The following is a 72,089-nucleotide window of genomic DNA, read 5'->3' as shown; positions in this document are numbered from 1 at the left end:
ACACATGCCTATTTTCCATACCATCAGCCTCCTTGCCAAAGCCTGGTGGGCCCTACCTTACGACTCAGGAAGGGGTTGGGCCTCCTCCATTGTTTATGAACCGTCTGAGCCGACCGAGAGGTCGTGACTTGAAAAATATTTTCCCCACTTGGAGCAGTGGATGGAAGAAATCCAGTGTTTGTCAAAGAGGCCTGGAGGAGTTGCTTTGCCTGCTGTCTGAGTATTTGAAGCTGGATCCGGCCGGAGTGCAGGGGCCAGGGCTGCTCCTGCCTTCAGGGATGGGGTGGGGGGTGGGGGAGCCTTCTCACAAGGCCACTGTGGAGCTGGGAGGGGAAGGAGCCTCCCCAATGCCTGGCGGAACAGCAGCGCTCCAACCACCCCGGTGCGGGATACAAATATATTTGCCACTGGTGAGCCGTTTGTAATTAGCGAGTACTTTGCAGTTTTAATCTTCCTTTAATCTGTGAAGCTATAAACCTTTACAGCGTGATTCTAGAATCCAGGCAAGAAGCACAATTGCATAACGCGGCTTTGAAAGCTAACCTTTTCCCCAAGATCAGGGCTGCAAGGAGAGCATCGTGAGATGCTCTTCCGGCTCCGTCCCTATTATCTTCTCTCAGTGGTCTTGTTTCCTTGCTTACCCAGAAGTCATTGGAAACCGGAGAGCCATCTCTCTCACCTTCTCTCAGGCACACCGGCCCACACATACAAAGCGCCCCCAAAGAACCTGTACAGCACAGTGCAAGGAATAGAAAGAAGAAGAAAAAGAGCATTCTAGTTAAATACGAGACTAGTGATTTTATGATTTTAAGATTTTTTAAATGTCATTTTGCTTCAATATTCACTTTTTAAAAAAAAATAGAGAATAAATTTTAGATCCCACTGCACTGGGATACCAAAGTTATCTTTCGCAGAGCCGGTCAGGTTACAAATAGCAGTCATGATAATTAGCTGCAAGTTTCTTAGCCCAGAAGACTGGACCACTAGACCCGCTGAGCCAGCTCTGTCAGGTGACCCCTGGGGGAAGACAGTACACCGGAAAGAACCAGAATGAGCAACAAAGCAGCACATAACCACCCCCATCCCCCAATCTGGTAGCTACAAACAGATGTTGCCGCAGGCACTCGCTTGCAAGACCGAAATACAATACAGTCCCTCATTTGTCCAACCACACATTCTCTCCCCCCCTCTCCCCTTCAGAAGTGGATTTGAGGCGAATCATGCCAGGGCTGCACAGACTGGTCAAAGGCAGTAACACTAGAAGCACTCCTCCTCGGCCGCCTGAGATCTCAGAAAGGACGGTGTGAGATGTGAAAGGGATGGAGCTAGGGTCACGAGGAGACCTGGAGCTAGAAATCAGGTCAATGGAAGAAGAGGCACAGCCAGACTTCCCCAAAGGCAGGTTTTGAGAAGCTAGCAGGTAGAGGGAGGTCATGAGAGACTAAGAGAGGGAAGAAAGCGAAAACGGAGTTAGAACGATGCGACCCTCATCCATGATTTTGCCATTCATTATACTATTCGTGTCGACACAGAGAAATGCAGGCTTAAGGAAATGTGAGCTGAACTAGGCAAATTCTGGATGGTGTCATGGTTCCTCGTTGGGCTGTGATCCTCCTGGTCGGCAGTTCTAAACCACCAGCAGCCCCATGGGAGAAAGACTGGCCTCTCTGCCCCCATGAACAGTTACAGTCTCAGAAGCCCACAGGGGTCACCATAGACTCGATGGCAGTGAGTGTTTAATTTGGAGACCAAAAACAAGCAAACAAGCAAACTTCAATCAGGCTCAGAGGATGCGGATCTGCCAGATCTCTGAAGAGGTTATTTGCTTTTTAAACTGAGTTGTGTGAACAATTCTGCCCTCTTTTCCAAATTGCTTGTTTAGGTAGATGAGTCCACTGCAATTCCAGGCTGTGTTTTGCCAAAAACAAAACAAAACACACAAAAAATCACATTTACTATCTTATAAGTTAAAGATGAATAATACCACAAACCTCTAGTTGCATAAAATCTGACTTGATTTCTCTCCATTTTCCTTCCTCCAAATGCCTGTGCGGAGAAAAGCCATTTTTTGAGGCAACACTACTAGGAAGAGCTAACATTTGCTGAAAATCTATTGTGTGGGCAGCCCTACATCAATAGTAAACAATAAGACCAGCTGATGGTTGTGTAGTGGTTCTGGGTATATGTCAAGGGCTTTCCATATATCCACTCATCAGATCTTGCAACTAGGACTTTACCCCGAGAGGCGCTGGATGAGACAAACGAACCCAAAGCCTGAGGGTGAGCGCCCACCCAGAGGCACCTGGGAAGAAAGGCCTGGCAATCTCCTTCTAAAAAATCAACTACCGGAGACCCATCAGAGCACTGCTCTGTTCTAATGCGCACGAGGTCACCATACATCAGAATCACCTTGGCAACACTTCTGATGGTGGTGTATTAGTCCCCGCATAGATTGAGCCTCTATTGAAAGCGTGCTGCTCATGAACCAAGCATGTAGGTAATCTTGCCCTCGGGCAGAATGCCTTGAAGACTGGATTGCTTCCACCCATGTAGGGCCAGCCCAGGAGAGGCAGCCTCTCTCATGGGGACTTGCCTAGGTGTGTTCTTGATGAAGGTCACCATACTGGGGATCTTTCATAGGGTCGAATAGTCTTGAGACATGTCCTATAACTTTGGCTCTGACTGCCTTGGTCAGAAAGCCCTGGACCAATCTTGTGAGCCCTTCTACCTAACCACGTGCATATCCCCAATCATGGTCCCATCCCTGCTTCTGAAGTCCCACCTGTGACTGTAATGTATTGATCTGACACCAACCATGCTTTGGAGACAGTTTCCTTTGCCCAGTCACGCCCTATTTATCTCAGGTCTCACTTGTGGACCCTCAGCCTCCTGTTAGTGGCCTCCCTGCTTTAGATGATGTGCCTGTCTTGTGTTGTTTATGTCTTCTTTGAGACTTAATAAATCTTCTCTTTAAGTTATATTCAGGATGGGGTCTCTTTGGGAGTCTCTAAGATAGTCACAGCTTTACAAATGCAAAAACCTTGGAGAGAGGTTAATTGACCTGACCCAAGGCCACAGAGTGAGTGGCAGAACCAATGTTGTCACTGTCAAGGAAGCATTGCAACGCTAACCACAGGGTGGGTGGTTCAAAGTCATCCATCACTCCTTGGGGGAAAGTTCTGCTCTTAGTAAGCTTGATAACCTTGGATGCCCTGTGTCGGGTCACTGTGTGTCCAAACCAGCTGGAAAGCAGGAGATGTGGGTCTGAATCCAGGTGTCCTGGTGGTGTAGGAGGTGACACACTGGGCTGCCAGTCACAAAGGCAGAAGTTCGAACCCATTGGCGTCTGCTGTTAAGGAGGAAGGGGAGGCAATCTGCTTCTATCAAGACTGACAGACTTGGACGACCCAAGGAACTGTCGAGTCCTGGGTTCCAGCCAGCCACACTGCTTCTGTCAGTGCAGCCCATAGCTGTGAGGCTGATCAGGAACTTCCAGATTCAGACTGGCGAGGAAGAAAGGCCTGGAGAGGGACTTCTGAGAAGCAGCCAATGAAAATCCTATGGCTCACAGAGGCACTGCTTGTAACTGACCTTGTGGGGTGGTGTCGGAGGAGCCAACTTTGATTTCAAACTAGTATTCCTAGTACACATGGAATCTCCAGGGCTGGGGGGCTGGCACAACAACAGATAGCAACAGCAACAACGATAATACCTGGTTCCAGAGTCTCTTCTCAGAACACTAATTCCATTCCGTGCCGCTCCAACCCATCGACACAGGCAGGCTTGCTTGCTGTCGGCCCTGTTTCAAGAAGACGGCAGTTCAGAGGTGAGTGGGAGAGTCAGGGACGCTTCTTTCTGGTTCGACCCCCTGCTGAGAGTTGGGCTTTCCATCCCAGGTACACTGAATCAGATGCACTGAAGAATCACAGGGCCATCTTGTTACAACGTAGATTCTGTGTATCTAGGCTGCAAAAGTAAATTCTCAGGTCAAACTGAATGCATCAGTTCCAAGCTCTAATTCAAATCCCACTTAACCCACCCATCTCACCACCATGTAGTCAACACACTCCTATTCATAGGGGTCGTGTATGAGATTCCCGAGGCTTTGTGAATCTTTTTAGGGGCAAGCAGCCTCAACTTTCTCTTGAGGACCAGCTGGTGCGTTCAAACCCCCGACCTGGAGGTTAGTAGACCAAAGCTTACCTGACAGCATCACCAGGACTCCTCCCATCCTCCTTAAGTCCCACCTCAACTAGAGGTCGAGCTCTAATTGCAATGACTTCGGCCTGTGCTTTGCAAGCTTTAATTGTCCACCTGAATCACCGGGGATCTTGTTAAACGCCAGTTTGGATTCCATGGGCTTGGGGAGAGCCCTGGAATTGCTGTCCGAAAGCACTGGATTGTTAATCCACAGGTAGAAGTTCAAATCAGGGGCTCCGTGGAAGAAAGACGAGCCTTTCTGCTTCCGCAGAGATTGACCACCTCAGCTGCCATGCCTGGGGTTGCCCTGCAGAGTGCTTGAGTGCCTTCAGGTGGGTCTCAGAGTCGGAATGTCTACAAGATACTGATGCTGCCGGCTGTGAGCAGCCTTTGCCCCAGAAGCTTCAAGGGCTGGGTCCCTGGTACAGAAGATAAGTCATGGCTGGCCCTTCCCCACTCTGTGTAGGTGGGGGCAGGAGCCCAGAGGTGGCAAACTTTTGCTTGGGATTCTACAATTCAAACTCACAATTTTTCCGTCCTTTTTTTCCCTTTTCTTTCCTGAAGCAATACAGAGACTCATTTAGATTCAGGAAGTTTCTTTCACATGTATAGCCAATTAGATTTTTTAAAAATTCCAGAAACCCATGTCATTATCAAATCCATCCTAAATGTCATCCCTTTCTCCATAAAATAGCTCTCTAAATTTCTTTTACACATATCCCCTCTTGATTTACATTTATTTCCTTTTGTTCCAATCCACCTAATAAACACAAATTGATCGTTAACCCAAAATTTATAAGACATCTCAAGTTTAAGACTTCATTCAGATTGCTTCTTAATCATCTGCTTTTAGAACTAAGGTTGAACTATTACTTTGTCCACATCTAGTCACTCAGAAGACCCTCTATGAAATTCACCACCTTCAGTGTCCTGTAGTATTCTTCCCTCCCACCCTGCTCTATCCTTCTGTTCTGTTCAAATACCGTCACTAGATTCTGAACCTCAAATCCATGTCAACTGTGGCTTACCCACCCCCCTAGAAGGCAATAGTACAATATCCAGGAGTTATGATTTACGTCAAGCCCCCTCGTCAGCCTCACTCCCATTGCCAGCTGAGCTGAAAATTGAAATGCTGTGTCCTGGTTGTAGAGTCAGACTGGGCTGTATGATCTATTAACTCATTCATGACTAAGCTTAGCTTGAAGGCCTTGCTTGCCCAATGGCATCTCATACAGAAGGACTTAAATTGCGCATACCATCCCTCTATTCTTTTCCCTAGTTGCTCACACTTATCCGGGGCCACCATGATCTCCCCCCTGGGTACTAATTCCACCCCCCCACCACTCCCACTCCCATTTCATGGAAGCCTCAAACAAAGCCTGCAGGCACCCTGAGATCCATCGTTAACTAAAAGCATGCAAAATGGACAGTCTTTTCCATGGAAAATGCAACAGGAAAGCCAAAATGAGGTAAGTTGCCTTGCTGGACCCGCCCTGGGATGGCTGAACCAGTGTTACATAGAAATGTGCTGCCAGGTCTCCAGATGCTAGAAAGGATCTCCTCCCAGCCCATAGCACTTACTGAAGGCCGGAGGCCACCGCTGCCGCACACACAGAGGCTGCCCTACCGATCACCACGGATGGACCTAGGACTAGAACCAATGGAAAGTACTGTGCAGTGGTGAAGAAAGACAGAACACTTCAACTGGGACCAGGCACCCCTCAAATCAGTATCGGATTAATTTATTTATGGTATTAGTTTTTGCTCACACATTTCATTTTGGTATCACAGTTCTTAAAGGTTTGATTGTTTCTACTTACTATGAGTATCATGCTCACCAGAGACTGACCCCACGGCGGCTAGCAAAATCATGAGTTTTCTTCCGTTATCCCTACAGAGCGTAAGACAGGTCCAGGCAAAAACCATAGGGTTTGAGTTGATCCAATGTGCAAAGAGAGGGGTTTCTGGGAAAAATGTTTGTGTTCCCTTGGGCCTGCCCATGGACTCCTATCTGCTATAGCTTTAATCCTGTCGGATCAGACTTGGCTCTTAGGCTGGACTTGGGTTTTCACACTGCCCTCGGAACAGCTCTGCCTCTGATTGGGAACGCCCCAAATTAATTGCTTGGTTAACTGCCCAAGTGACTGGCTTTTCTGACTTACATGCTTCTCTAGACTTTAACTCTGCCCAGGCTCAGTGACTGTGCTGGGTGTAACAGCTGCCGTGAAAATGAAAACCATCCCTTCTCCTGTAACTTGCTTTGCTGTAAGCACCGAATCGACAGAGCTTCCCGCAGAACAGTTCATGATGAAATTGACTTCTCCAATGTCAACTTGCCTTAACTTACAAAAACCCAACAAGCAGCAGCAGCAGCAATAAAACCCCACATGTGTTGCTGTGGAGGTGATTCTGAAGTGATTCCCACAGTGACCCATAGGGCAGAGTAGAACTACCCGATAAGGTGTCCAAGCCTGTAAGTCTTCAGGGGAGCAGACTGACCCAGCTTTCTCTTGTGACTCACCAGTGCAACCCAAGGAGCGCTTAATAAAGGTTCTCAACCTTTTAAGACTAAGCTGGTTGGGGTGCATTTTGCCTGCAGGAGTATTGAATTTGCCTGAGTGACCCACAGACATGTCCTTCAACTGATTCATGCCGCTGGCAAACACTTGGCCTACCCAAACCTTGGGAAGCCTTCCCAACAGCGGGGCCTTCTGATGCAGTAAGTGCGGCATAGGTTAATGTGCTCTGGTCCCTGATCCCTTTCCACATGTCTCCTCTCTGTTGCATGTTAAGCATCCTGTCTGCAGGAACTTGTGTGACCTGAAAACACAGTACAGAGCCCACAGCATGTGACTGATGGACAATGCCATTCAGCAAGTGGTCCAAGAGAACTCTAGCCAAGGTCTCCTGAGCTCTGGAAAGTCGTGAGATGCTGGAGGTAATTATCACAAGCTGTGTGTCCCTCCCTCCTGTAGATGGCTGTAAAAAACGGAATTTATACAACACTGTGACGGCCACTTCTACTTGTGAATTGAGAAAGGCCCTCGGCATGGCTCTCAACAAGACTGCAGCCTTGCCCCTGGAGCCCTGGGCCCCCTCTCACCGGAACCTGTTAAGTTCTCCAAGCCTCGGAGGTCAGCAATACCACAGGCCAGGGTTGCACCCTGGGCAGCAAGTCATGACTGATGCTTTGCTCCATCCAGGGACTTCCATGAGCTGGGGTGGCTCGCTGGCTGAAGGACTTTTCTTTACCAGGGTGGTTGGCTCTGGTTAAACCCACACTTGGGCATCCAGGCACCACCCTCACTGGGGACACATATATGCAAATATATTAATGTATATATTTAATTGGGTTATAATCTATTGACCATAGATACAAAGGCACTGAGCAAGCAATTAACAAAACAGCTTTGACTAAATATAGTTAGCACTAAATATAGTTGGTTAATTAGTATTTAATATGCTTATTAAATGTCAATTAAGTATCTTTAGCAATGAATTGGTACCTAATTAACTTACTATAGCTATCCTGTTACTTGACATTTGAACAGCTAAATATTCTCTACAAGTTTAATGTTTTAATAAGAAACAAATTATCCATGTATTGCTCATGAATTTTTCAGTTAGTTTAATGGGATTTAAATGTATCTCCCAACTTGGAGACATGTTTTTCTTATAACCAACTAGAATTTTACAGTTCAGATCTCTTTTAAACTTCGAGAGCCAATTATTTGAAAGCAAACTAAAAAAAAACCAAAACAAACAAGTGGTAAAAGTCAAGAGCGCTGTTCTAATCTTGGGTCTATTGGGAGAAAGACGAAGCTTTCTACTCCTACAAAGAGTTATGATTTCAGAAGCCCCGAGGGGCAGCTCTGCCCTGCCCTAGAGGGTAGCTGTGACTCAGGACCCACTCCACAGTAGTGAGTTTGGGCGGGGTGTGGGGTTGGCCGTTGACAAGGTATTTGACTGGTCTCTGGAGTCCCAGTGTCCTCTTCTGCTGTGCAATGTCAAGAATCAAAGTTGCAATGGTAAAGCTCAAAGGATAGCAAATGTAGGAAAGCTCTCAAGCAAGAGATTTTCTCAAAGAAAAATAATGAAAAATTCTCAAGGTGGTTTATCTTATATTGCCTATGTGATCACGATATGCAAACCCTTACAATAAAGGTATCGTTGCACTCAAAATGGCATATTTAGCAGAATGGACCCTGTGGTAGTTACATAATCTGGTGTCAACTTGCAAAGGGGTGGAGTCGATAGCCTGTCAATCAGGTCACAGCTTGATGACCTCATTTGGAGGCACCTCACAGAGATAAGTAGCTCACTGGAGGCCAGATACACTCACTCACTGAAAGACATTACTGATGATGAACCTGATGGAGCTACACTGATGGAGCCAGAGCCCTGGAGCCGGAGGAGCCATGTGGAGACCCCTGCCAGCACTGAGATGCTTCTACTGCCACTGGATCCACAAAACTTTCCACCCACTGGCCTGTGATCTCCCAGAATTCGGCATCATTGCATGCATTTCATGAGTCTGAAGAGGAATTTATAGATTGGTATCAGACACATGGGCTATTATCAGACTTATGGACTTGATCTGGACTAGGCTGGGCTGGAATGTTCTGTTAGCATACAATTACTCTTTAATATAAAGATCTCTCTTACACAATCACCAAAGTACAAGGTAAGGCCGGGAGAGGCATCTTACCTGACGAGGTATCCGGGCTGCTGTTTACAAATACACAAGTCTTACTCTCCTGGCTGTTTCGTTGTTTATTTGTTCCTATTCAAGATCTCAGGATCTTATTTACTCTATGGGTGTGAGCAAGTAGCGAAACTGTTGGTCTTTTATTCAGAATGACTGGTTTGTGACTGGCTCTATCCCAATCTAGGCTATGCTTTAAATTGTTTTTATTTAATTAGCTTGTGGTCTTCATAACTCTCAGTGATCCCTTCCTGAGAAGGCTGGTTGCCAGTTTATCCTTTAAAGACAAACACACTCCCTTCAAGTTGATTGTGACCCATAGCAACCCTACAGGACAGGCTAGAGCTGCTCCTGTGGGTTTCTGAGGCTGTCAATCTTAACAAGAGTCGAAAGTTTCATTGTTCTCCCTGTGAATTCGAACTGCTGACCTTGTGGTCACTGCACCACATGTGCTCCCAGCTGTATAATCTTAGCAGCTTTCTCACGGCTGTTAGAAGCACAGAGCAATGCAAGCAAGGCACTTCCACCTATGTTCCTAGTTTGACATCTTCAGCTCTTCCTAAACAAGGATTCTCTTCGTAGATGCCTGCAAATACTTAAGGGCCTATTAACCCTGACTTGGGTCCAGGGCTTTGAGCTGGTTCTTTCCGGTTTAACCCCCTCGCTGAGGGGTTGGTTTCCACCCAAGGTGTACTCTATCACAATTTCCAATTTAACAAGATCCCCAGGTATTCTCATCTTGTTAAAATGCAGATTCGGTCTACCTGGGATGGAGATACAACTTCTTCACAGGGGCCGTGGACCAGAATGCACCAGTCTGTTGTCCTGCTTGGGCCACCACATCCCTGCTCATCAAACATCCGCTTGACTTAAGCTACAGATTTGGTAAATGGAGTCACAAAGAGGTGCTTGGTGGCCGCCTCTGAATTCATTGTTGGGTCTGGTAAAAGTGATTTCATGGCTTGCCCTTACTCCATTTTTCAAAGTTTATGGTTTCAAACCATGGCCATTATTACCGACTAATTCATAGAGGCTGCAGTCAGCCTTATCGGAGGCACCTTACCCAGTTTTGTTTCCAGGGCAATATACATTGTTGAAGGTAATTGTTCCCTAACCGCGTCTTCCATATAGCAGAGCGAGTCTCTCTGTAATAGCTTTGGAATGATTTATCCAACATTTTGTCATCCCTTGGATAATTCTTGGGAAGTCTCATGGATCTTTGTTGGTCCGTAGCGTGCTACCAAATGAGTATGTTGAAACTGCTCCCACAAACCCACCGCTGGCCTTCATTTCACGGCCTGCATTGAGATGCGTTCGTCATAGTTCCTCTACCAGTGAGCTAAATGCTATTATCCTTATTACCATTGTTGATGCTACTGTTGTTATACAGGTGCAAAAATATTCCTATCTCTGCTCTTTCTGAATCTTCCCCTATGGACCTCCAGTTAGTGATTAGAGCTCCATCAGTCACTCATTGACACATATGGAGTTGCCAGTGCACACAGGGAATGAGGGCAGACTCGCAGTGAAGTGAGAAGCAGCAGAGAGCTGGATGGCCACCTTAGAAGACAAAGACAGCATGACGTGATGCCTAAAGTCCAGACACACGTCAATGCGATCCAAGATCTTATCCCAGCTCAACTAATGGGTAACCTGCGAGAGCTACTCTTAGGTTTGATTTCTACATCTGTGATCCAGAGAGAAAAAATAGTAGTTATCATAGAGTAGTTACCATACCAGGTGAAGACTGGGCAGATGGTTTAATTGAAGTGCAGAGTACCATGTGTTACAGACAATAAGATCCAGTAAAAGGTCAGATAGTTCAGGAACTGAATGTTTTCCTCAGATACCCCAGTATTAAGTACAGTTTAAGTAAGCAGGAGGACATGAAGACAGCTCATTGAATATGCTATGAAAATCCTCTGACTTACTAGTCTGATCCTCAGCTAAACATGGGGTGATGCAGGACTGTGCAGATTTGGTCCCCTTGTTTGGGGTTCTCCATGAATTGGGCGGCAACTTGATGACAGCTGACCCAGAGAGCAATCTGGCTTTCCTTCTATTCCTGGACAGCTCTGCCTGAAGGATGGCCTGGTTTGTCTGCCATGTGTGAGACAGAGCTGGGAAGTCTTCATGTTTGGCGAACACCATGTTTTGAAAAATGTTGATATGTGTACTCTAACACAAGTGCATCCATCCACTGGAACAAAGGCATCCCTATCTTTGTGTCAAGATGATAGCTGGATTATTCAGGTGTCAAAGGTACCAAGTGCCCACTACACCTCCCTGGGCTCTGGCATAATGAGATCCTGCATGGGAGATGGATACACAACTGTCCTGCGCAAGTCAAACAAATGGACGGGAGCCCTACTAGGGCATCCGAGCAGGACAAGCACTTAGGAATCAGACACATGCATTCAAAGAGCGCCGGGCTCACCAAAGCCGACTGCCAGTCAGCGCCTTTGAAACATCCGTAACTGGCATGTGTCAGTTCATTCGCTGGGGTTTTTACATTGAAAAGAGAACTGCTTTGTGAAATAGGCCATTATGTGGGATCCACATCACTTTCCCACTTTTCACTCTGAGTTTATGGCAGAAACACACGCGCATACACACACACACGTGCGTGTGCATGCACACCTAATCCTCGGAGTAAGCTTTAAAGCAGTTCCTCAACTTGAGTCGTGAGCATCAGCGGTGGCCAGGCAGGCATGACGCTAGGCTCTGGGGAGACGAAGATGAAGAACCCAGAGAGCTTGTGATCTAGCAATGGAGACAGAGTCTTAGGCATATTCCTTCCCGCAGTGTGGTGCGCGCTGTACCACACAAAGGGAGCCCAGGGGAGGTACCAGGTAATTCTGCTTGGCAGGTGGAGGAGGGTGCAGAAAAAGGGGGAAACCTGCATGGTGGGGGTGGGTGGAAGCATACAGCGTGGATTCTTAACCTCAATTTATTTCTATTTCATAAACTGGAATCTCAAAAAACCCTCGGTTTATTCTGCTAAATATGCAAGCATGTTTCTCTTACGACCAAAAAAAAAAAGCAACTGCTCTTGTTAGCTACCCTTGAGCTGGACCTGACTCGGGGTGACCCGTGCATAATCGAACAAAGCACTGCCTGGTCCTGTGAGATCCCTGAGTGGCTGGGGGTTGGGTCCTGTGTCCCAGAAGGTTTTCACTGGCTGATTTTCAGAAGGAGGTTTCCAGGCTGTTCTGACTCATGTCTGCCGACTCTGCTGAGACCTTTTAACAAGGCAACAGCCTCCATGGCTCAACAAGTGGTGGCTGCCCATTAGGTGCATGAGCCAGAAATCGAACCTGGAGCTCTCTCCTGGACGTGAAGATTCCACCACCGTGCCACCTGCAAGCTACAGTAAGGACGGAAGAACTAGAACTGAATTGAAAACTCACTTGGTGAAACTCTGCTTCTCCCTTCACACTGATCAGTCGTTATATCAAAGTGAGCAGCTGTTTCGATATGAAGGAAAAGGAATTGAGGATTAAGAAAAGTCGCTGGGGTTATGTTTTTTGTTAGAATGTGAACTGATCTCTCACAGTTTCCCCGAAAAATTAATTAGTATGGATACTTATTAACAAACTCTGGCCCTAAATCTTCACCCTCAACAATATTTATGATCATTCGTGTTTTTAAGAGGAGAATCTCATAAATTATCCAATTCAATCTTCCCAACTCCCTGAGATTTATCCAGCACCTGAACTAGTGTAGTTGGAAATATACTTGGTCATCTGCTCCTCATGTCCATTCCCAACCCTACTTTCCAGGTAAACGTTCCGAAAGAGAGATTCAGGCAAGCACTTCATTTGCCTACAAAGCATCCGTGAACCTTTGTCCTAACAGACAAAAGCCTAGCCATCACCCTGACATTCATGACCCTCCATGGTTTGACCCCAGCCTAGCTTTCCCGTCCAGGTTCAGACCATCTTGGTGAGCCACTCAATCACACCTGCTTTCTTCCTGCTAGTCCCTTAGCCTGCCTCGCCTTCTGTGCCTCCAGGAGTCCTTACCTCAAGGCCCTTGTCACCCATTGTCTACCAAGTAAATGTGCCACGTTCAGACCCAACTCAATGATGCTCTTTGTGATGCAGGCATTCCTGACCAAACCAAACACTCACTGCCATTGAGTCAATGCCAATTCATAGTGACCCTATAGGACAGGGTGGAACTGCCCCCTATATATACCCTCTTTACAGGAGTAGAAAGCCCGTCTTTCACAGGAGGAGCGGCAGTTTCCAACCGCTGCCCTTGAAGTTAACAACTAACGAGGGATCTTCTATTCCTGATCCTCTCAAGGTATATTGACACTACCACAGCCAGGACTCAATATTTCTATGGAGTGAGCATCCCTTTGTGTTGTAATTATTCACTGATAAGCATCTGTCCATGTCCTTCATTAGAATCAGCATAGTGCTATTCATCTTTATCTATGCAGCACATATCAGAAGACTATTTTATTTTTTTTAACAATTTATTAGGGGCTCATACAATTCTTATCACAGTTCATACATATACATACATCAATTGTATAAAGCACATCTGTACAGTCCCTGCCCTAATCATTTTTTTCTCCTCTTTTCTTTTTTTACATTTTATTAGGGGCTCATACAACTCTTATCACCATCCATACATATACATACATCAATTATATAAAGCACATCCATACATTCCCTGCCCCAATCATTCTCAAAGCATTTGCTCTCCACTTAAGCCCCTTGCATCAGGTCCTCTTTTTTTTTCCCTTCCCTCCCCTTTCCCCCCTCCCTCATGTGCCCTTGGTAATTTATACCTTGTTATTTTGTCATATCTTGCCCTATCCGGAGTCTCCCTTCCCCCCTTCTCTGCTGTCCCTCTCCCAGGGAAGAGGTCACATGTGGATCCTTGTAATCAGTTCCCCCCTTCCAACCCACTCTCCCAGCATCGCCCCTCACACCCTGGGTCCTGAAGGTATCATCCACCCTGGATTCGGGTTAATTAGGGTGCGAGGTAGTACCGATGAAGAACACAGCTTTCCCCCAGATCCTGGATGCTTCCTCCCCCCAACTACCATGATCCAAATTCTACCTTGCAGGACTGGATAGGGCAGAGGCTGTACACTGGTACATATGAGGGCTGGAGGTACAGGGAATCCAGAAGACTACTTTAAATGCCTATCTTGGGAGCAAATTGTCAACGTCATCCATTCACAGAAGAGGAGGATGGTTTAGAGAAGTTAGCAACTGTGCCTGAAGTCAAATGAGTCACACACCAGAGCGCTGTCCACAGAACCTTCAGGCCTATTTGCAGCATCCACTGCTGGCCAAATGCCTCCAGCTTTGAGGTGTTCTCTTGCTGTTAACAATGACAACAACAACCCCCATCAAGTCAATTCCAACTCATGATTACCCCAAAGGACAGCGGTTCTCAACCTGTGGGTTGCGCCCCCTTTGGGAGGGTGGACGACCCTTTTACAGGGGTCACCTGATTCATAACAGTAGAAAAATTACATTATGAAGTAGGAAAAATAATTTTATGATTGGGGGGTCATTACAACATGAGCAACTGCTGACCCTTTAGGGTCGCGGCAGTAGGAAGGTTGAGAACCACTGCCATAGGACAAGGTAGAACTCCCCCTGTGAAGTTCCAAGACTGTTACTCTTCAAGGGAATGGAAAGCTTCATCTTTTTCTCACACAGCGGCTGGTAGTTTTGAACTGCTGACCTTGCAGTTAGCAGACCAATGTGTAACCAGTACACTGCCAGGGCTCCTTTAATTGTTGATAGTCAATTCCAACTCACAAGTCCCAAGTACAACAGAACCAAGAATGGCCTGTTCCTGTGCCATCTTCATGATATATGTGTGCCTGGGCGCACTATTGTGATCACTGTGTACTTTGTATGCCTTCCCATCTAAGGGGCTCTTTTTCTAGTACTGTAGCAGAGAATATTCTGTCATGCAAAGGTCTGTTATGATTCACCGGTTCCTTTTCAGAAGTAACCAGCAAACCTTTCTTCCTAATCTGAGTCTGGAAGTTCTACTGAAAATTATTCACCGTGGGTGATCCTGCTGGTCTTTTAAAATATGGCTGGCTTAGTTTCCAATATGGTGGCACTGGGCAAGCCACCAAGGAATGACAGCTGATAGACAGGTTGTGGTCCAGTTTTATGTTGTTGTTGTTGTTAGGTGCTATGTTAATCCAGGGGAACTAGAGAAACAAATTCATAATAAAACCAATATGTGTATAAGAAAGAGCTTTATATACAAGCTCAATTGCATATTGAGAAAACAACACCCCAGCCCAGTCCAGATCAAGTTCAAAAGTACAACCAGGGTGCGCCTTAGAGGCAAGGATGGCTAGCCTTAGTCGTTCAAACTTTGGATCTGTTGTCAGTAGAGACCAGGCCCTGGAGAAGGCCATCATACTTGGTAACGTGGAGGGACCGTGAAAAAGAGGAAGGCTCTCAGCAAGATGGATTGACACCGTGTCACTGACACATGGATGGCAGCAACCACTGGCTCAGGCATTGGAACACATGTGAGGGTGGTGCAGGACCAGACACTGATTCCTTCTGTCGTCACCACAGGTGGGAACCGACTGGACGGCACCTGTGGCAGTTACATAATCTCCTGTCAACTTGCGAAGGGGTGGAGCCTAGTCTGTCAATCAGGTCGCAGCTGTAGGACCTCATTTTGGAGGCACGAAGGAGATAAATAGCTCACTGGAGGCCACATACACTCTTGTTGGTGTATTACTGATGACTAGCTTTTGTTGTGGGAAAGGGGGAGGGGAGCATAAGAGAACTGCCTGAGAGTCTCCTCACTAGCCAGAGCAGATCATGTTACCCATCTTGGTTCCCCCTCGACACTGCCAGCACCTCCATCCGTCTTGGAGTCTGTCCTTCAGAGAAGAGAGACAAAATGCCCTGCTCTAAACGCCAACGGACCTCCATTGCAGAATGCCTTGTTCCATATTTGGGTGACTTGGTAGATCAAGGCCACAAATAAGCCGACCGCCTCAGCGTGGGCTGCCTTGCTCACGACCTGTGCTCTGGCTGCCCCGGCGGTTAACGTTGTCAAGTCAGTGATGTCCGGAAAGCTGCCAGAATGCACAGAGCAAAGCCGAAAAGCAGAGTGTCCTACGAATGAGACGCCGCTTCCCCTGAGTCCTTCCAGTACACGGCTTTATCTTTACACAGTAGAAGGCTTTATCTTTACATAGTCCAAAGGTCCAAGCTTGCTCATGCTTGTCAGAAGGAACCACACCCCGTAAATGACGACAATACCGGTCACAGCCTTCTCCTCCACATAAAAGCCGTGGTGCACAGTCCCTGGTGTGTCCCAACCACTTTCAAATCATCGCTGTCTTCCTTCTCTACCACCACTGAGAGCCCCAAAGGCCCAAACATCTAAAGTGTCTTCTCCCAAGGGCTCCTCGCTCAGTGAGAAAGTTTAAAACGCCTGAAAAGTCTCCTGTCTTTTTCTCCCGTCATGCCCCCATTGGCATCTTCCTTTTCTCCACTTTTCTCTCCGATGTGAGGTCTTAGGGACTCACGACTACAATGTTGTATGCACACTGGGGGGCCTGAAAACCGACGAGGCAATGAGGACACGTGTCACTAAAGGTCAGAAACAATGACGCACCGGGCAGTGTCTGGAGGTGGGAACTCTCACCATTGGGTCAGTGCGCAAAGAGCGGGCCCAAGGAACATTCTCCTGGGGGAACACAGGCATGAGTGCATGAAACCCTGAGAAACCCAAGGTCAGCAGTTCAAAACCACCAGGGGCTCCTCGAAAGAAAGACAAGGCTTCCTAGTCCCGTGAAGAGGTCCAGGGTCAGAAACCCACATGGGCAGTGTTACCCTGTTCTCTGGGGTCACTGTAGGTCAGAATGGACTGCACATTGGTGAGCTTGGTGGGGGAGACAGCCCTGGTGGGTCCCCATGGGACTGCTAAGCACAAGGGAGGAGACTTGAGCCCACCAGTCCCTTCTCGGGGGAAGGAAGATGCTCTCTGCTCCTGCGACGCTTTACAGCCTTGGAAACGCGAAGAGGTAGTTCGAATCTGTCCTATAGGGGCTCTCTGTGCTAGAACGAAATCGAGGCCAGTGAGGTTGGGTTTATAGTGCTAGAGAATGGTCGGGCAATATTCCCAGCATGCTGCTCAAAGCCTTTCCTGATTGTTTCTATCACATTCTTCTCTCTGGACTTTATCCCTTTGTTTTTTGTTTTGAGATACTTAGGTTGAAACATTGTGTTTCTGAACACATGTCTCTGCTTTGTGAAACATGAACCTTATCACCAGACTGCCCCACCTTTAGGTATTTAAGTGTGTTTTTAACGATGTTTTCCTTTGGTGGGCTTTGTAGATGCAGGGGCAGGTTCCCATGTGATGCAAATTGTTTCAGTGTTTATGCAAAGCGCTGGGGAGACTAAACCATGGATATACCGCCACAAGGGAAGGCCTGGTGCCCTGCTGCTGCACACATGATAGTCAGGCACTCCCGATCTATGTGGCTGCTGCTAGGTGCCGGCAGGCAGGTTTTGATCCATGGTGACCAGCCCAGGTGCCAGAGTAGAACTGCTCCACTGGGGATCTTGCCTTCCTGACACTCGTCGCTGCCCGGTACCCCTTCCCTCCGGCCACTGTTCCTTTGACCTTGCCGCTCACTCCCTTCCAGGCCACCTTATGTGTGGCTCCTGCTGCTCAGAATCTGAGTGTTTTCTCAATCCACTCAACACCACTTCCTTTAAACCGGGCTCCACGTCCCTTCCTCTGGGAAGCTTTCCCTGACTCCCACAGCCCATTGAAGATGGATTTCTTGTCTGTGCTGCCACAGCACAAATGACACCCTGCTGTCACGGTCAAGGTAATTGTCTTTCTACCCCATTAGCCCAGGGGCACCCCTTGTGCAGTGTTGGATTTATATTCCCAGGGCGAGAGCCTGCCTAAAGCCTCACAGGCCCTCAATCCAGGGCTTTTGAGGACCAAATGCAGGGCTGAATGAATGTCCCAGACAATGCCGTGGAGTCACGATCTACATCATCTTTCAGTAGACTGGCCCACGCACACCAGCCCCTGACCCAAACCGGTCTGACGTCTGCAGCCCCGGGAAGGTAGAGAAGCTTCTGGAAATGCTGTCCCCTTCTCACAAGCAGGCGTCATGCCACAGCTCCTCAGAAGAAACGAACCGTTTCACAGATGGGAGAAGCGACAGGAGACGGTGCTCTCCGTTCCACCCAATCCTACCTCCCTGCGTGTTTGTCGTGGGAATAATGGATGTGTGTCCATCGGCGGCAGATGGATGGGTCTCGGAGGGATCTGCCAGCCTGGCAATGGCTCTGCAGAGCCTTTGCTGCTGAGAACGACCCAGGGCAGACCTGACTTTCAGGAATCACTGCAAATAGAATGTGATTATGATGATCACCAATTAATAATCAATTAGGCTGATCATCTTCCCCGGTAGAAAAGCTGCTTAAACCGTGATGAATCGGTGCAGGCTCAACCAGGGCTAAAGGAAGCAAGGGGGAAGAAAGTCGCTTTTCAGTGTGAACATCACACCCCTACAAAGAAAGAAAGCAAAGAAAAGAAAACTTAGAGCCCAAATCCCCGAGCTAGGCTGTCTCTGGAAAATGAATTCCACAGGCACAGACGCCACGAAGTTGGATCGAATGTGCTTCGTTGTCGGTGATGCATTGTCCCTCCGAGTCCTTCAAAGGCACCCGAAAGCCCTAACGTGGCTCCGCTTCCTAAGAGAGCCTCCTGTGCACACGTGTCCCTCCACACAATCTGCGCTTACTGTCAGAGGTGCACACCCACATGCTGCGGAGACGGAGTCTCTTTGTCCTTTATTCAGATGTGGGATAAGGATGCTTTCAGCACAGCAAGATGACAGTCAGGCCGGCTCCCTCTGAGCAGCCCCACAGCCTGAGCCTCAGACAGAAACGAAAAGTTCCTTTGTTCGGAGACCCACTGCCCATCTTTTGTCACTCAGGCCCCCGGAGCCGAGGTATCTGCCGGCCAATTTAAAGTAATTTAGGTAATTTTGGAAAGACACAGGCACTGCTAAGGTTGCCATGAGGCGTGGTGTGAGGAAGGCGAGGCAGCCACCGTGGGCACCATCCACTGGGGCCATTCAGGGCCCGGGTTAGAGAGAGAAAATCGAAAATCTCCCTGGGGGCTGTTTCTCATGGAGAAGAGGATGGTCATTATCCAGAGGCCAGATGACAACTCTCTGGGACGCGGCTTTGGTGGAGCAGGGGTTCCCACAGACCTCCGCCCCCCGTCCTTTCTACAAAAGACCCTGGCCGAGTCAGGCCCCCAGGAGTGCCAAGTGGAGACTGCTCAGCCTCCAGGGATGCAGCTCCAGGCGTTTTGTGTTCAGGACGCTGAACCGCAGAGTGGGACCTCACTTCTTTATTTTTTGGCAGAGAGGGCAGTGAACATGGATAATTGAACATTTGCCCGAACAGAAGCCAACAGGGTGGCAAAGTTTATTGATCCCCCTGAAGCCCCGACCCCCCCGGGAGGGCCTGATGACATCTTAATGTTTTCCTAATGTACCTCAGCATCTCAGCAGTAGACATTTCTTACCAGAGAAACGGTGCACAATGCTGTCAATCCTGGGCAGTATGTGTCTCCCACCCCCACAGCCCCCAAACCATGGCTCCTTCTGGAACATCTGAAAAAGAGGCTGATGTTTCCAGATTCAGAGGCACTTCGGAGTCAACTCCTTTGGTTTTGCACATTTGCCATCCGGTCCAACATGCCTACCTACTGTGGTGAGTGACCGCGACGGATGGTGTGGTCCCACGATGATACAAGCGAGTGCTCTTTCTCATCCCTGCGATGAGCGCAGGCAGCGTGGATAATGTCCCCCCACATCCTAGTTTTGTTTTCTAATCTGTAACATCACCAAGGTAAAGAGTTGGACTGGAGGCATCTTGGCATTTTGAGGGTCGATTAGAAGCATGAGGTTATCATAATGCATATTTGCCCACCGCTCGCTCCTATGGCTGTCGGGCTGTTGACACTGAGACCAACAGCTCCATGGGAGGGACCAGCAGATGTCACTGTAGTTCTGTTCATTCATCTTTTCTCTTGACTGGATTGTAGTTCCGTCCTTTTGGGCTCTGCCGATCACATTTCTTATTTAATCAAAAGCATAATGCATCATAACATTTGTAATTCATGTTGTTGTTATTCTTTCATTGTGTGCAAAATTGGATACGTATCTTTGCAAACAGAGATGAAAGCTAGCAAGTAGCCTGGACACCCCCAGTGAGGTGTGGAAATCAAAGGGCCTGCTGAAGAGCCATGATAAGAGACAGGGACAAAGAGCAGTGAAGGGCATCTGCCCCGTGACTCCATGTCCTGATGGACAACCTCAGTCTAAAAGCCACCTACGTCCCCTGCCTCCTCATGCAGGGCTTCCTGAAACTTAAGCTGGGGGACAGCGCTGGGTGTGTGGGAAGAACCCCCAGTCAGAGGATGTGGTGGCCAGCTCATTCCAGGGAAAGGAGAGCAGGACTGGGGCAGTGGGGAGTCTTTAAGGAAGGTGCCCCTCGGGTCCAGCATCACTAGCATTAAACAATCACGACCATCTCTGGTGAAAAGAAAAAAGACCCAGTGGTTAACTTCAGGGTCTTGGTTAAGTGGAGAGTATGATAGCACTAGAGGGAGCGAAGCCAGCCACCAAACGAAGAATGGTGGTCTCTCTGTCCACCGTTGCCCTCCACATGAACCAAAAGAAAGTTGATGTGGAGTTGAAAAATCAAGTTTGATTTTTTTTAAGGAAACATTGCTTGGGGGTGGGGGAGGTATTTTTGGTACCCCATGATCTGGTGCATCGAATTGTGGTATTTGTTCTTGGTAATTTTGCATGACGCTTAGGTGATGAACGTGGAGCAGCATGTTGCTTTGTCACAACCGTTGGTCTTGCCCAAAGAGCACCAAAGAACCAGTCACTAGAACAAGTCACAATGTCCTAAGGGGATACATTGTCTGAATGGAGCCTAGAATGGCCTTTCAAGTGCCCCAATCATTCAGCAACCCCTGGCGACAATGGACTTGTATGCACTGCTATCATTTCTGAATGGAAACAATTGGTGTCTAGGATGAAGTGTTTCTCCATGGATGCTCTGCGCCTCCTCTCTACCCCACAAGCACCTGTTGAGTGAGAGTGGGTCCACTGATAACACAGCCTGTCCTACTTCTTCCTACGATTTGTCATTTTGACTTCATGATCCTATCCAAAAGTTAAGACAAGACCATCTTTAGAGAACCAAACTCCCGATGAAGTATTTTTCTTCCCCTTTCTCTCCTCCTCTTTTTATGCGGTAGTTAGCTGTCAGGGTGGCCAGTGATTCCCAATCCATGCTTCTGCATATTCCCCTCCTACTTTTTATCAGGGTTTGTCTGTGTGACCCATAGATTATGGTAGAAATGATGATGTTGGGATCTATCATAAATGACATTGTGACTTCTGCCTTTTCTCTTGGCTCACTCACTCTAGGAAAAGCCAGCTGCCATGTCAAGAGGGCATCAAGCAAGCTACGAAATGTCCACAGAGAAGGGGTACTGAGGCCTCCTGCCAACAGCCACCTCCAAAGCCCTCCAGCCCCACTGGGGCCTTCAGATGACTGGAGCTGCAGGTAGTATCTACACTGCAACTTCCTGACAGATGCAAATGAAATACTGTCCAACTCAGCTGTTCTCGCGTTCCTAACCTGCTGAAATTAGGAGAGATTAAAGAGAGTTTTCATTGTTTTAGGGGCCAGGGCCAGGATGAAGCAAGCAGGTGCCTAGAGGACAAACTGTAAGGGGATACTTATTTGCAGGGCCAAGCAAGAACCAGGTCATTACCTCACCCTAATCTTGAAGTTATTGTTTTAAGCTAAACCTTTGAGGACTTCATTACTCCACCGCAGATAGATAATACATTCTCTGTCTCCTGCACCTTTGTTCCATTGTTCTTTCTTTTCTCACCTTTTTTGGCTTCCCCATCCTCTGATTTTGCTGTAATGCATTCAGCTAGTTTCATGTCCACCTCCTGTTATTTCTTGCAGGCTTCCTGTTATCAGAAGCTATGCTGTAACTAACCTCCTAGAGACACCTACATTTGATTTAGAGTCCACTATTGGAGGCCTTTATGCCGGGCAATTAATTTAGAAAACAAAAGATGCACAGACATCATACATCTGCTGCTTTTCATGGATTGATACTCGTTAATGGCATATTTATCAGGTACTACTCTATCAAGGAGATATTAAAGCCTCTCTCTTACCACAAGTTGTGATCATCGAGAACATTTTTCATGATGCGAAACAAAGAGTTTGCGGTTGAGGACACAGCCTAGAGTCATGGGGGGGATAGAGTAATAGCCAGAGTTAATGTAGGTCAATAGCAACCAGAGGATTTCTGCAAAAGAAGATGGCCAAAGACCAGGACTTTTGTGAGAAGATCAAGGACAAGCATTTCATTCAGCAGCAAATTTTGCATGTTTGCTGAAACTTCTTTAGTCTGATGGAGATTGTTAGAGATTTTCACAAGTTCTGGTCACCTCCAGAATGTCCCAATACTCTCAACAAATCAACACACTTATTTAATCCAAATTTTTCAGATTCTAGAAGTTCATGATAATATAGATGTGAATGAAGGAGAGCCCTTTATTTTATTACTTTGCCTTTCGGAAAGTTTGATTTTCTCTCTACAATTTAGCTAAAGCTCATAGCTACACCAAACGGAATCCCCTTCAGTGGATTATTTAGATCCACTTGTACTATGCAGGTAATATGCTAATACTGTAAAAATCTTACTCAGCCACTAACGAGCACAGGCAATGCAGACTGGCAAAATGTCTTTTAAAAATAAATTCTAATCAAATTTGCTAAATGTCAAGGGATATAAAATTAAGGTAGCCCACGTGTACTTCACATGAAGAAGAATGAAGCATCAGGTTTGAAGGAAGGCTTATTAACAACTTACAAGATGCAGATGACGCAACCTTGCTTGTTGACAGTGTGGCGGGCAGGAAACACTTGCTGATGAAAGTCAAGGATTGCAGCCTTCCATATGAATTATGACTCAATGCCAAGAAGATCACAATCCCCACAACTGGGCCATTAGGTAGCACTGTGATAAAGGAGGCGGTTGAAGTTGTCAAGGAGCTAGTCTTCCTTGGATCCATGGTCAATGCTCATAGAAGCATCCACCCAGAGATCAAAAGACAAATTGCATTAGGTAAATCTGCTACACAGACCTCTTTAGAGTATTGTAAAGCAAGGGTGTTACTAAGGTGTGCCTGACCCGAGCCATGGGATTTTCAATGGCCCCCTGTGCGTGCATAAGGAAGATGGGAGAAGGATGACTGTGTTTGCATGACGGTGCTGGTGACTGCCGTTGAGATGGCCACAGAGCGCCAAAAGGACAAGCAAGTCTGCCTTGGAAGAAGTACGGCCAAAGGGCTTCTTAGAGGCAAAGATGGTGAGACGTCGCCTTACATACTTTGGGCATGCTGTCAGCAGAGACTAATCCCTGGAGAGAGAGATCATGTTTGGAAAAGTGGAGGGTCCCTCAATGAGATGCAGTGACACCGTGGCTGCAACACGGGGCTCGAGCATTTGAACAATTGTGAGTGACCCGGGACCGCGCAGTGTTTCGTTCTGTTGGGCATGGGGTTGGACGAGCCAGAACGGACTCATTGGCGCCTAACAACCACAACATGTACTTCCTCAACTCGAAAGGTTTGGTCCTGCAATGGTATCATCGACTCTTAAGACAAAACAACTTGCTTCAATCCGAGCTAAATGAGTTTTTGTGTTTAAAGATGGACCGAAATGCCCTCTTGGGACTGCAATCAAAGAATCACTTTTAGATTCTAGCAGTCTCAGTTATAACTGAATAAAGAATCATCTCAATTAAAAAAAAGACAAAGCAAACTTTTAGATAACATTGAAAGGCACCAGTATTTAATTGTAATGTGGATTAAGAAGGGTGAATATAAGCCTGGGCGAAGCTAGAGAAGAAATAGGTGTGGGCCGATGAGAGGAGGAAAGAAGAAACACTAATGTCTATTGACTCTCAGCTACCCAGGTAGTGTTCTGTGTGCAGTCCATCCACTGTCGTGTTCAATACCTACCACACCGAGAGGCAGACCCTCTTGTTTTCCGCATCCTACGAGCGAGGAAGTCACAGGGTCGGTAGGGAGCAGACTGTTCTGTCGGAGAGTCTGCTTCTCTTCAGGTGTTTTGATAATATCGCTCAGGACTCTGGTTGAGGTCCTTGAGCATGACCCGTTCGTTCTAGAAGTGATGTGTCTTCAAAAAAGCACAACGTCATGATCCCCAGTGGTCATAAAGGCCACAGTGAGGAGACAAGGGCCCTGCTCGCTCAGGATGGGCAGAAGAACGTGAACCACCATAAACACACCCTGGCAATGGCTTCCAGCCACAGGGACTGGCTAACAGACTTGGGTGTTTAGCAACATTGGCCAATTGGTCATCAGAGGTGCTCATGACCGAGGAAGGAACATTGTCCCTGCTCATCTGTAGATCCACAGTCTCCGCTTGTGACAAATGAGAATAGGGAGGAGGCTATTTTAATCTTCTCATGTATTTGAATAACCCCTTCAGCATTAACACTTCTGTCACTAGGGTATAAACTCTTTGAGGGCACCATCTAGTCTTTGACATCAAATGCAGTATCTAGCCCCCAATAGCCATACAAGTAGACTGGACTGATATTTGATGAAGAAGAATGAGGAGATCCTTAAAGCCAAAGAACCACAACTCAGAGAAGAGATAGTATACACCTTTTCCTCCAGGCAGTCAATCACTTGCTGTCATGGCGACTCCAGGTACGTCAGAGTAGAACTGTGCTACATAGGGTTTTCAATGGCTGAACTTTTGGAAGAAGCTCGATCACTAGGGCTTTCTTACCAGGTGCCTGTAGGTGGCCTTAAACCTCCAATGTTTCGGTTAGCACCTGAGCATTTTACCATTGGCACCACCCAGAGACTTCAGCCTCACATATGAAACAGAGGCCATGACAGAATGTGTTTCATGGATGGATTTTGGATATAGAACTGGATTCTGAATATACAATTGTAAGAGCAATTGAAAGCATTTGCAGTAGACTGCATGGGTTTCAATTCTCATTTTTCTTCCTAATTAGATATATAACCTTCAGCAAAGGGTTTACCCTGGTTGTTCCTTAGTTTCCATATCTGTGGAAAAGTTATTATCTGGAGATAATAATAGTAACTAAATCATAGGCTTATGTGATGATTATGTTATATATATATTACTTAATATATATATATGGAACAATGTCTGATGTATAGCAAGTTCTATGGGTCCTCTTTTACAGTTAAATGACAGAAATGATTTTAAAGCTCATGGCACCCAAAACATGCTTAATAAATGGATGTTATTCTATATTTAATGGTAATGGTCAACATTAGAGAGAAGGATTGATGTCTAATGTGAAATGTGAATGAATTTCAAGTTGTTACTTTGTTGTAACTTTAATCATGCTATTTCCTCCTTCCTATGAGTGACACTGTAAATTAAACTGTCCACACATCAAGTGGCTGTTTCCTGGGAATTTTTTTTTAGCTTCTTTTAATATGCACTGGCACTTCGGCTGGCGTCATATGCTAACTTGTTAGTTATGATCATCAATGCCGCACTGAACCTTGACCACAGCCTAATAATCCTCTGTGTTGTATGGGAGATATACAAAGATAGATAGATAGATAGATAGATAGATAGATAGATAGATAGATAGATAGATAGATAGATAGAGAGAGAGAGAGAGAGAGAGATAGATAGATAGATAGATAGATAGATAGATAGATAGATGCATCCATGCATACATGGATGGATGGATAGGTAGATAGATATACAGACAGACAGACAGATAGTTGAATGAATGGAATGATAGGTGGGTAGGTAGCTGTTGTTCATTGCCATCAACAACAAATTTTGGAAATATGAAATTTTAGAAATACTAATTTAAGGAATCTTCTTTAGTTGTTGTGCTCATTTTTCTTACATGCCAGTTTTCTGCTACAGATCCCAGGCTGGCAGATGTCCCCCCCAAAACAAAGTGGGGCATGATGGTGTCTTTTAGGCCTATACTTTTGTCTTTTTTAACTAGGGGAGTTTATCAGGTATCTTCTCGTCTTGGCTCTCAGTAGCTCAACAGGACACATTCCAACACCCTTTCCTTTCTAGTTCTCTCTCTCGTCACTCCAGCCTGCACTGTCACTCTCTATCATAAGGGCTCATCCTGGTTGCTTCTCAGGTGCAGGCTCTTGGCAACCTGAAGTCAAACTCAGTGGAAGTACATGTTTCCGACCATGGTATAGCCATTGACAGGGGAGGCTGGCATGTCGCACATCTCGGCGGCCAACCAGGTGATTACTACCCAAAAGGCAGGAACAGGTGCTCCTCCTTTGTCTCCACAGAGCCATTTTTTCCCTCTAATCAGGCTGTTTGGTGGATTGCCCTTTGGTAAAATCCACTTATATGGCACCTGGCACACAATTCACTGAGTAGCAGCTACTAGAGCTGGGCTCGATGGGTAACCATGCATCTCCTGGGTCTAAGAAACAAATCATTTCTGAAGGTATTGGGTGCTGGGCCCTGCGTTTATTGCCTACATTTATTTAAGGTCAATCCTGAGAGAATTTCTAGGAATTTAACAGAGTTGCGCCATGTTAGAAATTCAATTCATTTGGGGAAGAGAAATATTTTAAAAGTCATTGTCAATCTAAGAAAACTCAATGTGCGTTAACTGGTCAGAACTAAGAGCATAGGCTGAGGCACAGAACTGCCAGGATTTGGTCCTTCTTAACTATGTCCGTCTATAATGCTGAAAACTTGATACTTAGGGAGACAGAAGACATGACACATTTGATCTGTCATGATGGTGAGGAATGTTGACTAGATTATGGACTGCCAAAAAGAATGAACAAATCAGTCTTAGAAGAAGTATAACTCGCATGTTCATTAGACACAGGAATCTGTTGCACGGATGCAGTTGGGACACGTGGAAAAGGACGCCATTCTTGGTCAAGCAGAAGGCCAAGGGGAATGGAGGAAGGTTTCCCTCGATGAAAGATGGACACAATAGCCACAACAATCAACTCAGTCATCCCAAGGAGCAGGAAGCTGGTGCGGAACTGGGAAATACTGTGTTCTGTTCCACATATGGTCTCCATGTGTCAGAGCCGACTGAATAGTAACTGGCAACAACATCCTGTGTCTATCCAGGAAAAGTCCACGGGACCCTCGTTTCAGAGAGAGCAACCACCCAGTTAGTGTTTGCATATCCCATTCTGCAGATACACAGAATGTAGAATCAAAGGGCAACGCTCTCTGTGCCCTGATTCTTGTTTTAGACCGGCTTCGCACAAGAGGGATGATCGATGAAGAAGTGTCACACTCAGGCTTTGCTCAATGCGAGGGCAGAAGAGGAGAGTCACCCCTAGAATGGGCTGGGATCCATAGCCCATTGGTTTCTGTCCATTTCTGAGACTTTGGCAATGTTACCATGTGGTAAATGTTTTGATGCTTCTATTTCCATTGAGCGATTCTCAGATGAGTTTGTCAGATCAAAAGGGCCTTGTGCTTGTTTTCCAGGCTGGCATGGACGAGGAAGCCTGGAAAGACTGGGTCCCCCAGCCCCACCAGGCTTGTGTGATGGACTGCTCAGGGGAGAGAGCTTGCTTGCTGGCAGCTGCCGCAGACGAAACCAGAAGACTATAGAGAAAGGTTGACAGTTACCTAGGCTACCTTGGCGCCACTACTTTCTCCAGCTCTTCCTTTAGCTCCATATTGGTACCCACTTTGCAATGAGGACCAAGCGTTGAGCTGCCAAAGAGAGGGCACTCATGCCCCATCTCAAGAAAGTTACTCGAGAAGGTTTCAAAAAGTTTGGGGGGAAATTCCATTATCTTAAGACAAACAAACAAAACATGTTTTATTGGCACATAATTCACACATCATACAATTCGATTGTTCAATCGCATCAAGAAGAATGGCGTAATCAATTTTAGAACACTTTCTTTAGCCCTGTGCCCATCATTATTAGCTCCCCATTTCCCCTCAACCCCCTCTGCCACATCCCAAAGAAACCATTAATCCACTTACTGTTCCTTTAGATTTACCTATCCTGGATTTCATATCCAGAAAAGCATTAAGAGACAGCAACCGCAAACAGCAAAGTAAAAACAGATCAAAGCTTCAGTTGAACAGAAAGCAGAAAATATTAAAAAATGAGAACAAATTTTAAATGGCTCACAGGCGATATTAAATTGTAACCTAACTGCATCTGCAGTAATCCACTCTCCAAGGCATTCTGCATGATATCGAGGCCATCCACCCCGGTCTGTGGTCAGAACGGAGTCACCAGAGGCTTCATCCATATGTATTTTGCCCTTATTTTAAAAAAATAAAAGATATTATATTTTAGCCTAATGTATTATTATATATATTATTTTATTATAATATATTATTATATAATGTTATATTTCTGCCATGATCGACTGTCTGATAGCAAGGTTATTCCATCCCTTACATATGGTCAGAGGGGACTGACCCAGAGGCTCAAACATGCTTTTACCTTTCATTATATTCTTCCATGTATTTTGAAGCCCCTTCTAATGTAGATCTAGATCCAGTCTCCTTAGGTTGCCATACCAACACACCACAACTTCAATCTAAAAAAAACACACAAAGCCTTACTACCGGTGAGTGGATTCCAACTCATAGTGACCCTATAGGACAGGATACAGCAGCTGCTGTGGGTTTCTGAGGCTAACTCCTTACAGGAGTAGAAAGCCTTGTCTTTCTCCTATGGAGTGACTGGTAGTTTTGAACTACTGACCTTGCAGTTAACAGCCCAATGTGTAACCACTACGCCACTATACCATAACTTAGATGGCTTTAAAGAATAGATATCAGTTATATTGATTCCTTCTGTAGGCTCTGGGAGAGAAATTGTCCCGTGCTGTACTCTGGGCTTCTGCTGATTGCTGGCAATCCCTGCAGATCCGTGACTTGTAGATGTATCTTCACATGAGTTCTTTCTTCTGTGTCTATTCTCTGTTTTTATAAGGCACCAGTCAGAAGGGACGAGGGCCCACCCTCCTCTATAACCTCACACAAATATCATTGGTAACAACTTCAAATAATTTGTTTCAAATCGTTGTTTGGAAATACTGTCACGTACATAGGTTCACGGTAAGAACATCAGGATAACTTATTGGAGAATACAATTCAATCAGATATGTAGAGGAAAAGAATGGAATTTTCCCGTGAACTGTTTGAAGTCTCTTTGTGCATATTTCAGGCGCCCTGGTGGCAGAGTGGCTTTGTGCTGTGTGGCCAACCACAAGGCCAGCAGTTTGAAACCACCAGCTGCTCCTGGTAGGAAGATGAGGCTTTCTACTCCCATAAAGAGCTAGAGTTTTGGAAACCCAGTCTATATTTCAAAAAGTATGACCTCGAAGGCTGCCGTTCATACAGACACTATTCTGTTTAAACACGCCTCAGTGATCTGGGGAGGGCTGCGGACAAGTCCCCTCTCTCCTGGTGCACTTGCCTTCATCTCAGGGCCTTCATAACAAGGGTCAAACCAAACCCTCGCTTTTTAGGGAAGCTGCATGGCCGGTTAGATTCAAGGCAGAGAGGTCAGCTCAGAACTCATGTCAACTGCCTTTAGGATGCTCAAGGGGTGACCTTTGCGATGCATCAACTCTATGGCAGTGAGTTCGAGTTTTGAGTAGAGGAGTGATCTTGATAGACAGAGAAGGATCACACAGGCTTGTTATGAAAGCATCTGACAAACTTCTGAACCCCGCCCTTGTGAAGAAACAGGCTGGGAGTGTTGCCCCGAGAAGCTTGCTTTTCCCCCTCCTGAGATTGCACCTGCTCGTTCCTCCGGTCTACTAGCAAGGACTGTCCTCTGAGGCTTGGATTCTGAAATCTAACCCAGGCCACGCTACAGCCCTGACCTTGTCCCTTTGGGTTTCTTTTTGCTCCCCAAACTCAAAGAATATTTCACAGAAGCATGATTTTGGTTCCCTGAGCTTGCCCCAGCTGCCCTTTGGAAGTGGGCGATTTGGAAGAGCACAAAATTCCCCGGGGAATAGCTACACTGCTTCCAGGAGCACATAGACCTAGAGGGAGGATATTTTGAGAAAAAAATGGCTTCACATTTTGCTATTTTTGTTTTTTAAAAGTTTCTAGGATTTTGTAGCAATATTTTTAACCTACCCTCATATGTGTGTTTTTGTATTGACTTTTATACATATATTTGATATTTTCATATTTACTGGTTAAAACACTTTTCTTTCCCAGGATGTTAGCTTTACTCGAGATTCCTGGGTGATAAGAAGCAATGTTAACCTGACTGCTGGTTGGAAGGATTTCAGGCATCAGTCAATGGCCTATCGAGGAAGTATTTGAGCTATAGAAGAGTTACAAAGGGAGGCAGAGAGAAATGATCCTGTTGGGATGAATCTAGTCTCTGGAAGGACAAAAGCAGGCCAGTGGTGGAGTTTTTATTCCCCTTGATGATCACTTCAAGAATCACCTTCCCAGGACCCTTCTCACAGCACCACAGAGGCCCCCACCTCTGTGATCTTTGAGTCCAGCCTTGTGTGCAGCCAGCTGACCGTGAAAAACAAAATATCCTTGTCAGAAAGTAAATTCCGTCAAGGCAGGAGCTCATCCATCCTTGAGCATAAATTCGCAATGCGTAATACAGAACTCTGCACCTCATGGCCGCTGCATACACAGGGCCTGATTTGTGGACACATCACTTAGAAACATTGTGCCAGGGAAAATAAGCATGCTCACTGTTTATCTCTGTGACCCCAGTCCATCTCTCACCCTTTCTGTGGGACTCTTTCCTCATCTGTAAAATATTAAAGGGGTCAACATTTCTTGAGTGTCAGCCCTGCCCTGTGAGCGGGGCTAATCTTTTTTTGGTCATGATATCAGAGAATCCTTACAAGAATTCTATAGACTGTGGAGCAAAGTACTTATGCCTTGAGCCGTGATCTGCAAAGTGAAGTTCAAAACCACCAGCCACTCCATGGGAGAAAGACAGGGCTCTCTACCCCCATAAACAGAATCTCCGAAACTCGCAGGGGTAGTTCTACCCTGTCCTATAGGCTCGTGATGGCATAAAGACAACTTGCGCAGAGGCCACTAAAGGGTTAAGTGGCAGGGACGGGAGTGGGGTGGGGGGTGGGGGGACAAAGCCGAGCGTCTCTGGTACAAAAGGATGTACTTTCAGAGAGCATCGAGAAGCACCAGGATGTGTGAGGCGCTCAACCTTGGAGAACTTCCTCATCGAATCCACGTCGATCATCCAGGTGAGCGTTTTGTTCACCCCAAACCCCCACGTGAAAGGCCTCCTTGTACGTGAGAAAGCACAGACATCCACTTGATCGGTGTGGTTGGGAGAAGCCTGGCTCCTTCTATAATAACGTTTCATTCCTTAGAATGCCTGCAGCCCATTTCTGTGAAACCAGGCCAGCAGTAACTAAGCAGAAGAGCCATGACCTGATATTTTAAAAATTGCCAGTAGTGGAATCCCCTAAAGGCTTGCTTTGTTACTTAAAGGTACCCCCTCCTCCCTTAAAAAACTTCAATGAGCACGGGCTATGGCAAGCGTGGTGATCAAATGTTCGGCTGTTGAGTTGTACAGGGGTCTCTGTTCTTCACTGTTGCCTCCACTGTGGTCTGTTAGAAGATATATTCTGAAAGGGAGTTAAGATATTTCTTTCATCCCCCCCCCCCCCCGTCTGCTCCTTTTTCCTGTTGTCGGTCGTAATGTTCTCCTGAAAGCCCCATCATCTGATGACCATTACAATAGCCACCCCCCCAACCTGAAGTTGACTCTCTGCCCCTAGACTCCCCACCTCTAATCTAGACTGCTCCCTATTACTGAATTAATCTTGATGCAAGTAATTGTCCGATGCCCTGCTCCTAAGGCTGTAAGCTGCTCCCTCCTTCCCACGGAATCAACCCCAGACTGCCGGGCCATCAGGCATCCTTACTGTTCTACCCGCAGGCCTTAGTGAGCTGCTACTGCTTCCCCTCATTCCTTTCGTCAGCCCCCACATGTGAGCCCAGCTCTGCCTCTGCTTCTTTGTTCGTCTCTCCACCTGGGATTTGAGAGCGTCTCTCTTCAGCTCTCCTTTCAACCAACTTGAAGACTCGCTGTAACGAGTCTTGCCTTCCTCAGCAATCTCTACTCTTCACTCTCAGATATCCAAAAGCCTTCTTTGTCTGGAAGGAAGCCCTGCTGGTATAGGGAGCTATGCATTGGGCTGCTGACAGTAAGATGAGCAGTTTGAAACCACCAGCCACACCACAGGGGAAAAATGAGGCTTTCTGCTCCAGTAAAGACCTACAGACTCGGGAACTCAAAAGGGTCACTATGAGTCAGCATCCAATCCCAGTAGAGAGTATGGGTGAATATTGTCCAGAGACATGTTTACTATTCATGAGGACTTGGCAGATGCTGCTGTTGTTGTTAGTTGCTATCACGTTGAATGCAAGGTATAGGAGCTTCTGGAAAACATAATGAAATGTTGCTGGGTCCTGCCCTAGAATGTTTCAGTCTGTGGCTACTGTGTCAACCAAGGCCAGGGAAGGTCTCCTTTGCCTTTCCCAACTCTCTACTGTACCAACCTGGACGTCCAGAGTAAAAGCTGTGCTAGTCTGGGTACTTTAGAGAAACAAATCCACAGAAACTCATGTATAAGAGAGAGTTTTATATAAAGGGTAAGTGTGCATCAAGAAAACATCCCAACCCAGGGCTGCCCAAACCCACAAGTCCAACATTAACCCATATGTCTGGCACCAATCCACAAAGTCCTCCTCCATCTTACAAAACACACACTATGATGCCAACTGCAGGAAGAAAGCCAAGTTAGTGAACTTGTAAGCATCTCAGTGCTGGCAGGAGTTTCCACACGGCTGCTCCAGCACCCAGGGCTGCATCGGGGTAGGTCCACGTGGCTTCTCCTTGGGGACGTCTTGTAGGAAGTGAGCCTTTCCAGCTGAAACAGGGAACTGACTAAGGCACTGGTCCAACCATCACAAAGTAAGAGACCTGAGAACTAGAAAGGTGAGGCTCACCAAGTCATTTATCCTTCCACCCTTCTATTAACCTCACATGTGTTTATCAGCCTGGTAGGCACAATAAACTATCTCAAACCCAAACAGAAAATTCTCTGCCATTGAGTCATTATTGACTCACAGCGACCCTCTAGGACAGGGTAGAATGGCCCCTGTGAGTTTCCCAGACTCTAACTATTATTCAAAAAGAAAGTACTTTCTTTCTCCTGAATCGCTGCTCGTGGTTTTGAACAGGCAACCTTGGGGAATGCAGCCCAACTTTTAACCATGATGCCACCAGAGTTCCTATGTGAAAAGTAAATGGCCATCCTTGGTTTGAAAAAGCAATACTGATGTAGGTGTTTTTGGGTACCCTGGAGTTAATTCCGATCCACATGTACAACAGAATGAAATGTTGCCTCTGATCATGGATTGAACTGTATCCATGCCCTCTTAATATATTGTAAATCCTGATCTCTATGCCCTTGACTATAATCTCATTTGCAAATGGATGTCTTAAAATTTTTCTCTTTTGAAATAAAAACGATAGTAAATGCAAGCTAGAGACAAAGATGAAGTAAGATAGATGCTAAGACATGGAGCTCTACAAGGAACCAGGGAATACAGAGATAAGAACCTTCCAGAATTGTCTGAGAGAGCAGTCCTTCTCTAGAGCCAGCGCCTAGAATTTGGGTGTTTTGTTTTGTTTGGCTTGGTTTGTTTTTTTATAAATCATTTTATTGGGAGCTTATGACAATGACAATTACAACTGTCAACTTGAGTGAAGGAGTGGAGTCTAGCCTGTCAATCAGGCCATAGCCAATGATGCCTCTGTGTGGGCATGGCCTTCTCCTGAGGATTCTGGGAACTCCTGTCTTCCTCCCTGGAGGTGGGGGACACACTCTCTGCTTGGCATTTTATTGACAAGCCTCACGGAGCTACGCTGACGGCAGCCACATCTCTTCAGCTAGAGGAGCCACATGGAGAGCCGTGTCAGCACTAAGTTGCTTCCATAAGACTTTTCATGCACTGGCCTGTAATATTCCTGCTTTCTCCATCACTGCATGCATTGCGTGGGTCTGAAGAGGAATCTATAAACTGGTGTAAGACATATGGGCTAATATCAGACTCATGTACTGGATCTGGACTGGGATATTTTCTTAATATACAATTACTCTCTCATAAACATGTGAGTATCTCTGGATTTGTTTCTCTAGTCAACTCATACTAACACAGAGCTCTTACATCTATCATAACATCACATAACCCAATCACATCAAGCAGTGCTGTACAATTGCTACCACAATCAGTTTCAAAACATTTTCTTTCTTATTGAACTCTTTAATGGTAACTTCCCTTTATCTTCTCCCTCCCTGACCATACCCTCCAGGAACCCTTATTCACATATATATTACCTTATATATATTCATATATATATGAACCCTTATTCATATATGTATATATTCCCCACCCCATATCTTACACGATCCAATATATCAATTCCTGCACAATTCTCTTGTTCAATCTGATCGAGTGGAATTATACAGTCATCAATGCTATTCACTCCCTATTTCCCTCACCCTCAGCCCCCTCTTCCCACACCCTCAGGGAACCATTACTCCTATTACTGTTTCTGAAGGGTTATCCGTCTTTGCTTTCATGTACCAAATGATCTTAAATAGACAAATGAACAAATGCAAATCTAACGTGGTTACTGAGGTAAAACAAATAAAAACATAATAGTAAGGGCAGGAAATATTAAAGAACTAGAGGATAGTTATGTGACTCATCAGGGCCATACCGCACCCTAGAGTTATCATCCCTTCTGTGAGGACCACCCAATTATCTTGCAGGTGGGTTTTGGGTCTCCACTACATCAACACCCTTTCACATTGATTTGGTTGCTTGTTTTTGAACTTCTGATACCTCTTCTAATTGACACCTCATGATCACACAGGCTGGTATACTTCTTTCATGTGGGCTTTTTTGTCCCCTGCTTAATGACCACTTGTTTAGCCACAAGCCTTTAAGACCTCAGATGCTATATTTTTTAATAGTCAGGCACCATCAGTTTTCTTCCCCACTTTGGCTTATGCAACCATTTTGTCTTCAGCAATCTTGTCAGAAAGGTACGTATCATACCATGCCACAGTATTAGAACAGACTCTTCTTGTAATTAGGTAAGATTTATGTAGAGGCCCAAAGTCCATCTGCTTCCTTGTTGCATTTTCATATACAATATATGAACTAATATACATATATTTATATTATTTTCTTCTTTCTACTTTGTGTTCCCCTCACTCCACTATTCTGTTATACATTGCTGTTCACCTCTCAGCAGTTCCTCTTAGACATATTTCAATTGGTCAAGAATGACCAGAAAAGCTACACCCTCCTGTTAAAACTCCTAAGATTCCCCTTTGCCTGTCACTTACACTGTGAGAACTAGTCTTATTTCTTGCTTTAGACTCTGGTCCTGCATCAGCCTCACAAAGGTTGCAGTTTGAGCCCATTGTCACTGCTGGGATGTCCCCCCATCTCACGGAGTGCTTTCTCTCTGACTTTCTCTTGGTCATCGATGGCCTTCTCCAGGGATCAGTCCTTTCTGAGGACTGTCCAAAGCCAGGGAGAAAGAGTCGCACCGTCCTCACTTCTGAGGAAGATTCTGGCAGTATTTCTTCCAAGACAGACCTATGAACTCTTCTGGAAGCCCTGTGGCACTTCTTGGGGCCCTTTCTTCGTTTGGTCTTCAGCGCCACTGTTCTTCAACTGTATCAATTCTCCTTTGGTCTCCTTCTGCATGCATATGAAGCATTTTAAAACACCATGGCTTAGGTCAAGTATACGTTCGCGCCTGAAATGAATTTACTTTTTATATTTTTTAAAGGTTTCTTTTGCAATATATTATTTGACTTCCTGACTGCTGTTTCCACGGGCATCGGTTAGGGCGCCAAGTAAAATGAACTCCTTGGCGAAGTCAGCGTTTTCTCCATTTATCGTTATGTTGCTTATTGGTACCGTTTTGAGTTTGGTTTGGCTTGCCTGTGTGTTTTACATTGAAGTGTACTCCATAATGAAGGCTATCGTCTTTGATCTTCATCAGTAAGTGCTTCCCGTCCTCTGCACTGTCAGCAAGCAAGATGGTGTCATCTGCAAATGTCCGATCGCTAAGGGGTCTTCCTCCAATCCAGATGTCTCATTATTCCTTATGTAGTCCAGTTTCTCCAACCTGAGAGACAAATGCTGAATGAGCTGATTACAGTGAAATTGGTGAGAGTCAGAACTTAGTGGAACCTCCTTGTTTTTCTGGCTCTTTCTAGGTTTATTTCAGAGTGCAGTCCAATCATTTATCCATTGCTTGCTATTCATGAAAAAAAAAAAGGTTAGAACCTTCTTTCGTTGACAGGCTTCTACCTTATATAATTTTCAACTTTCACAGGTTTTACTGTACTTAAGCTCCTGGAATAAAATAATTTCCCATCATTTTTATCCTCAGCCCAATTAACACTATATGATGAACAACTTCAGGGATGTTTGAAGCAAGTGTATTATGACAAATATAGTTAGTTGTCCATCAAACATCTTCTTTTTTACCAATGAGGATTTGATTTTTTCAGTGAAGCACCATGCCAAGCCCCCCAATGGTTTAATCTGAAATCTAAGCTAATTACAGCATGAACACTCCTATTTCCCCGCTTTCCTCCTGGCCAGGAGGAGGGGATGGAAGGGCAATATACTGGCGAAGTCCTGCCAATGTCTCAGAGGTGGACTTTCTTTCCTGTGGAAGGAGAACACTCCTGGATCTGGAACCTTTCATTTGGCCCTCCTTGTGATGTGCATGGCTATCTGTAAATGTGTAGCCCAGATTTCACATGAGCAACCACGAGACCACCAACCTGAGAATGGAAAAGCAACATATTGAAGGTGGTAATCAGATGGGTGGAAGAACCGAGCTCCTGGTATCCTTTTCCAAGTCCAGCATCAACAAGCAATCAGTTACTTCTCAGCCTTCTGAGGTGTTTATAGAATATCTTTAATGTTTAAGCCATTGTGAATGGAAGATTATTTTACTTGCAGCTGAAGGCATCCCTAACTCATACACTCTTCCTTGTATTTCTGGATTCTTAAACAAGGCATGAATTTTGTATAAAGTGCTCGGGATGATTATAGAAGCAGATGCTGTGTAGCATTATAAGCATATGTAGCAGATAAGCATCTAGGTAGAGCCTACTGGCAATATAAATAAATCTTTTCCGTGACAAACTTAATTCACACTCATACCAATCAATTAAATGATGGGACAGTTTAACAAGAAATTTTGTTCTATTAATTAGGGGGTGTGTATCCAATAGTTCCTTTTTTAAATCCAAATTTTACTTATAAACAATATCACACTAATCCTTACTTTGGTCATTGTTGTTAACAATGGCACACTGTTTCTTGAGAGTGTTCTGCAATGTGTCATTTCTTTCCACCTATCTGTGTGTCCATCCTTTTTCATGGCTGGGTGAGTTAGAGAATTGACAGGGCATGCTCCACTCTGCCCCTTCCTGGCTTCTCCATGTATGTCAATGTAACATGCCCTCTGGATGCAAACATCTCCTCCAAGCCTTGAAGAAAAAAACTTCATGGATCTTCATTTTGCCCTTCATAAGACAGGTCACAAGTTTCCCATTGACAAGTTTCAATAGAAGGAGATGTCTTAGCAAATGCAACGTAGTCATCATCCAGCGTGGCTCTCCAATTCAGCCGTATTAGCAATTAAATTGATATGTATCTACTTTTCAACAGATTCCCAATAAATGAAGGAAAAAGAGAGATTTCTTATTATTCCGTGACCTCAAATGCTGATTAAAAAACCACAAATCTGAAATTCTGTGGGTATGTTTCTTGCTTAAGTATCAGGGCAGCCAATCTCCGCATTTTGGAAAAATAGTAATAATATTTGGTCGGATTAGTCTTTTACTTATTCATTTTATTCATTGAATATTTATTTAATTGCCATTACATATTCTCTAATCATATGGTGCAGATAGAGTGGTCAGCAAAAATAAAATAAAATTAGACTATTTTATGTCCACTAATGATGAGGACGTTGTTCCATGAAAACAGATAATAAGGCGATTTGATTTCATCGGGAAAAGGAGCAAAGATTGACCAAAAATGTAGCAACTATGCTGAGATTGAGTAATTAGTGTTATCTAGTTAAATGGGAAATGGGAGGATAAGAGGGTATTCTAGGCCCAAGGGAGTATTTTAAGGTGTCCAGAGTGGATGGAGGGAAGAAAATGAAGTTATATTGGTGGAGATGGGATTGGAGAACTTGGCAGGATTGAATCATGGGAATATTTTGAAGGCTGTGTTGATTTGAAGACCATATTCATTGGTTCTTTATCATAAGAACAACAGGGAAGCAGTTGGTGGGCATTGTAGAGTTCCAACCGATGGCAGTAACCAGAACTAGGGTGTAAGTAATAGAGGTAGAAATGCTTAGAAGATATATTTGTCAGAATTTAGTCATGATTGTGATAGTGGCATCCTGGCAGTGTAGTGGTTATGGTTATGTGTTGGGCTTCAAATCACATGATCAGCAGTTCAAAACCACCAGCAGCATGGAGGGAGAAAGACGGGACTTTCTACTCCCATAAAAATTAGAGTCCCAGAAACCCACAAGGGACCAGTGTGGAGTCAACTCTGACTCGATGGCAGTGAGTCTGGCCATCTAGAGTTCTAGCGTATGTTGACTAGATGGATGGGGAACTGTTTACTTGTTGAAAAGAAATCTTCTCCAAGGCTTTTCTCAGAAGGAATGCGATGAACATGGATTTTAGTTTCTTGAGCCTCGTATTAGCCTTTTGGACACAGGAAAGAAGATACAGGAGATGGTTGACCCTCTAGATTTTACATACATAGGTGTGGTCTGGGTTGGTGAATCAATTATGTATACATGGTAATAGATGGTATGTATGGTAAGCTTGGATAGACTTATCTGGAGAGAAGACTATAAAAGATAGAGCCTAAGACCAAGTCGTGTATGCATCTAATATTCAATGGCCAGAGAAGGAGGTCGAGCCTGAAACAAAGGGTAAGTAAAAGTGGGAAGTTACAGAGAGGAGACACCCACGACATTGCCACAAAAGTCCAGAGGAGAAAGGCTTGAGGGATGGGAAGGATGCTCAACTCTGAACAGCGCCCCGCCAGGACAGAACAGGGCAGGGATCTGTCTAGTGACTGGCTCCTTGAAGAGCAGGGGCAGAAGGCCGGGGGACGGGGGAGAAGCCTTGGCGAGCAATCAGGTAGGGGGCCCCCACATGGAAGGGGAGAATGCTACCATTGGGCCACGCCTAAGTTTGTAACTTTACATTGTCCTTAAATGGAGGCCTCCCCCCTCACTTTTTGCTTTGCTTCTCTAGCAGGGTCAGGGTGAGTGTTGGGTTGAGGCACTCATTGTGCCCTTGCCAAGAGGAATGCTTCTGAGCCAATGGCGGAGGCTTACAGAGAAATGACTACAGGCATGACCCAAAGGGGGCATCCTCGGTGGTGTGAGCAGTGCCACGAGGAGTTGTGCAGTGCAGCCACGTAGGGTAGCTGACACTGGGCAGTGGTCATTCTGCATAGTGCCTCATTTACCCTCTCAACTTCCAGCTCATCATCCTCACCCGCAGATAAAGATGCTGAGACTTAGAAAAAATAACATTCCTGAGGTCACAGAGTTCATAACGGACAAAATTAGAGGTCTAAAGTTAGAGGATCACCTGGCTGTTACGACTCTCCTCCTTCATAGGGGGAAACAAAATTTGGATCCCGTTTTTGAACCTCTCACCTTCTCTCTCAGTCAAATGGGTATCATTGGATTTAGTCTCCACCTCACAGTGGATTAATGAAGCCAGGGCCTTACATTGTTTGGAGGATTTTTTTTAGATCAAAGAATTATCTCTCATTATCACTTTCTGCACAGCCAAGTGTTTTTGCTGCAAAGGTATAAACACGTCTAGCTGTTAAGGCAGCAAATGGAGACAGCCAGTGAAGCAGAGCTAGGACCCCAGCAGGCGTTTCAACTAGCACTGCACAAGAGTGGGAAGAGGCGTCCACCTTTAAAAGGGCCAAACCAAAAACACGCACCTGGTTTTCTACCTTGCAGGGCTGGATAGGACAGAGCCTGTACACTGGTGCATATGAGGGTTGGAGGTACAGGGAATCCAGGGTGGATGATACCTTCAGGACCAAGGGTGTGAGGGACGATGCTGGGAGAGTGGAGGGTGAGTGGGTTGGAAAGGGGGAACTGATTACAAGGATCCACATGTGACCTCTTCCTTGGGAGAGGGACAGCAGAGAAGGGGGGAAGGGAGACTCCGGATAGGGCAAGATATGACAAAATAACGATGTATAAATTACCAAGGGCATATGAGGGAGGGGGGAATGGGGAGGGAGGGGGGGAAAAAACAGGACCTGATGCAAGGGGCTTAAGTGGAGAGCAAATGCCTTGAGAATGATTGGGGCAGGGAATGTATGGATGTGCTTTATACAATTGATGTATGTATATGTATGGATTGTGGTAAGAGTTGTATGAGTCCCTAATAAAATGTAAAAGAAGAAAAGAGAAAAAATGATTAGGGCAAAGACTGTACAGATGTGCTTTATACAATTGATGTATGTATATGTATGAACTGTGAAAAGAATTGTATGAGCCCCAATAAATTGTTTAAAAAAAAAAAGCAGTAGGTTCATCTACCAAGTCAACCTACTTCCCCTCCCCTAACTTTGCCCATTTTCATTAAAGACATCAGATGTCTAACTCAGTTCTCCTTTGGGTACCTGCCCCCCACCCCATGACGAACTGCAACGAGGTATTAATTTTAAGATAAGGACACTGAGGGACTTTGCACCCTTCAGAGCTTATAATTAGAGCATAAAACCCTGTGTGTAGAAGTTATAGATGCAAATTCAGGCCGGGTCAATAGTGACTGAAAATCTCATAATGACAGCCCTTCTGTTGGCTGGTTCGTGATTTGTGTGAACTGAATCAATGGTCTCAACTCAGTCACCAACCCACATCTGAATGGGTGCTCTCAGGCACTGTGGCTGGTACCCTCTGCACCAAGGCCAAGACCTCAATGAATGCTGGCCGCACAGCAAGAGTGGCTCCTACAGAGCACTGGTGTGTGGTAGGGATAGGAGGGCAGGGGCGAATCAGGAGAGGGGAGAGAGAGGGTCTCATCCTTCACCTTCTTGGCAAAAGAAAAGATACTACTTTTCAGACTTAAGGAAGCAGTTGATTTCCTGATATGTCATACATTTCCTTCAGGAGCAGAGGGACGACAATTGCCAGGAGTAAATGACACCGGTAACTGCGGTGCAGAGAAAATTGCTCGGGCTCTCTGGACGATGGAGAGCCAGATTGGACAGCAGACAGCTGTCTGGGAAGAGTGGGGATGAATGTGTCTATGTAGAAGTAGAGGCCGCATTTCTTCCCTGAGACAATCATGAGAATCTGGAAGGTCAGAGAAGCGCATCCTGTGCGATCTTGCTGCTTATCTTTTGTCTGATTCCCTTGCAGATGCACCTGACAGGAACGCACAGGGTCTCTTCCCTGCTGTTGCTTTTATCCTCCAGGGAGCACCATGCTTCCCCCGCTCTCTGCCGATTGCTGCTCATTCTCATCAGGCTTTCCATACTCGTTCAAGAAACAGACAAAACCCTCTTTTTCTTACCTCCACTCCCTCCCCACCCAGCCCCAGCCCCAGCAGGGACAGTCTGTCTTAGGGGCTCGTCCTTGATGCACATCATGGTACTGAGTGGTGTGTCCTGGCTGCCTTGGTCAGAAGACCCTGGACCAATCTTGTAAATGCCAATGTTCTAATAATCATCCCATTCCCACCTCTGTGGTGGCACCTGCACCTTTGATGTGTTCATCTGTAGCCAGTCATGAATTTGTGAGTCTCCATGCTTTAGTTGTGTTCTCTGCTTTAGTTAAGTAGCTGCCTGACTGTAAAGTCCTGGACGCCATTATGACCTCATACCAGTGGCTACTCTTATCCAAATGATGTGTCTATCTTTGCCCTGTGTAAGACGTCATGACTCTTCTGTCTACAGGATAGTTGAGATTTCGATCTCTCTTGTGCCCTAAAACATTCACATTACCAGAGACTCCTAAAGGGTAAGAAAGACCATAGGAAAGCAAGACTTCTCATGCCGAACGAAGGTGAATTCTGTTCTGATGGCAACTTGTAGTCACAATACTACATCCTGGCAGGTGGAGACAGACTCTGACTGGTGTGGAAGCCCAGAGCAATGAGGCCAGCATGTAACCACCACCTCTCTCTCTCTCTCTCTCTCTCTCTCTCTCTCTCTCTCTCTCTCTCTCTCACACACACACACACACACACACACACACACACACACTCCACATCATCGGAATACTTGCCACTCATGACCTACTCTGACTTTTCTTCTTGTTAGTCTCCAGCTGCCATTTTGAAACTTTTCCCCACCCAAGATTTCATAGGACGTTCCAGAGGGGAGTTATTTCTCATATTTAATTTTGAACTTTGGGTTCGTATTGTGACCAATTAATATCTGACTAAGCACAGATCGCACGTTCCCCTTTCTTCAAACATCACCCCCAGCAGAGAGCACGGAGCCGGGGCTTCGTCACATGAGTTGCCGGGCTGTTTCCACTCAGAGAAGAGAGGAGTTCTTTCAGCAAAGCTCTTTGAAAACCCCATTTGGTTTTGTTTTGTTTTGTTTCCCTTTTCTCTGTATATGTGCACTTGGAATTTTCTAGAATCTGTTTTTATTCCCATCCCCATGCCAAACTTCCTTATGTAATATGAAGCAGCGCCACTCTTTCCGTGACTGAAAGTCTGCAATCGTGAGTGATTTTGAAAGGTAATGCTAATGTCCAAATCAGGATGGAAATCCATCAAATGCCATTGCTGCCCTTGGCCCTGACATCTGTTCCAGACACCTCCTTTCCACTCTCCCCCTGATCTTTGCCACATTCCACAGGTTCCCAGCCACCTCTCTGTGAAGAGCTTTGTGTTCTGCCTTGCAAAGGGAATAAAGCAGATGACGGATGCATGTGGGGAGGAGTAGCATAGTGGTTCCACGAAAGAAGTCTCGCCTTCCATGCAGGAGGCTCATGTTCGATTCCTGGCCAATGCACCTCATAGGTAGTCCCCACCCATTTGTCAGTGGAGGTTTTCATGTGCTACAATTTTGAACAGGTTTCAGTGGAGCTTCCAGACTAAGACAGACTAGGAAGTAAGGTCTGGTGGTCTACTTCCAAAAAGCAGTAACAGCTCTGTACGTCACAATGATGCAACCTTCAAACCATTACCAGGATGGTGCAGGCCTGGGTAAGGTTTCGTATGGGCTTGCTGGAGTTAGGGTCTGCTTGACAGTGGCTAAGGAGAAGAATAAGCCAGAACGCAAACTCCCTGACATTAAATCAATGATTGACCTAATGAGTTGGCTCTCCACATATGGAATGTGTCCACAGCAGTGCCCGTTCATCCCTCTTCCGTCCTCTTCTTCCGCACTACTGCCTTCCCTGGTGCACTTGACGCCATGCCATCCTCCCCGGCCTTGACCCTGTAATAAGCAGTTTCTCCTTACACCTGTGCATTATGATGCTCTCCATCTCCACCATCCCCATTCCCACACACTGAAAGTACATGCCCGCTTCTTTCTGAATCCTAGGAAACCTTCCTCCCGCTGCCCCACTAGTTGGTCTTCTACCACCACATCTCTTGTTTAGGTTTCTTCTTTTCTTGCCACCCAGGGTGACCCCGTGGGGCAATGCGGCCCTGAGCACTGTCAGGGCTCTGCTCTGTCTCCATGACTTTGGATCCACGTGACTCACTCCCACCAGTGGTGATCTTTCTGCGTCCAGTTCCCCAGTTCTTGTGTTACCAGCATGCGGCTACGTGAGTCTGCAGGGGGACTTACAGACTAGCATGGGATTTATGGACTTGAGTTGGAAGGGCTGGGATGCCTTCATGATATATAATTTGGTTTTTTACTTGCAATGAAACCGTAAAATATAAAATAGAAATAATTGATAAATTATCAAGAAATAACTTATGAATTATTGAATTTAGATAGAAATTATATAATTTATATTTACAGGTTATCAAGGGGGTGTGGGGGGCGGGAGGGAAAAAGGAGTAGCTAATACAAAGGACTCAAGTAGAAAGAAAATGTTTTGGAAATGATGATGGCGACATATATACAAATGTGTTTCATACAATTGATGTATGGATTGTTATGAGAGGTATAAGAGCCCCCAATAAAATGATTTATTAAAAATTAACAATAAATAAAGGTTTGTCACCCCCACACCCCCCAAAAGAGTTGTACAATCATTACCACAATCAATTGTAGGGCATTTTCTTCTTTCTAGTACTATTGGTATTAGCTCCCCACTTCCCCCAAAATCTCACACCATGCCCCCAATAAACCATTAATCCAGTTATTGTCTCTGTAGATTTACCTATCCTGGATTTTAGATACAGAAAAACTACCCAAAAAACAAATCCTAAACAAACAAACTGCAACAATAAAAAAATGAAGTAGATAAAAATCTCAACGGGAAAAAGTAGCTGTGGTCCATCCCTACAATGGAGTACTCCATTCCCTAAAGAGCAGGGAGGAACGCAGGAAGCACCTCGCAGCTTGGGAAGAACTGGAGGCGATTATGCTAAGCGAAGTAAGCCAAGCACAAAAGGACAAGTACGACATGAGTCCACTGAGGTAAGCTCAAAAAAGCAAAATCCAAAGGAGCATAAGGGACAAGCTACTCTCTACATACATGCCTGGGGTGAGGTCCAGGTACTATGGCAGGGCCCAAACCCAACTCAGGGATACATATGCCGGCCAACTAAAAAGGAGGATGGGAAAAGAAAGAGAAAAAAACGAGACATGGGTAGTGGGGAAACAGGGCACTAACCTAGTCAAGAGGAGGGTATTGTTTATGTCTCCACAGGGAAAGAGGGACCAGATTTCAACCCTGTGCACCAAGATGCAAATGCAACCTAACGGCATGAAGCAGGGACCCAGCAGGGCTGTCCCCAATCCCAACAACGAACACTGCCCCACCCAGAAGAATGCACTTCAGAGGACAGCACTGAAGCTACAGCTCAGGGAGAGGGGTGCATCTGATCAGAGCACGCAGGAGCAAATGAAGAGGGAAGGAGAGAGAGTGGAACACATCCTGGCCCACCAAGCCCTGAGGACAATATTCTGGCTCAGAGCAGCCAATGCACAGAGAGGGCCATAGGGGCGGCCCCACCAGGAGACAAGATGTCCCTCACTGACCCATAGTGCTATGGGGGACAACACTGGAGATGCAGTGTGGGAGTTGACCCCACACTGACCCCACCACACCGGGGTGAAACACTAAGGGTGTGCAGGGGAAGCAAAGAAACAAAGTCCATGGGGAATATCAAAACTAGACTTTGGGGCCAGGGCGTGGCACTCCATCAGACTTGACTGGAAAACACTCATAAAGGTCAACACACTGACCTATAACTATTTATAGGCTTTTCTCTCTTTTTTTGCTGTTGGTTTTGTTTTATTTTGTTGTTACGTTTCTCTTTGCCTTGTCTTGTGCTTATTATTATCTCTGCATGTCTCTCTATATAAGATAGGTGGGATAAGCAATCCAGAGGAGAAAACAATGGAATCAATGGTTCTGGGGGTACACGGGAGAGGGAGAGGGAGAGGAAAGAAAGGGGGGTGCTAACAAACCCAGGGGGGAGGGATGTAAAATTGATGGTGAGGAGGGCATAGGATGCCAGGAAGCAGGGGGTGTGGGAGGGCCTGCTCAAGGGCAATGTGGCCGAGAGGAATTACTGAAAACCCACAACCCGAATGAAGGAACAGGATAGTGGGACAAGAGGAAGTAAAAGGAAAGAAAGTAAACAACTAGGAGGCAGAGGACATTTATAGGGGTCTAGGTACAGGCATGTGTATATGTAAATACATTTCTATATAATGATAGGGAATAGGTTTATGCGCATATATTTATTTGTTTAGTATTAAGGCAGCAGGTGGACATTGGGCCTCCACTCAAGTACTCCCTCAATGCAAGAACACTTTATTCTACTAACCAGGCACTCTGTGATGCTCATCTTCCTGACAAGATCACTGAAGACAAAATGGGTGCATAAGAAAATGTGAAGAAAGCTGATGGCACCCGGCTATAAAAAAATAGCATCTGGGGTCTTAAAAGCTGTACTTTTTTTTATATTGAAGATAAACAAATGGCCATCTAACTGAGAAGCAACAAGCGCACATGGAAGAAGCATACCAGCCTGTGTGATCATATGGTGTCCAAGGGATCATGTATCAGGCATCAGAGACCCAAAACAAAACAAAACAAAAAATCATATCAATGTGAATGAAGGTGAGGACAGAGTGAGACCCAAAGCCTATTTATAGACAATTAGATATCTGCTTTCAGAAGGGTCACAAGGAAGAGATGACCAGTCAGTGTGCAATATAATACCAATGAAACATACATCTTTCCTCTAATTCTTTAATGCTTCCTCCCCACCCACTATCATAACCCCAATTCTACCTTACAAATCCAGTTAGACCAGAGCATGTACACTGGTACAGATAAGAGATGGAAACACAGGGAATCCTGGACAGATAAACCCCTCAGAACCAATAATAAGAGTAGCCATACCAGGAGGGTAAAGGAAGGTGGGGGGAGTAAGGGGGAACCAATCACAATGATTGACATATAACCCCCTCCCAGGGCGACGGACAACAGAAAAGTGGGTGAAGGGAGACAGCAGTTGGTGTAAGACATGAAAACAAGAATAATTTCTAAATTATTAAGGGTTCATCAGGGAGGAAGGGTAGAGGAAGGAGGGGGAAAATGAGGAGCTGATACCAAGGGCTCAAGTAGAAAGAAAATGTTTTGAAAATGATGGCAACATATGTACAAATGTGCTTGACACAATGGATGGATGGATGGATTGTGATAAGAGCTGCAAGGGCCCCCAATAAATGCTTTTTTAAAAGGAAGTAGAAAATATTAAAAACTAGAACAACTTTAAAATGAGTTGAAGGGAAAAACAAATGATAAGGCATCACATTTTAGCCTTATTATATCTGCCATAAATTACTTTGCCCCATACTCTGCATGATAGCAGGACTATGCGCATCCCTGGTCTGTGGTCAGCAGGGATTCACCGGAAGCTGAGTCTTTGTCACCATCCCATTTCTTGGAAGAACAATCCATTTTCTTCATTACATCCTCACCTTCATTCACATCTTCACCCCATAAAATTTGCACCCCATCACAGTGTACTCTCCTCAGAGTGGAATAAAGATTCAGGGGTCACACAAACATCAGGAAAGGTCCTGGGGTTCAGGTAAAGCCTTGGATAATAGTCAATAAAGAACAAAATATGGAACTGAAACCTTTGCCCTACAAAATTGCAAGTGGAACCTGATTTTACTTTCAATGGAATCTGGGTTTGGCTGGTGTTGAAATGCCCCCTCGGTTGTGGGGGTTACCTGTTGATGTAAGACCTGGGATGATATGATGCAAAATTTAGATTTTATTCTGTAGGTGAGAAAACACCTTTGATCAGAATGGCTTGAAAAGAAATAGAAGCTGCTTGAAAGAAAACAGAAGTGGCAGAAAAGAGGCCTCTGCTTATGGTTTTAAAAGAAAGTACTTCTTTATAATGTTTTCTGGTGAATTAGGTGGGAGTTTACACATCAAATCGTCACTTTTTGCATTCCATACTTAGCATGCACCCCCACGCTCCAGATTGCTGGGAACATTCAGTGAAAGTATCTTAGAGCAGGAGACCCTGTGCAAAACCACCCAAACCAAGCCCTCTGCTGTGGAGTCTATCCTGACTCATAGCAACCTGAAACGGCAGAGTAGACCTGCTCCATAGGGTTTCTGAGACTGGACATCTCAATGGGAACAGACAGCCTCACCTTTCTTCTGTAGAGTGTCGAGTGGGTTTGAACCTTCAACCTTTTGGTTAGCAGCCCAATGGGTAACCAACGGCACCACCAGGTGCTCCTTTACATATGCTAATGTGCTCAGTGAATGCTAAGACCTTGTCTCCTTCTTGTCTGTGTTATGAGCCATGCCATTCCCCTTTTCCATTGCTATTTCTGGTCCCCTATCTTCTTCCATCCAGTCTGACCTCCTGCATCCGTAAGCAGGCCCCTGAGTGCTTGCCCAGGGGTAGGCCCAAGGGAAAGGTAATGGACCCACCCTAAGAAACAGGTACCAAGAAGCACCACCTGGAGTCTGGAGGTGGAGAGGTGAGCTGTGGTGAGGAAAGTTCTTACCACAGAGAGCTGGTTTCTTATTTCAAAAACTCAGCAGCCTCCCCGGAAGGCTGTGATGTGCTTATTCAACCTCCGCATGGCGATAGGAGGAAAGAGAGAACATAAAACAAAACTCAGCCTGAAAACACATTTTAATTCTCCCAGCAGGGAGTCTGGTCAGGGCCGCGTTACCAATATAAACAGCACACAGCGCGCTGTCTAATATTCATACCTGAAAGACGAGCTCCACACATCAGCCTCGTACATCAAACACAGTGGTTTTGAAGCAGATATCAAATACTGTTTCCACTCTTGATTGTGTTCCCTTTGTTCGAGGGCAGGAGGAAAACGACTGAAGCCTCCCCAGTCACATTAGGAGGATTTAAGGATCTGGGCATGGCAGGCCATGTCACCGTGAGCAAGGGAAGGGTGGGGAGATAATTGTTTATTAAGCACCATTGATGCATCCGGGGTGTGGTTCAGCTGCCCAACCTCTTTAAAAGCAGGTCTCATTGGGCTCATTGTGCAGATGAGGAGACCATCCCTGGGGAAGTACACAGGTAGCTTTTCAGTGATGGGTCAGTCTGACACTGGAGCCGCTAAAACTTCTTTTAAGTGGGCAGGGAGGACATGGTCACCGTGAACTGAACATATTGAAAGAGAGGAAGAGAAACCAGAGCTGTATGGCTGATTTTGAAACCTAGAAAGAATCCAATTAAAAACAAACAAACAAACAAACCCAAAGCTATGGTGTTCTTTCCAGTGCTGTGCTGTCCCGTCAGTCCCAATTCATAGCAATCCGATGAACAACAGAAAGAAATGTTACCTGGTCCCTCAGATTTCTCACAACCATCTCTGTGTTGGAACCTGCTGCTGCTACCAAGGTGTCAATCTCTTTGAAGTTTCTTCTCTGTCTCACTGATTCTCACTTTACAAAGCACGACGTCCTTCTGCAGGGACTGGTCCCTCCTGATAACACATCCGAAGGACAGGAGCAAGATCTTGCCATATTTCTTCTGAGAGAGATGAGTTTGTTCTAGCTTCACCAACACCATAGGTCAAAGCCAACAATTCTTCCATGGTCTTCCTTATTCATTGTCAACCTTTCACATGCCTATGAGGTGATTAAAATTGCCACAGCTTGGACCAGGCTCACCCGAGTCCTCAGAGTGACATATGTGATCTCTGATATTTTGAACAGGTCTTTTGCACATTTGCCAAATTCAATGTCATTTCACTTTCTGACAGCTGCTTCCCTGGGAGGGATCGTGGATCCAAGAAAACAAAATCCTTGACAACATCAATCATTTCCTGATTTTCCATGATGATGTTCATTGGTCCAGTTGTGAGGATTTCTATTCTCTTTACCTTGAGGTGTCATCCATGCTGAAAGCTGTAGTCTCTGATCTTCAGGTGCCACGGCATCAATTCCTGTTAGTTTCAGCCAGTGAGATTGTGTCACCTGCATAGGGCAGGTTATTTATGGGTCCCTTCCAATTCTGAGGCTGCATTCTTCTATCATCCAGCTGCATGGACTAAAGACACTGGAGATGGTATCATCCAGCTGCATGGACTAAAGACACTGGAGATGGTATGGGAGAAAAACAAACTTGGGAGGGATGAGGAATTTTGGGGAAACATTATTTGAAATGAGAAAATTGTTCAAACATTCAGTGCATTTTTTTATTCTCTGAGAATGTCAGCTCCATTCAGCTATAAATTTTGTTCAGCACTATTTTCTTGGTGGAGTTCCTGGAGGAGGAAAACAGAGAACCACCTCAGCTGCCAAACCAAATGTCAAAGGTTCGACTCCACCCATCGGTGGCTGGGGAGAAAGTTCGAGTCTGAAAACCCAGCCAAGGAAGACCCTATGGAGTCCACTGGGACACACCCGGGTTCCTCTCAGTTGCGATCAACTTAACAGCCACTGGGTCTTACCTTAATGATTCTAGGAGTGTTTGGCATGTGCTAGGCTTCCCATTAGTATATTTTAGATGAACAAATAAATTAATGTGCACCGACACCGAGGTGTTCAGGCGATGGGTAAGGAGCCCTGGTGCTACAATGGTCAAGCACTTGGCTGCTAACCGAAAGGTCAGTAGTTTGAAAGCACCATTCACTGTGTGGGAGAATAGACCTGGTTACCAGCTCCCATAATAAGGACATCCTAGGGAAACCTATGGACGGTTTGCCTCGATGGCAGATATCAACAGAGGTGGGAAAATTCACATGGAGAGTAATGTTTTGTACGATAAGGTCTAAGACCCCAAATCATGACATACTTCCCATGGTCTTGCTATAGTTTGCAATCCTGTATTCTAAATGCTGAATGGAAAAGATGGTAGAGAGGTATTAGGCAAAGTCAAAGTGAATGATAGAGACTGAGAAAGAAGACGATAAAAGTTATATGAATGATAGAAGTTAAAGAGAAAGCAAGAGGCTGAGGGGTCCAGGCTGAGGCTCAGAAGCTGAGAAGTCCTCCCTTGCTTTTGCTGTTCAATGATAGGTGGTAGCTTTGGGGGGAGGGAGGGGAGGCAGTGCCCAGACCCATGGCAGAGCCAATTCTATCCCATTGGTCATTTTGACAACGGTATTGATGTTGCCCAGTGAGTCCTTTCATTGACACTCTTCACTGACTTTATGAATGAGCTGTAATTTGACTTTGGTTCCAATATCCATTGCAATGGCTATGCAGATTCACAGACAACATTCATGATTAAAAGGTTTATTTAAAAAGTTAGCAAAGTGTATTGTCAGTGAGAAATGTTCAGGGCTGAATTGCTTGTCAGGACATGTTACGAAGTTCTGTCAAGACTGCTAATAAACACCCTAAGGTCACACCATTCTGCTACAAGCCTCAACCTGAAGGCAAACCCAGCACCTGAAGTAAGTATCCAGAGGCAGGCCATTCCAGTAAGCTTCAGCCTGAAAGCATTCTGCTCCACTTCCGTGAGTTAACAAGCCCAACTCCCCCAATTAAGTGCCTAGAGGCGCCCACTCCACCAGGCAGCCCCCTGCACAAAAGCGCTCATCTTGACTTGCTCATTGGGTTGGGAAAGTCCCTCACTCTGTTCCAGGCTCTGGCCCCTGGTTCTGCTGCTGCTCCTCTGATGGGCTAGCTCTCTTCTGGATCCAGGAGGGTCACCACAAAGGAGATCTTGAGGCCAGAGGATACACTCCACCCCTTGCTCTTAATGGTGATAAAATCCCTCCTCTCACTTCCCAAAAGGCTCAATTTATATCCAGAAAAAATGAATTTTGGGGATTCCGGTTCACAACTACTCACAGGTGAATCCTATCAGTATCTTACCCCCACCCTCTTCTCAGACTCATATAGGAAAGGGTCATTTGGTAGGAAGAGAGACTTTGGCTAGAAGAACCACATTAAGTAACTCACTGCTCCTCCACAGTCCTTGAATTTGAGCCTTTGTACTGGTCACCTTGATTGGATATGCATTATTATAAGTGAGAGAAATCACCTTGAAAAAGTGATGCAAGCCCCTTTCTCACTGGATTACCAGATGATCCATTACTGGATCCTTTTGTTTCCATGGTACAAGGTTGACCTAATGAAGTGGCTAGATTCAGAATATGGCCCTGCTGTAGATCCTCTACTTTACTTGGGTGACAAGTAATTATTTATTCAATGTTTACATCTAGTTAACTTTGATAGCTGTGGCATGAATGAGCCACTTCTTTCCCCATCTCCCCCCACCCACTTGCAAAAAATGCAGCCATGTTAACATGTGACAGAGCTCAGACTTGCAAGCTTTGCTGGGTTACAAAGAACCCGGGACAGCGAGAGTTCGTGGAGGAGTTCAGACAAGAATTCCGAAGAGAGCAGGAGTAAGGAGAATCCTCGCATCGGTCCTCTTGAAAGTCTAGAACATCATGGCGAGAAGCACGGGGAAGCAGATGTGGATTCTGGTTCTTCCACTGGCAACCTGTGCCGCCCTATGCAAGGTGAGTCACCCTTTCAGTTTCTTCAGCTATTAAATGGCAGTAGTGATCATCTCTACCCCAAAGTGTCGTTGAGAGGATCAAATGAGTTAAGACACATACGTACTTGCTGCACCTGCCATTGCAGCTGGAGCTCTGAGAGCATGGTCCACCATCGTTACTGGTGTCTTGACTCTGCACATCAAGGATACAGCAGCAGTGTAGAGACCCGTCAGTAGCTCTGGCTGCTCTAGTGTTGTGCTTTTAGACGCAAACACTCCCTCCTGTTGTCATCCTGCTATGAACTAAGGTTCTCTCCGAGTTTGATTCAGAGACTGCTCTTACCACTTCCATTGTTCTCTGGTCAGCTCCCTCCTGCAATCTGGGCACTAGTGATTTCAAATCTTCTCCAGCCATCCTTCCGGTGACCCCGCTCGTCGCAGACAATGAACAAAGCACTAACCCAACGGGCAGCAGGATGTCTTTTCTTCTCAGAAAAACCAAAAAGACTCAGAAAGGAACACACATTTTACCAGCAAATTCACAAGCCCAGACAAATCTGTCACCATCTCACATTCTTCCCCAGACTGAAGTCCTTCCCACCTGTGCTCTCTTAGCTCTAACAAAGCATGTACTTCTACTCATCTGCCTATTTCTTCCAAGGTTTTAACCTGTTTTCTTTCCTTTCCAGGGTGTGATTTCCAGTCTCTCTCCCCAATCTTAATCTCTATCCCCTTGATCCCACATCCACCTGTCTCGGCTCCTCTCCCAGAAAATGTCCCAAATACTATTGATGTAGCCATTTCCATCCCTTCCCCCACTCCCACCTCCCTGGATACTGGACTTCCTCTAGTTGCAGCCTCACCTCACCTGACTCAACCCAAACAGCCCCCACCACAGTCAGAAGTCACCAAGCCCAAACCCGTTGCCTCTGCGTCAATTCTGACTCATGGTGGCCTCATATGTTACAGAGTAGAACTGGTTTATAGGGTTTTCCTGGCTGTAACCTTAACAGAAGCAGATCAGAAGGTGTGTCCTTGGTGACACCTCTGGGTGAGGTTGAACTGCTTGCCTTTTACATAAATAAACTCAAAATGCCAAACCCATTGCCATCAGGTTGACTTCAACTCATGGCAACCCTATAAGACAGAATAGAGGCACCCTATCAACTTCCAAGCTGACGGACACCCCTCTCCAGGTGGAGTAGCTGATGGGTTCTCGTACAGAACATAACCATGAAACTACCAGGGAACCTTTTATTATTTGTATTTTTGGTAGGCACAGTTTATGCCACTCAGAGAGAGCACTAGTGTCTTGGTAGCCACAAGCCTACTTATCGACTGCTCCCTTCCAGAAACGAAGTCCTTTCTTGAACCTGGATTTCCTCCAGCCTCATGACTACTTCTTAGTCTCCTTTGTGAGTTTACCTTCTCTTCTCAGCAACTTAAAATCTCTCACCTCCTAACGTCTTCACATCGCTCTGCCATGATCTTAGTTGACAACATCAACTCTTTTTCATTTTTACTCTTGCTCCCACCACTCTTCTGATACAAGCTTTTCATGGCAGAGTGAGCACCCCCCCCCTACACACACACCCCTAAATGCTTTAAATGTCTCCAGATATACTTAAACTACCGTAATATACTAGTTGTGGTCCTTATCACTGTCGGAAGGTTCTGAATGTCCTCCAGGTCCAAGCTCTTTAGTGTCACCTAACACCTCTCTGTCCTTCCTTTTCAAGACTAGACACACTGTGTGGCTTTCTCTACTCAAGTGAGATCATGATTTTCTCAGCGTCAAGGTCTCTAAGTAAGCTGGTCTCTTTGTTCTGAAGGTTCTAGTTCTACTCTTTGTCAAGAATCCCATTTCTCCTTCAGGTATGAAACATCCTTGGGGAAGTTTCCCAGAATTCCTCAAGATGAGGTCAAGTCTTTCTGTCACAGGGTTTCATGGTTCCTTGTGCTTTCCCTTCATAATAGTCACCACAATTGATTGTTGCTGTGGTTTGGGGCTTAATATCTGCCTCTGCTGCCAGTTTGTAAGTCCGCAAAGGTAGTGTCCAAGCCTCCTAACTCACCAGAGTGTTCCCAGCATCTTAAACAATGTTTGGGTCACTATATTAGACCTCACCAGAATGTAGAAAATAAGCCAATTTCAGTTTTCAAAACTATTATTCCAAAGTACACCTCCGAGGCTGGTGTAACATCATATCAATGTACTTCTGAGCTCTGCTGCCTCCTCTAGCCCCTTTCTCACCTCCGCCATCCTCTCCACATGAGTTCAGAAGTTCCTTACCCAGATGTCCACGCTCACTAGACGCTCTCGAAGTCCTGATTTCTACAGGTTCTCTCCGACACGTGTCGCTCTCATCTTCCCCGTTTCAGTAATAGAGGTCAGCATTTCTTTCACCTCTTTAAGGTCAAAGCCAAGGAAGTTTAAAAAGAGCATTTAGATGAAACAAAGTGACGAACATTTGATAATGATTTACTAGGTAGGAACCATCAGAAACGGTACACACAGATCGTTGTGATCGTATGCCTCAGTGAAGTGAACTTGTGAGCAATGGAATACAATATCGTCAGAAATACTGGCATGCTCAAGTTGATTGTGTTGGTGATTTTGCCAGTTCATCTCACTGGAATATTTGTCAGGTGCTCTCCTTCACCAAAACATTGATCTCTAGCAATTGATGTTTCCTGGTGATTTACTTTAAACAAGGTGACTCAGACAATGCTCTATTGTGATCCATAAATTTTTCTCTAAATAAGATAGGTTGGATAAACAATCTGGAGGAGAAAACAATGGAACTGATGGTTCAGGGGGGACAAGGGAGATGGGGAGGTGGGGAAAGGAAGTGGGTGTTAACAAAACCAGGGACAAGGGAACAACAAATGATCCAAAATCAGTGGTGAGGAGGGTGTAAGAGGCCTGGTAGGGCTTGATCAAGGGCAATGTAACCAAGTGCAATAACGGAAACCCAAATGAAGGCTGAGCATGATCATGGGACAAGAGGAAAGTAAAAGGAAATAGAGGAAAGAGCTAGAAGGCAAAGGGAATTTATAGAGGTCTAAATAAAGACATGTACATATGTAAATACATGCATATATGAGGATGTGGAAATAGATCTATGTGCATATATTTATAGGTTTAGTATTAAGGTAGTGGATGGACATTGAGGCCTCCACTCAAGTCCTCCCTCAATGCAAGAACACTTTGTTCTATTAAACTGGCATTCCATGATGCTCACCTTCACAAGAGGATTGCTGAAGACACATGGGTGCATAAGCAAATGTGGTGAAGAAAGCTGATGGTGCCAGGCTATCAAAAAGATATATCATCTGGGGTCTTTATTTAAAAATAATTTTATTGGGGGCTCATACATCTCTTATCACAATCCACACATACATCAATTGTGTAAAGCATATTTGTACATTTGTTGTCCTCATCATTCTCAAGATATTTGCTCTCAACTTAGCCCTTGGCATCAGCTCCTCATTTTTTCCCCTCCCTCCCCACTCCCCCTCCCTCATGAACTCTTGATAATTTATAAATTATTATTTGTCATATCTCACACTGTCCAATGTCTCCCTTCACCTATTTTTCCGTTGCCCACCCCCCAAAGGAGGAGGTTATATGTAGTTCCATGTGATCATTTTTCCTTTCCACTCCACCCTCCCTCTACCCTCCTGTTATCACCACTCTCACCACTGGTCCTGAAGGGATCATCTGTCCTGGATTCTCTGTATTTCTGGTTCCTATCTGTACCAGTGTACATCCTCTGGTCTAGCCAGATTTGTAAGGTAGAATTGGGCTCATGATAGTGGGGTCTTAAAGGCTTTAAAGTAAACAAGCTACCATCTAGCTCAGAAGCAACAAAGCCCACATGGAAGAAGCACACCAGCCTGTGTGATCACGAGGTGTTGATGGGATCAGGTATCAGGCATCATCAGAACAAAAAATCATATCATTGTGAATGAGGGGGAGTGCAGAGTGGGGACCCAAAGCCCATCTATAGGTAACTGGATATCCCCTTACAGAAAGGTCACAGGGAGGAGGTGAGTCAGTCAGGGTGCAGTATAGCAATCATGAAACATATAACCTTCCTCTAGTGCTTTAATGCTTTCTCCCCTCAAATATCATGATCCCAATTCTACCTTACAAATCCAGCTAGACCACAGGATGTACACTGGTACAGAGAGGAACTGGAAACACAGGGAATCCAGGACAGATGAACCCTTCAGAACCAGTGTTGAGAGTGGCAATACCAGGAAGGTGGAGGAAAGGTGGGGTAGATAGGGGGAACCTATTCCAAGGATCTACATATAACCTCATCTCTGGGGGACAGACAAAAGAAAAGTGGGTGAAGGGAGACGTCGAATAGAGTAAGACATGACAGCATAATAATTTATAAATTACCAAGGGCTCTTGAGGGAGGGGGTTAGGGATAGAGGGGAAAAACTGAGCAGCTGATATCAAGGGCTCAAGTAGAAGGTGAATGTTTTGAGAATGATGATGGCATTAAATGTACAAATGTGCTTGACACAATGGATATATGTATGGATTGTGATAAAAGTTGTATAAGCCCCAATAAAATGACTTTTAAAAGAAAGGCAATGATTTCTGGATCTCTATGGATGGACCAGTTGTATCAAAGGCCACCAACAGATAAGCAGGGTCCTTATCCTGATTTGGGTTGGGACTGGGGGCCAAAGAAAAGGAGCAGGGATACATTGGAGATTCAATTTGCATCTCTAACACCTGAATAATAAACTCAAGATGGTTTTTCTAGAGGCTGTATTTCCATTGTTAGGGGGAAACGATAGACAAGCTCAGCCTTCATCTAACAGAAGTTAAACATACAGGTAAACAGGCAGGAATCCGTTTGTTTATGCTCACAGCAAAGGAGAACACTAGAAGTCAAGGGGGGTCTGTACTGTTGTTTTGCAAAGAGGCGCCTCCTGGGGACTATTACAAACAATGCTGTCCTCAGAAAGTCACTGTCTTTGCCATTGTGAAGGGCGAATCATCTCCCAATTGGTCTGCCTTTCAAGATTCCATGATGAACTGCATTCCAGAAATGTCTGAATGAAAACGGAATCCCGAGGAGTGTAACTCTACATACAAACCCGAAGTATGTGGTGCTCGCCACGATTGTACAACAGATGGTTCGAGGAATTATTAGAATGACAGACTTCATCAGAACCCTGGCTGTTGTGCTCACAGATATGTCTATCTATCCTAAGCACCTAGGAAAGCAATTAGCACTTAGTAGGTGTTTGACAGCTGTCAAATGGAATTGAGTTATTCTGCAGTTCTTGGGTGCATAATTGGGTTAAGGAAGTACTAGTGGCACAAAAGTGAACCCTCTGATGCTAAGAGAAAGGTTGGAGTTTTGAATCCACCCAGTCACCCCACCCTGAGTCAGAACCAACTGGAAGCAGTAACAGCAGCAGCTGTGCCTCGGGAAAAGGCCTGACAATCGACTCTTGTAAACACTGGAAAAACCAAACCCAACTCACTGCGATCGAGTTGATGCCAACTCATCGTGAGCCTACCGGACAAGGTTGAGCTGCTTCTGTGGGTTTCCAGAGCTGTATCACCTTGCAGGAGTAGAAAGCCGTGTCTTTCTGCAAAGGCTGGTGGTTTGGGAACTGCTGACCTTGCAGATTCCAGCCGGTGTGTAACCAGCATGCCACTGAGGCTCCTGCTTGTAACGATTACACTCTGCAAAGCCTATGGTGCACATGGGATCAATAGGAGTCAAAGCAAGAGCACCTAACAATAGTTCAACTGTGCACGGGGACCTCGTTATAGGTGCATCCAAATGGAAAGAAATAGTAAGATGTGGGTGATGGTTAGGTGTTGTGTCAACTTGGTTACATCTGCGGGAAGGAATGAGTGGAGTCCAATCTGTCAGTCAGGACACACTAGGAGGTCTCCTTGGAGGCGTGGCCTATTTATAAATGACAATGAGGCCAACAGTCGGTCTCTTGCCCCCTCCTCATTCCTGCTTTCTTGGATCATTAAGTCTGGCTTCTGGGACCAGTAATCTAGGTGACTTGCCAACCCTGGAAGCTGGGCTTGCCCTACTATGTTCCTGGCGACCTTGGGTCCTGCACCCATTGGCTTGTAATCTCTCAAGCTTCCTCTTTTATCTTCCTGAGTCACTGGCCATCAGTTGCAGTCTGGGGGAGCCTCCAACAAGCATCTGCCCCATGGACTTGAGTGGGACTGGGCTGAACCACTTCCCGAAAATGCATGTCTTTCTTGATATAAAGTACTTTCTTGTACATCGATGGTGTCACTAGGTCTCTTTCTCCAGAAGACTCAGCCTCACACAGTAGGTACACTTGCCCTTCGTGCTATAACTATGTGCTCAGACCAGCACACGACACAGTGATACGAACAGTGGTTGCCATTTACAAGCCTCTTTCCTCCTTCATTTACTCATTCCATCCATTGGTAGTCATGGATATCTAGCCCATGTCCACCTGGGGGCCCCAAGGTGGTCTAAATAGTTTGTGCTCAGCTGCTAACTGACAGGTTGGCAGTTGAAACCCATCCAGCAGTGCCGCGGAAGAAAAGTCTGGAGATTGACTCCTGTAAAGATCACAGCCAAGAGAACTCTACCGAGCTCAGTTCTGCTCTGTCACACCTGGTAAGCCCCATGAGTCACTAGCCACTCTATGGCCATGGCGGCTGTCTGTGTGTGTTTACAGTCTAGTTGTGGGGGGCAGGGGAGGACAGGCAAATAAATGGGCTGTTTGAGAGCAGCATGTTAGATTCAGTGGTTATCAACCAGTGGTTATCAAAAAGGACATGGGAAGGATGGCTACCCCAGTTGCACGGTATCAAGGAAAGTCTCCCCAGGGAGAGGTAAAGGAATAGAGACCTGACGCGAGGGGGTCTGACCCAGAAGGAAAAGGAAAGAGTTATGTCTTCTCTCCTGTCCAAATAACAGGTCCCATGGACTTGAGTTGGACTGGGCTAAGCCTCTTCTTTGATATAAAATTTTTTTTCTTGATATCAATTTCTTCTTACCCATATACGAGTGTCACTGGATTGGTTTATCTAGAACCTCTCAGCAAACTTCTTTCTTCAACTGCTTCCTCTTCTTGTCCCAGCGATGACAAGGTGGTGCTAGTCTGGCCTGGTGGAGGCATGTCAACTCTGCTGGGGTCCTTGCTGACTTGGGAGCTCCTGTCCGGGTAGCTGAGGGTGACCCTTCATGTGTGTCGTTAGTAGTGCTTCTCCAGCTGTGACATCAGATGTTGTGGCCCTTCAGGACTCTGCTCCATGCTGGTGAGCAGGGTCACTGAACCTGCGTAAGCTGGCCACTGTCCTGCTCCTAGCACTTTCTCAGATGGGACTGTTCCCTCTGGACCAATCTCCCGGGTCTCGTAAAGAGAAAACTCAAAATCCAAACTCACTGCCATGGAGTCGATGCTGACTCATCTCAACCCGATAGGACAGGACAGAACTGCCCCTGTGTGCTTCCTAGACTGTGACTCTGGATGGAAGTGGAAAGCCATGTCTTCCTTCTGGGGGCCGGGGTGGGGGGGTGGGGGTGGAGGAGAGAACTCCTGACCTTGCAGATTGCAGCCACTCTGCCACCAGGGCTCCTTCCCGTGTTCCAGGGAGATGCCAAACTTTGCTCTATTTCTTCAAAAGAAGGGAGAAGACAGCTGTGTTAAGTTCATTTTCCTGAACTTGCGGGGCCCATAGTTCATGGCCAAGACCCTAACTCACTCAGCTGTCAGTTAAGGTTCTGTTGTCCTGTCTCGTCTCTGCTTATCTGTCTGCAAGAACAAACCCCACGAGCACTGTTTGTTGCTACTGGTTTAGCTTCTGTTGAGTCAAAGGACTGATGTTTACTGAATACCTACTAAGTGCCAGGGCCCTTACAATCATAGCCTGCAGTGAGAGCAACAACCTGCCAGATGGCTATTAACATCAGGAAAGAAAATTGAGACCGACAGAGATATAGCACTGTGCCCATGGTCCTATTAAGTCTGCATTGTATATTTAAAGCCCAAAGTCGGGTCTAGCTCACTCCAATATCACATGACTATGCACCTACCGTCACCACCTATCCGTTAGTCTGCTGTGCTATGGTGACTTGGGCATCGTTACGATGCTGGCTGCTGTGACCCTGGTTTCTCAACCATCAGGAGGATCACCTATGGCGAACAGAATTCAGAAAAGCTTCCAGACTAACACAGCCTAGCAAGAAACCAGCTCCCCAAACTCAGGCAGTGAAAACGTTGGATCACCGCAGAGTATTGCTCTGTATCGTGCTAGAGGAAAAAATCCTCTAGGTTGGAAGGCACTGCATGGGTGCAACAATGAACTTAATCATGAGCATGGTGCAGGAGCAAGCAACTGTCTGTAATGTTGTCTATGGGGTCACCAGGAGCCAGAGGTCACTCAACAGCAATGAACAAAATGTCCCCTGCCTAATGGTTGCATCCCTAATGGCTCAGTCCCTGCAGTCTCCCAGAGGGATGTCTCAAGCTTTCGTACCACCTTCTTCCTGTAGTGGGGGGAGGGGTTCTATCTCCTAGCTCACCTCCTGACCCAATGCCCTACATCCTGGCACAGTAAAAGCCACCCCAGGACAATTGGGCACACGTAGTCATTGCCAGCAACCTCCTGCTGCACCTCCTAAGTCGGCAATGACAGCAAGTTCTACTTCGCCAAGCCTTTAAGTCTTTGAGTTTATTACTGGATGGCTGTGCTGTGCCACCACGGGGCATGCACCGATAAAACTGACGGCAGGCATGGTTGCACAACTCTTCTTGATGTGACTGAACTATTGGATGGGATGATATGTGAATTATATGCCAGTAAGATTATTGGAACAGAGAGAGAGAGAGAGAGAGAGAGAGAGAGAGAGAGAGAGAGAGAGAGAGAGAGAGAGAGCCTGCCCTCAAGGCACTGTAGCCCAGCAAGAAAGCCAGACTCAAAATCAAATCATTGCAATGCAATAGAGAAACGGTGACACCAGAAATATGCATTGGGGACAGTGGTGAGAGTGAGGCAAGACATGATCTGCTTGGAGAGGTGAGAGGAAGAGCTACTTCTTGCCGCAGGTTATGCTTGGCCAGGCCATGCTGTATGCGTAGGAGTTTGAGGGCGCTGACACATTAAGAACAAAAGCATAAGACATGGTAGGAGGAAGCAGTTGGGGTCGATTTAAGGCTTCTGTCCTGGCTCGACCAATACTATTTGTGTTTCAAGAGACAGCTCCTTAGTCCGCTGCGTCTCCCCCTCCCCGTAACGGGGGAAATCTGCAGGAAGGGCTACAGGCAGATCTTGAACAAGCTCCTTTCTGGCTTTGAAGGTATGATGCTACATCAGAAACCTCAGGCCAGTGTTCTGATTGCCTCTGATGAACACGGCACTCCGTGGTCCCAATGCTTTCTGCTGTGGGAAGGGCATTCACCCTTTCAAGCTTCCGGGAGTCCATTTAGTAAATTAATGCTGGAGTCACTGTGTGATTGAATCACAGCTTGCCGTTGTCATCAGCTGAGCACTCCTCCTAGACAAGCTCACACCGAGGCGACCCAGCAGCCGGTGTAGGAGACACAGGCTAATTGTCTCCCCATCTCTGCCTCTGATTATAGGGATTCGGTTAATGATGAATGTGGGAAATGCCGCATTTGAAGAGGAAAGACATTTTAACATTTTTAAGTAACATTTTTATATCGAATTGCAAAAGTAATACATATTCATTCATCTGAGAAAGTGTGGAAAGGTAGCAGGGAAGATAATAATCACTTGTCAGTTCTTTACCAAGAGATAACTGTGTCAGGGGTCTGTTCTTCATGCTTACATTTTAGAAAGGCATACGGAGAATCATAAGGTGCGATGCATCTCGTCTTGGCACTGTCGGGTAAGCACTGGACCACTAGCCTCCAGGTTGGTGGTTCAAATGTATCAGCAGCTGGGAGGGAGAAAGATGAGGCGATCCACTTTGGTAAAGATTTACAGTCCGGAACCCCTATCCTGGATGAGTTGGAATCAAATCAGAGGCAGTGGATTCGATTTGGGTTTATATATATTCCATAGACCACCCCTCCCCCCGATGAAGGAGCCCTAGTGGTACAGTGTTTACACATTGGGTTCGGACCCTAAAGGTCAGTGGTTGGAAACCACCAGCTGCTTCACAGGAGAAATCCAATGCTTTCTATTCCCCAAAAGAGTTACAGTCTGGGAAAGCCACAGAGGCAGGTCCGCCCTGTCCTAGTGGGCATCCACTGGATGGTCCCCTGGTCCTGCCAGGCACGGTGTGGGCTGCTGTTCACTGAAAGGCCAAAAGTTTTGACTGCACCAGCCATTCCTTGAGAGAAAAGGTCTTGCAGTCCAGAGCTGTAAATATGAGACCTAAGGCAACTGTTGGCCGGAGCTGTATTCTGTCAGGTAGGCAGCCAGGGGTCTAAACAGGTCTGATGGCAGGCGGCCTTTACGCCAACAACTGAATTCTCTTTTGAAACCTCTCCTTTCCCCTGGCGAGTGTGGTGGGAGCAGTCTTCTGGTGCATCATATACTGATGCTGTGGGTTGGGCGTTGACCTACAAACTACTGAGTAGCGGGTTCAAACACCAGCTGCTTTTCTGAAGAAGAGAGAAGGAGGAGGAGGAGGAGGAGGAGAAAAAGCCATCTCTTCTTACAAAGATTCACTGTCTCTGTGTTAGTCTGGGTACTTTAAAGAAACAAAACCACAAAAGCTCATGTATAAGAGAGGGTTTTATATAAAGGTTAAAGTGCATCAAGAAAACATCACAACCTAATGCTGTTCAAGCCCACAAATCCAACATAACCCATTAACCCATATGTCCGACACCAATCCACAAAGTCCTCCTCCATCTCACAAAACACTCGCAATGATGCCGACTGCAGGAGGAAAGCCGAGTCAGTGAATGTGTAATCATCTCAGCACTGGCAGGGGTCTCCACACGGCTGATCCAGCACACAGGCTGCATGGGGTAGGTCCATGCGGCTTCTCCTTGGGGATGTCTTACAGGAAGTGAGTCTTGCCAGATGAAGCAGGAACTGCCTAAGGCAGCTGCCCCCTGGTCCAACCATCACAAAGCAAGAGACCCGAGAACTAGAAAGGCGAGCTCACTGAGCTATTTATCCCTCCGCCCTTCAATTAACCCCACATGTGCTTATCGGCCAGGTTGGCACAATAAACTAGCTACCCCGTTTCTGAAGACCTAAGCAAACTAAAATATCCTCACTGCCATCGAGTTGATTCCAACTCAAAGTGACCTTCGAGGAGAGCGTAGACATGCCCCTGTGGGTTCCCGAGGATTTGCAGCGGCAGAAAGTCCCGTCTCACTCCGGTAGAATGGCTGGTGATCTCAAACCGCTAACAAGCCGATGAGCATCCCAGTTCGAAATCCGCTGTGCCCCAGCGCTGCGCCCGCAAACCCCGCATAGGCTGGTGAGCAGTGTCTCTGTGGGTGTGATTTAGTCCAGGGCGCACATGAGCTGGTCAGCTCACGGCGCACTGAGGCAGGCTGATGGTGTCACCTGTGACATTCATAAACAACACCGTGACAAACATCTATGTCTGTGCACTGGAATCGTCACGCTAAGCCTGGGAAGGGTGGTGGTGAGCAGTCGGAGTGGATTTGGAAATAAGCTTCGTGTGAGCCTGCAGGAGCAGCAGCTTGCTTTAGAGCGTCCTGTCCCGGGTTGCCCTGGCTTCTGATGGTTGGTGGAGCTGAGCCACTGCAGCCTCACCTCCTGGCACCGCCCACTCAGCCTGGAGCTCCGCCACGGGGAGGGGGAGGGGGTAGTTTCCTAGGGTGGGGTACACCACACAGTGGGGTGGAAAGGAAACAGCCAGCGGCCATTTTTTAATGACACCCAGCTGTGTCCAGTCTAGTGCTTTGGATCATTAAAAAGAGACCCCCACTGTGGGCCCTGTCTTTCGTCGGAAGTGTACTTCATGTGGATTTTGGAGCTGACTCCTGGGGAGACAAGGTGGAAGTCCAGTTCCCCCGGGACGGCTAAGAGAGGCTGGAGAAAGTGTTCAAATGTCTTGTGCGGTGATGACGCCTCCCCAGGCAGGAGGTCCTTTCCGTCTGCGATTCCCACGAGGCTGGGCACCGATTCTAAAGTGTGACCAGGTTCTGCAGGGCACAAACCTTTAAAGATGAACAGGGCCCAGTGGGGTTCTCCACATATCCCCTCTCACTACGTTTTCAACCCCCTCCATTCTCCCTGTCATCTGGGGGAGGGGTCTCCTTGTCAGGGGGAGTGCTGCCTCCCTGTGTTGGAGGCAGAGGCATGCCCAGTATAGAGGCAGATAGCTTCCTGTGCACATCCTGCCTGAATGTGCAAGGAGAGAAGGAACCCACAGCCCACCACTGCCACCCATCTGAACTGGATTCAGATGGAACTGGGGTTCCAGAGACAGGACCTCAGACTTCCTTCTTCACCCTTCCCAGTGGGTCTGTGTCCCCAACTTTTTTACACTTGGAAGGAAAGCACTCCCCAAAGTGGGAGCACGTATGTGGTTGGGGGTGGTGGCAATGCTCCTGGTTGATGGCTACTGGCCTGGCGTAGCATCTGTCCAAATCCCACTCAACAAATAGGTAACACCAAAAGCACAGTGCATTCTTGCTTGTTTGTGTTTGCTAAACTCTTTGAAGGGAGCTGCCGGAGGTTCCAGCCGGATTCAGAGGAGGATATGGAACAAGGAACATCGTTGCTGATGTCAGAGGAATCTTGGCTGGAAACAGAGAAGACCAGAAAGGTGTTGACTTGTCTTTATCGACTACACAGAGGCATTTGACTGTGTGGTTCCTAACAAACTATGAAGAAGAATGGGGATTCCAGAATGTCTAACTACACATGGGTCAAGAGGCAGTTGTGCAGACAGAACAAGAGAATACTGCGTGGTCTAAAATCAGGAAAGGCATGTGTCAGTGTAGTAGCTTCTCACCATACCTATTCAGTCTGTGTGGGGAGCAAACCATCAGAGAAACAGCATTATCTGAAGAAGACTGAGGAGTCAGGATTGGCGGAAAGCTTATGAATAATCTTCCATATGTAAAGGCACAACTTTCCTTGGCAACAGTCAGGAGCACTTGAAACACTTGGTAACAAAGGTCAAGGCTTGCGGCCTTCAGCGTGGCTTCCAACTCAGTGTCCAGAAAACTGAAGTCCTCACCCTAGACCAACAGATAGCATCATGATAAATGGTGTGTGTGTGGAGTGGAGCGGGGGTGAAATTGTCAAGGATTTTGTCTTTCTTGGATCCACAATCAATGTTCACAGAGGTTGCAGTCAAGAAATCAAAAGTTGCATTAGATAAATCTGCTCCACAAGTGTTGACTAGCAGAGATGCTACTTTGAAGACTAAGATGAGCCTGAGTTGGGCACTGAATAACAAAGACAGGAGAATCAGTGCCTTTGAATTATGGTGCTGGCAAACAGTACTGAAAGTGCCGTGGACGGAAAAAAGGACAAACAGATCTGTCTTGTAAGAAGCACAGCCAGAAGGTCCTTGGGAGGTGAGGATGCTGAGACTTCATCTTACACACTTTGGGCACGTGCTTCTGGAGAGACCAGTCCCTGGAGAAGGACATCATGCTTGCTAAATTAGAGGGCCAGCAAAGAAGAGGAAGACTTTCTACAAGACGAATTGCCACAGTGGCTGCAACAAGGGATTGAAACATAAGTGCAATTGGGTGGATGGTGCTGGACAGGGTGTTGCTTCATTCTGTGGGACATAGGGTTGACATGGGTCAGAACCAACTCCATAGCATCTGGAAACAACAACTTTAAAAATGAGGTTTCTCAGCTAATTTGGTTACTGCTACACCCCCCAGCCAGGTCTCTGGATGATACAAATGGTTTGCACTTGACTGTGAATGTAAAGGTTGGTGGTTTGAACCCATCCAACCACACTGGGAACAAAAGGGCTGGCTCTCTACCATAAAGACAACTACCCACTGTCTGGTGGCAAGGGCCATCAGTTTGCAGTTTCAAAGATCTGAGTTCCAATCTCTGATCTGAGATACTACTTCTTGAAAAGGGACTGTCAGCAGTTGCCTCCTGGGGAAATTGTGATGCTTATTAGATCTGCTGGTTAAATGCCTAGGGAAGTTCTAAGGACTCAGCAGGTGTTGAGTGAGGCTTATCATCCTTCTCCGGATGCACATTCTGGATGGCAAATCTCCCCCAGGGATGAGCCAAGCTGGGAAGATGCTGGAGAAGGGAGGGCTGGCTACTTGTATGTTCCTAGGCACCTCCCTTGTAGCTGGCAGAGGTGGCTGGCTGTGCCTACCCTAAGTCATCAATCTCTTTTCAGGCCACACACCTGTATCTGTGAGCTGAGAAGCATCAGCTCCAGTGGCAGCTGGTTCATCTAATAGCTACAGCCCAGACACACGGAGAATTCAGAAAAGCAGACGGAAGGTGTTTGTGGTCCCTCTCCACAAAGGGAGACGGAAGCCCTCGCTTTTATTATGTATGGTGGCATATTGGCTTGGCAATTGATGTATTCCTTTTGCAGCACTGCTTTGCATAAAACTGCATGGTTTCCAACTTATGGGACACAGAGAGTTTGATTATCATTAAAAGGCAAGCCCAAAATGATGTTCATGGTCCACATCCGGGAAGAAGGCGAAGCAACCCCATCCATCAGGAGGCCTTGTCCACATCTATTCCCCCAAACGAACTGCTTCTTTGCTTCACTAACGGGCCCCACATTGAGTGCCAGTCCTTAGCGAGTGCAAGCTGCTTGCATTTCATCGGAATGCCTGAACTTCCCAAGCCTTCTATTTCATACCAGGAACCTTACCTGAAATATTTTCCTGTGGTAACACTTTGGATCCAGGCAAAATAACTTAAACAAATAATTAGCCTTGAGAATAAAAGTGTACACAAAAGCACAATTAATGAATTTGCTAATTGTTCTCCCCTGCTGTGGACATTGCTCAACGTTGCATTTTAAGCTATTACATAAATATCAACGACTATACAAGCCACCCAACAGGATGACTCACCATTAGTCACTCATGTTGCCTTCAAAACAGACGCCGGTGCTCAGAGAGCGATGCAGCTACTATGGTGAAAATCAAGCAAGTCTTTGGTGATAAACTGGTCTTTGGGAAAACCACACACACACACACACACACACATGATCTGTGGGTTTTAATGCTCTGGGCAAAAAAATTAGACAGGCAACATTTACCTTATTTGAACTCCTCCATTAGTTGGACAAGAATGAGTTTGGTCTGTCCTGAGTTCTGGTCATGTGGGCAAACAGTGACCCCGACCCCCTCCCCCTTCCACATCCTCTTTAACGATGTCTTTATCCCAGTCCTTGCTAAAATGGAATCAAAATATGACTTGAAGTGCCGCTTGAGGTTGACATTCTCTTTGGATACTAGAGGTAAAGTGCCCTGCTCCTCTTTGTCCTCCTCTTCATCTGCATCTTTCCCTCCTCCTCTTCCCTCCTCCTCTTACCCCTGTCCATGTAGGAACTAAAACCCAGTGCTTTGGGGATTTGTGGAGGAGGCCAACACGGTCGACTGTACAGCAGTAATGGCTGGCATGTTTTCACAACTTGAAAGCAAAGTGGGAGAAAGCAATAGAACAATATACAAGGGTTAGACAATTTGCTTAAGTTAAATAAACACACACATACACACACAGGGGCGTCAACCCGTTTGTGGAAAAATAGACTTGAAATGTATTGATTTTTCATTACTTTTTTGAAATCTCTATCTTTCCCTCTCTCTGTACATATATAGAGACATATCTGCATCTATATATGTCTGTATGTATGGACATACATAGATACACACAGATATGTATGTGTGCACATGTACAAATGTACATGCATATCAACATGTATGTACATGTATGTTGACATATCACTGTCCAAAAGCAAAAGCAAACTCACTGTCATTGAGTCAGTTCTCACTCCTGGTGACTCTATGGGGCTAAAGCGAATGGCGCCTGTGGGGATCAAGGCTGTACAACTTTCTAGGAGCAGAAAAGGTTCATCTTTCTCCAGTAGAGGGTTGGTGGTTTCAAACTACTGACCTTGAAGTTAGCAGCCCAAATAATAATCTACCATGCCGCCACACACACACACACACACACACACACACACACACACACACCACCAAAGCCAAGCCAAACTCACTGCCATTATGTCAGTGCTGACACATATATATTCCTTAATCTGACTCTAGTAGATTATGTTCATGAAACTCCAGAAGATTATTTCTAAAGTTTTATTAAGAAATATGATAGCAAAGCCTTGAAAGAGAGGCACTTTGGACGGAATCTACTCATATCAAGGATTGCTCACTTATATATCTATGGCTACAGGATTGCCTGTGGACTGACATCAATTTAAAACAAATGGGCACATGACGACACCCCTTTCCCTCTTGTGCGCAGTTTGTGATGTCATCGATGGGTTGAGTTGTAGCATGAAGGTTTGATCTTAAAAAGCAAACATGTAAAAAATCAGATGTCCTAAAGTTTTAGGAGGGGTCCTCCCAAAAACACCCAAATGGCTACCCAGCTCACTGCTCACGGGAAGGTTAAGCTGTGGGGCCCTCCTGGAGGTGCCTCGGAAGCAGTGCCTGGAGGTCTCCTGCAGGGAATGCAGCCATTGAAGACCCTTAGGCTGCACAGTTCTAGGCTGACCGACATGCTTGCCCTGAGTCAATGTTGATCCAGCAATTGTTCTTGTGTCCTTTGTTTTTGCGGCTTGTAGAAGGGGACAGGGCCTGCAGTGATTGGAAAGGGTGGGTGAATGATCTAGATGTGCAGTGAGGGTTGATTGTTAAAATAATTTGTAAAAGACAGCCCTTGCAACATTCCCTGCAGGGATGGGTTTGGCAAGGAAGGAAATGGGGGTGCAGAAAGGGTGTGGCCCCCAGTGTCCCTTCTTTCAGTCCAAAGCCACTGTGTCCCCAGGGAACCTTGGTCTGGCTCCATAGTGCAGCCTTAGGCTGGGCAGGGAGCCCACGTAATGGCATAATTATAGTGGCTTCACTATAGTCCTCTTTCCCCTCCAGCATGAGGGTTATAAAAGTTTTTTCATCCCTTCCCCCAATTGACTGGGACCCCAAAAGTGTAGGAGTAGGGGACAAAAACGGCAAAGAGGGGCTCTCTTGCCTACCATTCCAGCCTTTAGTGACTCCAGTAACAAAGGGGGCACCATCTCTTCCATTTTGCTGGTGCCAAACGCAGATGGTCGATGATTTTGGTGATTTTAGGAGAACAGAATCCACAGGGCCTCTTCTTAGGCACCTGGTACAGGGGCTGGGGAGTGAGGTGGGCAGGGGAAGGGGTGAGAGGGCAGAGGGGAGCTGCCTTTGAGGGGACAAAGGACATGGAAAGGAGATAGAAGAGCCTGGGAAGTTAAGGTATTTTTCCATCTTTACATTTTGCTCAGGGCCATCCGAGTCCACCATGCAAGCCTGGGTTCCCCAGAGATGCACCAGAGAGCAAATTTCTACAGGCAGAAACTCTGAACGGAGAGGGCTTGTCTCAGCCTCGCAGCTGGGAGTGCTCTGAAGCCCCCTGGGAGAAAGATATCCTGGAGGCTCCAAGGCAGCCTCAAAGGGGGCTGGGTTAGCTGCTCTCTGATTACTCTTTTATGCTGCAGTTCTGGGCTTAGCCTGGGGATCACAGAGCAATGGCAGGGGAGATGGGGGGAGGGGGCCAGACTCTGGCGTCTTTTCCTGTGTTTGGATCCTGACTAAATCATCCACCACCTGTGTGACCTTGCGGCAGCTCTTTGACCTTGTTACATCTTCATTTCCTCCCCCCTGTAAAGTAGAGCTGGTGATAGGACTCTACCTTAGCCACCTGATAGGAAGACAAAATGAAATAGTACCAAGAAAGCCTTTAGACCAGGCTCTGGTACAGAGTGAGTTAGTGGTACACATTCTGCTAATGGTACACAACTGCTCTTTTCCTACAGAGAGTTCAAAATTCTCTCTTGCATCCAACTCAAGAACACATCCCGACTGCTTTGAGGGATTTTTTGGGTTTGTTTGTTTAAGCTGGAACGGTTTCCAGAATGATTTGGCTTCTGGAGAGGGAATTACAAGGCAGCTGAACTTCTCTGGTTCTGTCTTCGACTCATTATCGTGCTGGAGTAACACAGGTTAATCGCATAGCTAATTAAGAGATAACATTAATGGAATCTGAGTTGGTGCCCTGATAAAGTCGAGCCCTGGCAGATAAATGCTGAGATGGAGCCAAGCCATTTATCTGAGAAGCATCAGGCCTCTGATCAGGGCACACCAACTCCAGCTGCATTAAAGTTATTGTTAGCGCACCCCCGTGTGACGCCATGACAAAATGGAATGCCTCTCTTTTTCCTCTTTCTGGTTTCTGTTCTTTCCAATGTGAGCAGGACCCTTGGACAAAGGCAGCAGCCACCGTTTGGGAGTTGGAGCCCCTGCGACTGAAACACACTTAATAATGAATTAGCAAATAAATGGATGAATGCACATTAAAGAAATTCATTCACAGTGACCGCTGCTGCAATTAATACGCTGCCATTTGCAGGGGGCTGTTGACAGGACATCCTGCAGAAGCGATCCCTCCCCGAATTGATCCATTGTATTTTCAGGGCTTTGCCTCGGGAGCAAATCAATGAAGGAACCTGAAGTAGCATTTCTCTATTTCTCCCTGTCTCCTTCCAGTTAACTTGATGATAGAGGGAGGGAGATTTCCTCCCCTCCTAACTTTAATAAATTCTCTCCAGGCTTCGTTAATTGTTGCTTTTTTTACCTTTCTCGGGGAATAATGATCAATTACTGCATTCAGCACGCTGATGGCTGACAAATGCTACCTGACGTAATGCACCATGGTTTCCAAAGAGGTGCTGCTGACTACCTGGCAGCTACGCGGAACTCGGGTTGAAAGGGCATCCTTCTGGACAGCGAGGGCTTGGGCGTTCTGCTATTAGCCCAGTGTCTTTTGCTGAATGCCACCAAAGGCCAACGCGCTATCCTGGCCGCAGAACCCTGTCCCGTGCTGTCACGGACTTTGTGACATCTTCACCAATCATATCATGGGGATAGCTCGCGCCCAAGCCCCTTGCCTCTGCTCCCCAAATGCTCCCACATGGGCAGAATCCCCTTCAGAGTCAGTAAAACTCCACAAAGGCCTGCGCCAGGGCGAGAGAATCAGCCAGAGAAGAAATGAGACTTCATTTAGCATTCCTGTGCTGAGAATGTTAAATACCTATTCCATAATGAGAAGTCAACACCGCGGCTGGCTGAGAATCACAAATCAGTGGGAGGCGCGGACGGTCGGCCCCCGGGCTCCAGGCTTCCCTGGGTGTCGGAGGAACCGTGTTCACCCGTCAAGTCGCCCACTGGTCTGAACCTTGATCTCTTGGGGCCGCTGACATTGACAGGCATAAAGCCCAGTGCCTGGGACATACAAGCCCTCAAAAAAGCGTGGCTCTTGCCGGGTGCTTGCTTTGATTTCCACCCATGGCCACCTGAGGGGTGCTAGTGGAGGACTGTGCTCCGTAGGATGTTCAACGCCTTTGACCTTCTGGAAACAGATGTCCCACATAGGACAGGAAGCACCTCTGGGTAGGTCCAAAATGCCATGCTTAACCAGGACCACCCTCTGGCGTCTCCTCAGCCAAGGGTGTGACTCCTGCTATTGTTGCTGTTGTTATTGCATGGTCAGAGCAAGTGCTGTATCTATCAGCCAGACCCGACTGGGGAGGGCGGGGGAAGGGGGGCGGGTGGCAAAAATCAAATTCTACAAAGGCATAAACCAGGGGA

This window comes from Tenrec ecaudatus, chromosome 15 (genome assembly GCF_050624435.1).
Source record: "Tenrec ecaudatus isolate mTenEca1 chromosome 15, mTenEca1.hap1, whole genome shotgun sequence".
Classification (NCBI taxonomy): Eukaryota; Metazoa; Chordata; class Mammalia; order Afrosoricida; family Tenrecidae; genus Tenrec; species Tenrec ecaudatus.
This window is presented reverse-complemented; position numbering follows the sequence as displayed.